The sequence below is a fragment of the Oxyura jamaicensis genome, chromosome 2 (assembly GCF_011077185.1).
Source record: "Oxyura jamaicensis isolate SHBP4307 breed ruddy duck chromosome 2, BPBGC_Ojam_1.0, whole genome shotgun sequence".
NCBI lineage: Eukaryota > Metazoa > Chordata > Aves > Anseriformes > Anatidae > Oxyura > Oxyura jamaicensis.
Genome location: NC_048894.1, coordinates 26,809,041 through 26,870,264, shown reverse-complemented (window position 1 = coordinate 26,870,264; position 61,224 = coordinate 26,809,041). Strand labels below are relative to the sequence as shown.

The following is a 61,224-nucleotide window of genomic DNA, read 5'->3' as shown; positions in this document are numbered from 1 at the left end:
TTAAGGGTCCCTTCCAACTCAGGATATTCTATGATTCTATGATTCTATAATTGTTTTTATGGGGATTTTAATAGCAGCTGCCTGCTGATTATCAGATACTAGCAGCCTTTGTGTAATGACACAAAGGACCTGTGTCATTACCAGAGTTAACCTGCTAGCTCATTTCCGAGGAAATGTGATCTCAGTTCAGCAGTCAATAGGCACAGTTACTGAACAGGAAGACAGAGAGAGGATCTTACACCCATAAAAGTAACTGTGTGTTAACCAGGATACAACACCAAAAGGAGGAAGGCAAACAACCTACAGCAGTTAATCACTTATGTGACACTGTATAAACGTCACAAACGACACGGAAGGGGAGGAAACAGTCCCTTCCCCACCTGATGGAAATAATACAGGTGGACTTTGAGACAAGACAGCCATTTAACTACCTTTCTGTAAAACAGGTCATAAAAGCCAGATTTCGTGTAGAGTTAGTCAAAAAGATGTACAGAACTCCTGCCTTGGTATCTCCTTTCCTCTGGAAGGAAAGGGGGTAAGTGAAAAGCAGGACGGGAACGTGGGAATGATGAGGTGGGGAGGATGCAGCCCACCTGAGGTCCAGCAGGGTCTCTGCAGGCTGTGGAAGGAGCTGACTACAAAGCTGGGGCCAACAGGACCCAGAGCAGTTTGGGGGAAAACATGCAGCTGCCAAAACATGTTCCCACAAAGCTGACAAAACATTTTAGGGTTGTAGGAGATAATTCAAGTAGGAAGGGACCACAGAAGTCATCTGGTCCGTCCAGAAGTCCCACTCAAAAGAGTCAGCTGCACACTTGAACCAGGTTATTCAAGCCTCTACACTCCAGCAGACAGGCAAATACCCCATAAAAGTGAGCCTCATCCCCCAGAACCTGACCATCTCAAACAGCTCAAAGCTCTTCAGGAGAGTCAGGGCATTTTGGGTGGAAAAGCCTGGGCTGTTATTAAATAGAGAACGTGCTGGCAGACAGCAGGGAGTACAAAGCTTTCCAGCTGTACATGGAAACCCCATCATTAAGGCGTTCCCCTGAAATGCTCCAACCGAAACAGATGTGGGAATTCAGAGACCCAGGCAGTCAGGCATGATACAAAAAGTGAAAAATCAAAAGTTTCTGTCCTCTATTCAGTCCTGTTAGAATCTCTCTACTGCTACTACTGACTGATATATTAGTAGGGGACATCCAATTTACTTGTACTAGTGTTTTCTTTCCTAATGCCCGTCTTGGAGATGATACCCTTACAGTACACAATTACGTGCTTAGAAATAAAAATGCTAGGTGGTCCAGCTGAAAGCATGTAATTAACTTTTGCTTAACTGCAAAATCCCACAGGAGTAGCCAACGTTTTTGGTTCATTTACACGTTGCAAGATCTTTCTCACTCTCTCAGGACCAGACTTGGCACACAAACATATTTAGCTAAAAGAACCACACCTTTTTTTTTTTCTCCCATGCTGCTAAACATTTGTAACAGTTTCCGCATTTTACAGTGATGTCAGGAGTAAAATTCCTGGGTGCTATGAGAGTAGCTCATGCTCTCTCCACTTCTTTAAGACTGATGAGTGTCTAATGGACTCACACCGAGCATCCAGCACGACAGCTTGCCACCAGTACACATGGATTTTCTAAAAAGCATTGCTGAAAATACACGTGAAATCCAGACCCAGACTCCCTGGAAAAACATTCAGCAATAACCATAGTGAAAATCTTTACCAGAGAACTGATCAGTATGGCAAAGACCGGCACAAACCAAAAAGCCACCAGTTTTTCAGTCATCATTGCTGGAAGCTCTTTGAACAAGCGCTGGCCAAACTGTGTGCTGGCATAACTGTGTTTACAACAGGGTTTTTCTGAAGATGAAATAAGAAAAAGTCTGCCAGATCTTCAACACAATCTCCGGGAGAAAGTACTAGTAGTTGTGCAATGCACTAATAAGACTGAAATGCTATCTTTGTAATGATGGTTTTAAAGCACGCAGGTACAGCTGATTCATGAGCCTTTCTCCCACTGGAATTGGCTTGAATTTATGAACATTCAGATCTAAGTTTGGTAAGGCAACCTCTACATTTAAAGATTGTGAACTTCTACATTTAAAGATGGTGAAACTTACCTGGAATGAAATACGGCCGGTGCATTTTAGTAATAGTTACTTGAAGTAATCTGAACACGATGCTTGAAATGCAGTTTTGGAAGCTGATAAAGCGCGTAAAACCCAAGCTAGCTGACAGGGAATTGCTTTAAAAGCAGGATGCTCTCAATTAGTTCGACAACCAATTTTCTAATGTGTGTAAACAGACTCTACTTATTCTCCGCTAAAAATGAGGTAACGTTGAGCAATAGGAACAATGACTTCATTGTTCACATTGAACCTCTGCCAGCTGCTAAACAGGAGAGGTCTACCTTTCTAAATATTTGAAACTTGATTTCAAATATGATTACCCTTCCTGTCCTTGAAACACCAGTAGAGTCAGTTCCAACAGAGTCTACAGCAGACTTCGTGAACCCTGCTGTTTTCAATGGCAAACGCTTGAGCTGCTGGTGAAGTAGTGTTCTGTGCTGGGAAGATTTCAGAGCCTCGGGTGTGATCTTCCTGTGATGTATGCTTAATCCCTGCAGGCTGCTCACCTGGGCTACAAATCTAGGAAGGAAATGGACTCGAGTTTACAGCCACCTCCTCCACTTGGGGTAGACGAGACAGAGAACAGATGCTCAACAATGCTGTTGCACTCCCAAATTTAGTAGAACTGGGAGGTTGGAGAAAAAATACATAAAAATAAAAAATATATACAGACATCTATTTGTTTTGATTTCTACCAAGTACTCGGCATTTGGCCCCAAGTTAATTTTTATCTTTAATCTTACACTACAACCCTTAACAGCCTAAAGTTGCTCTGATTGCTAGATAAGAATTCAAGTGTGACAATGAAAGGAAAAAAAAAAAAACATTGTCTAAATTCTTAAAGGTGCAGGGTAGTAACACACATCAATTTCTAAGTCCTTCTGATCAATTCCGAGAGGAGGAAGAGTCGAGATCTTGACTACCTAGGAGCATGCAGGACCCAGAGCTGTTGGGGAGCACTGAAAACGCAGGGTGGAACAGGACAAACGCAGCAGACTGATCTGGTTCTTCAGCTGGGTGAAGGTACTGACAAAGCTTCTCCCCTTTCAGCGCACAAGGATTTTATCCTAGAAGTAGTAAGAAATCAAAAGAGGGCAAGGTGTTGCTGGCAGCCAGAATAGAAATTCAGGAAAATAATCCAGCCTTGTTGACTTTGAGATGTCAAAGTGATGGGTTCACACAGGCTGCAGTTTGCTTTTGTAAATCTGAAGAGCTATATCCTGCAAACTTATCTACCTACTGAAGCAAAACTTTAAACGACAGAAAATATGCAAGCTGTTCACAAATTGTTATTTAACATTCCCGAGAATCCATCTCTTCAGATCTTCTTAATTTCCAACTCTTAATTTGACTCCTGCTGCAGTAGTGACTCATTAATACAGGGTGATTTCAAAACATTTGGTAAATTACTAACTTCACCGATGACAGCATAACGTTTTACATACAGACCTGAAGTGAACCGCAGACACCTGAAGTGTGAAAATGACAACAACCCATCCGCCAGCACGTGCTCCTCAAGCGGCACTTTGCAGAGCAGGAGCTGAAGCTATTCATGGGGAAAGAAAAAAAAAAAAAGTGAATCTTTTTAAAAGACAAATCACACCTCCAAAAAGTTAACACCTTGAGCATGCAAAAGAACTGTCGCTTTCTCATCCCAAAAGCTGCCTTACACATCTAAGTAGCAGTGGGAGGCTGGAATGTGAAGTTTGGGTCAGTACCACTGCATGCTCCAGCACCCACGGCTGCAACCTGAAGTGAATAAAGCTTATAGAAAGGCATCTGGTGGAAAGGAAGGAAGGGCACATACCTCGTGGCTTTCACCACAGGAGTGAAGTGTTACATACAAATGGGATGGGGCTGAGGTCACCTGGGAAGAAGAGTTAAAATGAAAGTGCGTGGGTCATACTGCAAAACCACGTCAGAATTCCGGTGTTAACAACGGCACACTTCGAATTAACCTCTCCTTGCCACATGCTGTTGACTAACCAGTGTTGAGTACCTCTATACAATTTGTTTCTGTTGGCATTCGAGGCAGTCTTCCAGGAACAGACGTACATTAGAAATCTGGAAAAACGCAGCGCTGACACTACATTTCTGAATTAAATAATCACTTTTCCCTTATAAATGCCAAATACCACCCTAACACCTGGAAGTAAGATCCCATGATCCCAAGTCTATGTCAAATTACTTGATATGTGGATCAATGAAAACGTTCACTACAGAGCTCTGCTTTTCTCACATAGCTGTCAAAATAAGTCACTCACTACAAAATCTCTAGATCCTATAGGAGGTCTTCATTAAGGTGAGCCTCATTAAGGTGAGAAACTAGCAAAAAGGAGGAAAAAACATTTTGCAGTGAGTGCTGGAACGTGCAGGCCTATTTTCCACGCAGCTTACAACAAACTTCACAGTCCCTGGATATTTACTCAAATTTATTTTTAACTCACACTAGCACACAGAAAAGAATGCCAGAAAACTCCCTTGAGCCTGTGAAGCTTTCTGTAAGTGGACAGGTTATGAGAACTTACCTTCATTTAATGTTCTTCCACTCGTATCTTTGCAACTTCGGGTAATCAAATCTGCAGTGTCTGTTACATATTAAAAAAAAAAAAAAAACAAAGGCAAAGCAAACCCAGTTAAAAAGGTGTTTTTTTTGTTTTTTTTTGTTTTGTTTTGTTTTGTTTTGTTTTGTTTTTTTGTTTGTTTGTTTGTTTGTTTGTTTGTTTTTCTGCCCCAGCAATAGCTTCTTGTAATTTGTTGGATCTAGTTTCATCCTGAGAGGTGAAAGGTATGGTAGCAGCAATAAGATTAACGAGTACCTGGAACTCCAGAGAGGAGCTTTTATCCTCTCTTCAACTGGCTGTTGCTCCTCAGCTAAAATGTGCTAGCTCTCGAGCATGGTCAAATTGGTTGTTTCACTTCCTGTACTTAGCAAGCACACACATAAAGACGCTTCCTATCTGCATACACAGAACTCTCCTTACTGCTGAACCTTATTCGTCACAGATAGCAGAAAGTTAGGTTAAAAAGCACATTTACATCTTAACAGTTTTCTTACAGAAAAGGTTCACTGAAAGAATAAATCCTTTAAAAAAAGGCAGTGCTTCCTGTCAAATCTGGTTATCTTTGAGGTATCAGCTACAGTCAAGCTCGCTCAGGATGCTGTAACAACAGGGAGACACTGAAAATGAGCAAAACACAGCAACAACAGCCCATTTATGTGAATCTAGCACTAGCACTTACAATTAATTTAATATTTAAAACAAAGCTGTTTTCTACATAGCTTGTTATCTGTTAGTAATGTAAATATAATAACAGAAAACTTAGTAAGTGCAAGAAGCTTTTCAACTTTCCTGAACCCACCAAAAATAGAACATTTTTCTTCATCAAAACTGTGCTGCTACACCACTAGTGTATAGGATGGGTAAATGAAGACAGACATGCACTGTGTATGAGATAACTTATTTTATTTATTCAATTCTCAACTTAATTTTGATGCTAAAATTTGGTCAAAGGCACTTTAAAGAAGGTATTTAAGAAACAAATCTTATGGTGGTCAGTCCAGACACGTCACCTATACCTGCCATTAGGGACACAACTACCTAGAACTGCAAAAGGAAACATTCACAGGTTTTAAGTGGAACATACTGTCCAGCAGCAATATCCTTTTTTTTTTTTTTTTTAGAGGATTAACAACATTTCTGGAGTATTTTAAATACAGTATGGTAAAACAAAGCAAATTAAACCTTTGGAGTTCCACAGACGTTTTTTCTTGACAGAAAAAGGACAAAACAGCCTTCCCAAGCAGACCCATATTGAGGGGTCTGTTTTCATCCGTGTGTGCATCAATAGGAGGTACATCAGAGAAATAACCCACTTTTCTCTGTTGTACAAAGATAAAAACCCTTCTCAGATAGCAAACTGCATTAAGAGGTCTACCAGCTACTTACTGAAAGGTACACTTCTGGAAATGTAACAGAGCAAATGGCAACATGTAAACAAAAAGTGATTTTAGTATCTACCCACACCAAAGCAGTGTTCTAAAAGGCAAAAGGCATTAGCAAAGAGCTTCCACAGAACAAGAGATTGTGCTAACATCACCAGTGTCTAACCTCTTACATAAGACCTATAAAGACTGAAAAAAAGAACTGGGAGTGAAAGATTAAAATTGGTCTTTTGGCAAGCCAAGATCACTTCTGTCCTTCAGCTAGGGACTTTGATCAGAAGGCAGCCACTTGGTGTTCTCGTTCCTTCTGAACTAAAACCGACCTAATGCAAGGTGCTCTGTTACGCTAACTGACATCCCCCATCCAGGTGCAAGCAGCTGCTTAAGAAAACCCTGCTGCTTTGTAATTTAAAGAAAACTCATTCAAAATTTTGAGATGAGACATTTCAAATCACTAGTATGGCGATGGAAACTTTTAGGTTTTATAAAGTGAAGAAATCTCAGAGAAAGCGAGCGGAATAATCTGAATAGCCTGAAAGAGTCTGCTTCTGTGCTTCAGAATAGGGACCCCACCTGCAAAGTAGCCTCCTTGGGCTGCTGAAATGCTCAAACACAATAAATATTTTGTCAAAGCATGAAGCCCTGAGAGTGAAATAATAAACTACTAATAGTTGTGTATTATTGTATGTGAAAATTAAGCTGCTCACATTCCAGTCTTCCCTCCCTAAGCTTTTGAAGAGTGAGATGCAAACCAATTGTTCTGGGAGGTATCCGCTCGTGGTTACAACCATACAATTCAACAAAGAGCCCTCTATGAGAATCACAGAATGAAAAATCAATACTTTTTTCCAGCCTGCCCAGATATTGAAAGGAAAAAAATACTGTGCAGTGCTGCCAAAAAGGCAACAGAAATAATTTCAGAGGCCCAGGAGCAAGGACACTTTGAAACAAAGCAAGAACAAACATTTGAAGAGAAGGCAACTCTTACTTCTCCAGATAGGGTGCTGGTTTAGCACAAGGCAGGATGTTCTTTGCCTCATTCCCTAAAGAAATGCAACTTGCACATACATGCTGCTTGCTTGTTCCTTTATTTCTCTGTTCCCTCCAGCGTCCTGCATGTTTCTTGGAGGGACATTCCCGCCCTGCCCTGCTAAACCCACAAAACAGTTGGGTAGGAGACAAGTATTACAACTGCTGCTGAGGAAAGGCAGAGATTAAAGTTGGGATATTAATTTTGTTTTATAACTTCCTTATGTATTCTTGAATCTTTTAATTGCAGGTTTCAACAACGCCACTGGATTTATCGATAGCATATGGATTTCACAATATTATTGTTTTGTGTTGCACATGGGATAAACATTTAGCTCACAGAAGGAAGCATCTATCTAAAATAAAGTATCATACATTCTCCTCTGGACAAGCATCCCTCTGACTACAGCTAACTGGAGACTTTTTCCTTTTTCTAAACAAATATATTTATAATTTTCTACTTAAGTCAGTTAACTTAAAATAAAGCTCTTGTCTCTTTCAGTATTTCAGAGAGAATCTTTCTCAGGATCAACAGATTTAACCCAACAGGAACTATTCATTTAGCTAATACTTTAAATATAAAACAAGCCTGTATTCAGGCAGAGAAGTTGCACATAGCATTTCAATTCCTTAAGGTATTTCAGTAATTGCCATTATACTGCAGAGCAATGACCAGAAAGGAAGTCATGAACTTTACTGCTGGACCACAGATAGAACCCCGATCTGTGTGCGAGAACTATCTTTGGAAAAAAAAAATTCCAGTACTTTATGGTAACGTCCTCTTCAAGGAACGCCCTGAAGGACAGCAGCAGTCCATAAGGCTGTCTGCTACCAGTATGTGCCCTCTCCAAAGCAATGACTGGAGGTAATCAGGTTATGTCCAAATTCATCAATATGATGAAGGTGAAAAATGATAAAAATATAAAGAAAATTTGTCGACACAAGGAAAGGCATGTCAAGGTTAACCCCATCCCTTGAACTTTGTTATCAACTGAATTTGATGAAGAGAAAACCAGAAAGTTCTATGCTGGGTATGTAAAACACAGGCTTAGCCTTTCAAAATTCTTCAGTTAACAAAACAATTTTGTCCCACACCAAGAAAGTGTTTTCAGTTAAGAGGCAGTTAAGAGGCAGAGATACTCATAAAGTAATGGAGAGAGTTAATGCACTTTGAAAGATTCCTGCATTCAGGCTGGTGCACCTGAACAACTACATACTTCAGCTTCACAAGAGTGAAACAGGGATCATGTAACACTTCGTTTGGAAAAATACAACAAGAATCAAATACAGAGGAAATGTTAAGAATGGATGAAATGAAGATGATAAAAGTGAAATTAAGTACTTCAGCCAAGCAGCCAAATCAGCTTTGCTGCAGTTTTAAAACGGGAGTTGCTTCTATCTGCAAAACTTTAATGAATAAGGTAACTTCACAAAGTAGAGTAATGCAAGAATCAAAGAGATGAAGTAATTCTAACACAGGCTGAAACCAAATTGTTATATGCCATTGTAGCTTTGTTAAGACACTAACCTTTATGATTTATAGCGAAGGTGTGAAGGAAGAGAGACTTTTGTAAGAAAAGGCATCTACCTTATCATATGAAGTTCTCAGATGAGTTATCCGTTCTACCAAGTGGTAACTTGATTTAAAAAAATAAAAAATAACAACAAAAAAAGCTATGGCCAAGTATGCAAGCTCCTCACATCACCTCAGCAATCTGAATAGTAACTATTCCTAGGTACTAGTAGTAATCCAACTTCATATTGTTTTGCAGAATAGAGACTTATAGTAAAAAAAAATAAGAATAATAATTCAGAGCAGTGAATTTCATTTCTGAAATAATTCAGAAGTGAGTCACTGAGGTGTATCTCTGTCTATTCATATCAACTGGTCTGTTGTTAAGGCAAAGCAGATTTGAGGCTGTATTTTTACCCCTCTCCCTTCCTTGTAGGGCAAAATACACAAAGTAATTTCTAAATATTGAGAACACGAGATAAATATTTCCATCATGAAATATTTGACTGTGCAATATCCAATTTCTAGTATTAGATCTCACCTAACAAAACATTTGGAAGGAAATAAAGAAACAAACAAAGAAAAGAAATACTGTATGATTATCTTTGAACTTGTTCACTACATTTTTAATACAAATTCTTCCAGAGATTAATGTACCAGAACAACCTCCTATTTCACAGCTTTAGGGCCCCAAATCTTCATGAGTAGGGCTGCAAGATCACACTATCCCAAACAGTCAGAGCCCACACTGGACTCTGTTGTGCACAGACACTGGCTGGAAGTACTGCCAACTTGATTTTTGAAATAAGAATCACCACAAAAAATTCTAGTCCACAAGCTTCATGCAGGAGATGGGGAAGACCCTTTTTCTCTGTACTGGCTGCTTTCAGTTTCCTTCAAAGTCCATTTAATTCTCAGAAACTGTTTGCTTTAGCTTTTGATTATCCTCTAGTGCTTCATTTTTGTTCTGCTCTTCTAGATTCTTTGCCGAATCAGGATTGTACCGATACAAATACCCATATGGACGGAGATGATAAATCAAATATTCCAAATGATACATAGTCATGGAGTCAACATAGTGGAATGAAACGGCTAGGTCGGAGCAGCATCCGGGACCCTAGAATACAAAACAGGTCAAAATAATCAGGAAGAATTCCAGAGCATGCCCTGCATTAGAGATACTGTAGGAAGAATTCAAATACACACTTGACCTCTTGGGAAGGAATTTACTATCATCATTCGTGTATATCAAAAAAATATTAATACTAGGCAAGTCATATGGATTAATAAGACGCATTCGCCAAAGCATCTTTCCAAAAGCACAGTTGGACAAAATGTTTTGCCTCTTTAGCCAAGCCAATGAAGAAACCAGCTGCCCTCCTTAATGCCAGAAGATGTTCTTCCTTTTTTGTATTTCACCTTTTATGTCAAGGTTTAAACAAAATGAAGAAGCATCAAGCAGGCATAAGTATCATGCTATCAATCACCCAGAATACAAAGGCCAAATGTGTTCACGTGTACCCGTGTGTGTGCTCAAGCACTGCTTGGTTTGCCAGTATCTAACTTTCTACATAGCGACAGTTGCTGTAATGAATCAGTTTGGAAGTATTATTTTTATTTATTTATTTAAATTTACTAATTTCATTGACATTACTAAGCATTTTGAAGAGCTAAAAGATAGCTGTTAACACATTTTTTACAAACTGTTTTTGACTATCTCTGATTCAGCTTTGAGAGACGTCTTTGATTCAGGTATTTTTTACACTTTGAAATCTAATCTTAGGGCAAAAAGTCCTGCTACTGAGCATATGGCATACAAAGATATGCAAAAATCTAAATGAAAAATGACTATTTTTTCCATGAAAACAGTTGAAAGTGAAAGTTCAAAAGGCTGAGATGAACAAATACTCAAGTTGGAAACCTAATTTAAGCAAAGCCAGCCAAAATTAAAGCTGTAAGATAAAATGAAGAAAAACACCCTGAAGGATGAGGAAGCGTATAAAAACATAAGAAACAAATATTAGTTTTAACACACAGCTGGTAATGAACCTCACTGGACTCCCTTCTCATTGCTCTCTGGTAGTTGGGTGGCTGGAAGAGAAGCTAGGGACGCTGCACACGAGATATGAAGGTAAAAAACAGAGCAATAACTTTGCAAGGAATGTAGTAGTGAAGGCACCAAACAAACCTAGTAGAAAGATTTCATCATTTCTTGCTGTCCACAGAACATAGGAAAACAGCAATAATTCCAGCTTCACTAGCTCTTCCAGGACATAACGTTCTTAGCATCAAGTTTTAGTTGATGACTACTGTGTTTAACAAGTCTGCACAGAGGTATTTCTCAGGATGTCACAACAAAATCTTATTTTCTAAAATACATTTAGCTGCCATTAATATGCCAATACCATACCATCGTAAGATGTATTTCGTAAAACGGTTGTCAGGTTCCTAAAGACTTACCTCTACAGCAGGGTAATAATTGTAATTCCAGTACCAGAATGTTTTTGGTAGGTATCCTCTGATTAGGAGATGTTCTGGAACGAAGGGATGAAAGGTTTCCCTGCCATTTGTATCCCTAGAATCTCCTGCTTGTACATTAATGATCTCCATGCACTTTCCTAGTGCTAGGTCTTCAATAGAGGAACTGTGAGAGCATTTATTCGTTTTAAATGCAGTAACAAATCTCTTCAGAGCTTCTTTGCTTAGAACATACCCTGCTCCTCCACTCATGTAGCCCTGTTTCACATAAGGCTTAAACCTTCTTCCAAAGTATATCGGTTGCTCAGGACTGTATTTTGAAAGAAGCCATCTCAAATTGTCCAGTATAACATATGTATCATCATCTGCTTTCATGAACCAATCAGCAGCATCAAAATAATGATCATACACGTATTGAAAAGCTTTAATAGTCTTCCAGTACAGTTGGTCCCTGCCTTCTTTGGTTTCTAGGCCCACAGCTGGGAAGTCTTTGTTTTCCTCAGAGCTCATAAAAAGTATTTTATTACAACGTTGGGCCCAAGTGGCCTTAACATGCCTGGCTTTCTTTTCTAGATTTTGAGGTCCAGTCATGACCCAACAAAGTATTTTCACCTTCTGATACAGTCCATCTGCAACATTTTTATTCTCATCTAAAAAAAAGAGGAAAATTTGAAAGCATTAGAGCAGTAAAATAAACCTAAGAACAACCTCTCCCCAAAAGTTTAGTTTCTAAACCAGAAGAGACAGAGAGGAGGTCTTTGTTTCCAAATGAAATTAACATTACATTTAGGAAGAAAACAAAACTCCCAAACTCAAATTCTTAAAGCTACTTTGAATTCAAAAGATAAAGGAAAGCATAAGAGCCACATCAAAATGGGAATCTGTTTGGGAAAGCATGACTTTAGAATGTCTTGCTTTGTACATACAAACTATCAGAAGCCATCCTTTTCATGGCACTGGAAAGTGAATGACAATTTAAAAACTGAGTATTTTTACCACTCACAGTGAACATGACTGCAACAAGAAGGTCAAAAAGCTTCTCAGCTTTGTTATGTAATTTTATGTTAACCAACAGAATCTAATAAATATTTCTGAAAAAGCAATGTGGTTTTGAAGGGAAAAACAGATGGTAAGCCAGAACAAAAGAACTTATCATAATATCCAGTTAAATCTTATTTGTAAAATGTCAGAAGAAGTAAAATAGGATACTATGAACCTACTATTGCCGTGCTGAACAAAAGGTATGTAATATAATGTTTTCCAAGGTGCCAAAGTGTTCATTTCCCTCAAAGAAACCTTTCACTCGACACATAGTGACGTTAACTCATATAAAAGAACATTCCATGGAGAGTGAGATCTGTACCACTGGTCTTAAAATATTTCCATATAACCTTTTCAAGGTTTTCTTTGCAACAGTATTCTGTCATTACATGCAAAGCACTCACAAATTTGTCTTACAGAGTTTGCAATTTAAATAACTTGAAATAACAAATTACTTATTAACATCTTGTTCAGCAAATGCATTATAGTGCAAGCGTTTTTTCTAATCTAAACTGCCCCTGTTCAGATACTACCTGCATTTAAGATTTAGAATGAACTCATATAATGAGATGTGTCAAATGTAAAAGTATACCTTCTTTCAAAAAAAAAAAAAAAAAAAGAGAAAGGAAAAAGAAAAAAAAAAGTGTAACCAAATTTTTCTGTTTTTGACTGAGAACAGCAATTTGTCTTTGGATTGCCACATAATCAGCCTAGTAAACAGGGCCCAGTGACACATTGCTGCTTTTCTTCCTTTTTTTTTTTTTTTTCACTTTTTAGATTCATCTGAGAGGTAAGATCAGATGTTAGAAATTATCCAAAATTACCTTCTAAAAGGTAAAAAGCAATTCAACCACATCTACAACACTAACAAAGATATCTGCTTAACAAATCACATTTGATGTCAATGGTTCATTTGAGAAGTTCCTACAGAGAAATTCCAAACTTCCTAAAGAAACTGACAAGTCTGGATACAGTACTTGGACAAACAGGCTCCAAGGGGAAAGGGAAAAATCACTGCTGTGATGTAATTGAAGAAAACCACCATTCAGCAGACCTTGGGAGATCAAAGTTATTTAGATGTAACCTGAACATTGGCAAGGTGAAAGAAAATGACTCATACAAAATTTTGGCAGTGAAGAAAACAACATTTTGCAATACATGAAAAGGGAACACCCTATGTAATCAGGTGTAACTAGATACCTTTGTGCTGTCCAGAGTCTGCATTGAAATTCATTTGTCCTTGCAACTGATCATTATCCGTATCTGCTGAGTGTTGGCCGTGTGGATCATTGTGAAGAATATGAGGTTGGATTTCAACCTTTTCTTCCAGTATCATGCTAAACAGAAGATAGCATAGGAAAAATCCTATTGCAGATCCAAAACTGAAGGTTAGAACATTCATCAAGGACTTAGAAGAGGCCATTTCCTGAAGATAATGCACTGTCCAAAACAAATAAAAAATACATTAAGCCTAAAACAGTTCAACACAGAACTCGAATCAAAAAATATAGGAAGAAATCAAGGACCAAATCTTTAACAGTAGAAATCTTAATGCTACCTCAGATCCAGGTCCCCAGTGCTTATGCGGAAGTTTAAGTACAAGAGCAATGCAAATATTTACATAAAACTGTACAGAAATATATCTAGTGCAAAAGTCCAGCTGTGTATTATTCAGCTTAAAATTATAAAGGACAGAATACACAATGGAAAACAGTCATTTACCAATTATACTGATATAAAATTAATACAAGAATGTATACATTTAAAGTGCAAGATCTTAATTATAAGGAGGTGATTTATGTTCATTTCTTCATTCTCTTGGTCTTCAGAAAATTGTGCTTAAAAAAAGTAATAGCTAAATCTTACAAAACTAAAAGATGATAATCAAAGGCCATCTACAGGTCAAGATCCCATGTTGTCATGGGATGTACTTAAACCCAAGGAGTTAGTTTATTACAGGAATTCTTTCACAGGTGTCAAATACAAGCAGACATTGAAGACTTATAAAGCAAATCTACTCTCATCTCAAAGCCGGGAAGCTTTCCTTCCACTTTTAAAAGTGCTGAGGAGAGAGATTCAGAAGAAAGAGTAGGACAACATCTGAATTTTCATAAAGAAACACTCTTTTTTGAAAGGCATTTGGCAGAAAAGGCGAGTAAGACGTATCAGGCTTAAAGCCTCTTCTACACATCAAAAAAAAAGTGTATTCCAGTCATGTAAAATCTCCACTTCAGCCACACCCTTTTTTCTCAAAATCAAAAGGACTTGGCTTAGCATTTTTATTAAATTAATCACAGCCAACATCTACACCTATGTAAAGTGAGCTTTACACATCCAAATCAATCCTGAATTTATAATATATTAAGCACTTGCAGGCCAATTTCAGGCCATTAAGGCCTAAGGCCTTTTCATCTTTGGAAAGGGCTGAGATATTTATTTTTTAATAGTCCATGACTAAGCTACAAAACCACAGGCAGTGAAATATGTGCTGGAGTCAAGCCAGGACCTTAGAAACGAGTTGATGACATTTCTTCCGCTAGCATCACTCTTAGCATCACCAATGTTGAACCCAACTGTGTTAGGTAGCGAGCCAAAAAAACTTTGGGATTACACAGACCATCCGGATTAGCTTAAAGAACTAGTGCTGTCTGCACAATCTGCTGCTCTCTGCAGATCAGCAAGGCAGGCAGGAGCAAGTGTTCAGACACTCCACGACAATATCCTTCAGCTCTGTGGTGACACTGACAGCGCTGCAGGAAAAACAACTGCAAGGAAGGAGAAGAATTACTAGTGTGGGAGAAGAATGGGGCCCTCCTACACAAGAAGGAGGGAAGGGGATCTCAGAACGGGGTCTAGACTGCAAAGGTATGTCTGAGACACACAGACATAAAAGGGAGAAACTATTTCGGGAACAGGAATGTTACAGTGCTCCGCAACACATGTAGCAAACCCAGCTAAAAGAGTACCGTCTCCTAACACCTCTAACCCATGCAGTTTAGGTTTTCCTGAACTCACCTCCAAGTTTCCTAATACAGTAGCTCAGTCTCAAAATGAGAATTCTGTACTGCACATATTAAAGGTGGAACACTGCTAAAAGAGTTGTTGTATCGCCTACTTGTTAATATTAGAGCAGCAATTGTATTTGAAGTTGATAACCTGCTGTCTGCAATACATTCAATCTGCAGAAGTGCATCTCATTATTACCACTGAAAACAAACGAGTAGAGAAAAGCACTGGGATGACCCCAAGCTCTAAACCTTTCACGGTCCTGGTGCTGCCAAGTCTTACATTTGAGCAGAAGCAATGCCCCACGCACACAGCCGACTCCAAGCAAGGTATCAAGCTTTGCCAAACGCTGCTCTCCTTCTGAAAACCCCCGGTCAGAGACAAGCTGCAGCCACCAACACAACTCATGTAGCCCGCGCCCACTTCTCCTGCTGGCTACGAAGAGCACACGGCAAAAAGACTGTCCCCGAGCCAGCTTCGCAGCAAGAACCTGCTCCAAAACCCACTCTTGTCCCTCCCACCTCTCTCCTAGTCAGAGAGCAGAGCGGGCAGAGGGCAGGTGTGCCTACTGCTAGACTGGCACTTTCGGAGATCATCGGGTTGCCTGCATGCGTATGCACCTAAGTCATCTGAGAGGGAAGAAGCTGTAACACGTGATGGGGCTTCCCTTCCATGCTGCCACAAAAATGAAACAAAACTGGAAACACAACTTGAAGCACAAAAGCAAAATTAGGAAACTTAAAGGCTGTACCAAATTCACGTAATTACAGCTCTAGGTGTTAAGAACTCCAGTTCTTTAATATGAAAATGCACAGTATAAATTTTTTAATCATATATTGTCATATATCACATACCTAGCCTTATTTCTGATGTCTTACGTGCCACTAACTTGGAAAGAAAACACAAGGATTACTTATATACTCTCCAACCCTGCCTCAGCCACAATTTAAGGAAAAGACTGTATGCACAAGCAGCCTATGACACTGAAAAGCATCCACTGTACTAAAAATAAGTTTTGTTGTTGTTTCTTGTCCCACCTGTCATCACAAAGGTCCCCTCAAAATTAGCAATACAGAAAGGGAGAGAATCAGGATAAAATGATGCTTCCTTCAGCGTATTTTAAAAGCGGATAAAAAGCCATCCATAGAGGCACACAACATACCTACAGCACGTTCTGGAAGTCCCCATTGTTCCACTTCGCAATCCTGTGTCTCTCTGCCATACGCTTTCGGTTATCTGCCCTAACAGCTGTTAAAATTACTACTGCTTGGAGAAGGCAAAATAAAGTCGTTGGAAATAACTGCTGCTTATTTAATTATGGCATTATGTTAAATTAAAACTGCATTACATTCTTAAACAACAACAACAAAAACTACGTGCATGGAAAATGTTAAAGCAGAAAAAAGTACATCCAGCCCATTTGGCAATCTGAAGCTTGTGGTATTCCACAAGCAAGCAGGATTTCTAGGGCAAGAAGGGACAGATGCTGAAGCAGCCCTTCAGATTTCTTAGGAAATGCCTCCAGTTACAGTTTCCAATCTAAAACAATCTGCTCCTCAGTCTATCAATTTCATGTCACCAGACTGGACCATTACACCCACGTGTGCATATCCACATCTTCATAAACTCCAACAGCAACCAAGACAATAATTTCTGGTTTTGCTTTTTTTAATAGTATGTTGATATTTGACACAAGCAGAGTCTTTAAATTTGCCAGCAACAATAACTGAAAGTTACAGCATTAGACTAAAACCAGAAAGCGTCTAAAAGGAAGGTCAGTTCTTACGGCGATAAGCACCCTCATTCAGGCTCTGTGTTATGATTCTTCTCCAAAACCAGATTTATTCGAGGGTGAGAAATATGGAGAGGGAAAAGGAAAGTGCAAAATGTACCACAGAACTAAAAGTTCCACATTTTTATTCCTATTTCTATCTTCACGTCTATTGACTTCAAAACCAGATCCTATTTAAAAAGAAAAAAAAAAATACATCAAAAGCCTGAATTTGTGTTTAATCCGTGCTCCATTACTACACCACGGCAGCTTGAACAAATCCATTTACACACCCCTGCAAGTAGCCTTATTTGCATGAGCCAGAATGACAAATGTTTTACAACTCTATCACAGCTTAACGGTCATTGTAGATTTGGCTCCAAATTTCAGTTTTGAGAGCCAAAGGCTTCTGCATCCTCAACATACAGCCGAGGTCCTCTTTACACAGTAGGTGCTGCTGGACCTGGCAGCCCAGTGGCACAGCCCGAGGTGCAGTCAGGGGCTGGGCAGGGGGTGCATTTCCCTAGCCACACACACACCTGCACACAGAAACAATCCCAACTAAAGCGAGAGGTCATGCGAACAGACACAGCACCACCGGTCTGGCCTCGTGCCACCTCATCAAGCACAGTCTCCAAAGTTGCCCTCAGATCTTACGGTCTCTGCAGAAGCTGGCCTGGACATCCTGATCTCTCCTGTTGTCTGCCTGAGGACCTTCTGATCTCACCAGTGCCGTGCCCACACTCACAGCTCGGTCCCTGGCTCCCCAGCCTCTCACTCCACTCACTGTGCACGAGCCCAGCATGATGTTCTCCACCCACAGCGCCGCAAAGTGCTCACCCACACCATGTGTGCACTCCAGCCACTACCAGCACTGCAGACTTGTGCTCCCAGTCCACTGGGAGCATTTAGACCCTCTGTCTCCAGCCACAGAGGTCCCTATAGCTTATGGGACTGCCTCCATTGCTGGGGCTTCAACCTCACTGTGCACACGTGAACACAGAATAGAGAGCCCCCTCATCCAGGAAAGTGGTTAGAAATGGTACTTAAAGAGAAAAGGGAACGGGCTGTGGTAATCTGGCATAGAGCGTGGCAAAACAAGCACACTGATCGGATGGTGGCTGGACCCTTTTATCCCCTTACCCACGTATTTTTCCATACTTGTTCCTCTTGTCACCTTCCTTTGGTCCCTCCCCTATGCATCCCATAAGTTCTATACAACCACAAGACACTCTTCTTCTGCAACCCATGACCCCATACCTTGTAGGCAGTAACCCCCCTAAACCCTGTAAGATGATCTAAAGACCCTTTCTGCTGACTTCTCTTGATGTCTCACACCTCGACAACGGGGTGCTGGCTCTCCCGTCACAGGGCAGAGGGCTTCCTCCTCATGTGGCATTCATGGTTCTCCCCCCCTTCACTGTTGTGCCTCTGCTCCTTTGCGTTCCTGGAGATGAGGCTTTTATTCCACCATCTAAAATACTGTTCTCACTCTGCTGGCTGTCCTGAGGCGGGTTAGGGTCCTTCCTTAGGAGGATCCACAAGCAATAGGAATATATGACACTGGAGCTTGCCCCCCAAAATCAGCTTTAATATTTTTAAGCAAACTCAGACCATGAAACCTTCTGAAGTTGTTTCAGAGGAAACGTATTCAACAGCGAAAAATGAATCTGGGGTTTTGCAATGCACAGCATGCCGCACAGAATGCAGATACTTCTGCACCTGTTTAATCCCAGTATCATCCCACAACCACTTTAGACTAAGATTCCATAAATTAACCGTGAAAAATACGACTAGCATATACACACGGCTGGCCCTTCCTTGTTTGTATCCTTGACTTGGAGGCGAGTGCTGGGGCCCAGCACGAAGCAGAAGCTGTGTGTCCTGAGGCTGCAGTTAGCAGCGAGCTCGATCCGTGCCACCATGCCCTCAGCAGCCACGCCAGGCACCAGAACAACCCGAGTCAACCCCCCGAAGGCACAGCTAGGTGTACAGTGCCCAAGAAAGCTCCTTCTAGAAGCGTTATGTGTAAATGCCCGTGTCTGTGAGATGAAGCTGTACTCAAAGCAGCTGTATGCTCCCTGCCCGCAGCGAGGCTCGCTGCGAACACCAGCAGCTTCCTGCCAACCCGGCATTTTTCCCTACCGAAACCGCATATTTTTAAGACACCTACAGGCGCCAGCCTTCCCCCGAGAGCCACTTTCCCCGGAGCAAACCCCTCGGCTGCCCCGTCCGGGCACAGCCCAGCGGCACGGCGGCGGCAGGACCCCGCTAGGAGCCACCGCACCGGGGGCGCCGCCCGCCGCCGGCCCGGCCGCACCGCTCCAGGAAGTGCCCGGCAGCGGGACGAGGGCCGGCCGTGGGGCCGCCAGCCGCCCTTCATCCCCCCCCCGCCGCCCCCCGGCCCCGCTCCCGTCCCCTCACCTCACCGGCGGGGGCCCGGCTCGCCCTCAGCCGCTGGCCCCCGCAAGCCGCCGCTCTCCGCCGCCGCCCCCATGGCACTGCCCCGCGCGTCACCCGGCCCGCCCCGGCCCTGCCCCCTCCGCTCCGCTCCGCCCCGCCGCCCGCCGGCCGCGGGTCCGGCCGATCTACCGGCCTTTCTCCAGCCCGCTGTCCCCGGGAGCGGCCCTCAGGCCGGGCCCCTGGCGGCCTGCAGCCCCCGCCGTGCCATGCTCGGGGCGGTTGCTAGGGAACGGCCGGGGAAATGGCGGCTTATCGCCCTGGGCGAGCGCGGCCTGCCTCGGAGCGCTGGCGGGCAGTGCGCCCCACGCGTATTTCCTTAGGGAAGGAGATTAAGTATGAGGACGGATTGTAGATTTTAAAGGGGCTTTACGTTACTGTAAATGTGTAACTGTAGTATCCTGCAAGCAGCAGGAAGTCAATGAGGTTCTCCAGTTCCCAGATAGGGAATGTAGAATCATTGAAGTTGGAAAAGATCTCCAAGATCAGCTGGTGCAATCATCCACCCTACCACCAATGTCACCCACTAAACCATGTCCCTAAGCACCGCGTCCAACCTTTAACACCCCCAGGAAAAGCGACTCCACCACTGGGACATGTGTTTGTAAGAGGACTGGGGTGCAGAGAAGTGAGGACAAGAACTGGTCCTTGGTGAGGACCACCAGTTCCTGTCAGCGGAGCCCACTGCACACACTGCTCTTGGTGTCTTGCCATATCCCCCTCCCCATGGCTCTTGGTTCTCCCTCCAGCCCATCCAGAGGTCCATTTCAAACTACAGCTTTACCCCTCATGGCAAGAGATATGTCCTTGTTCTTTGTTTCCCATCTTTCCGAAACAACTGGGCCACTGTAGCATGTGTCCTTTCCTCTGTTTTCAGTTCTTTTTCTCTGGAAGATGAGGCATTCAGGATAGGTACACAAGATCCCGGCTTTCGTATGGGTCAAAGAAACTCTCATGTGGCTTCAGGTCACTGTTTCCTTTCCTGTTCCATCTCATGGCTTGCTGCACTGTCAAAATAATAATTAAAAGCAGCTTAGGAAATGGTATCTCCATGAGCTAGTTCTGTCATAGAAGAAAGGACAAAAGTGAGGCGAATACAGTTTTTTTTGTAGAGGAAAAGTTTGAGTGTTTGGCATTAATAAATCCGACTATAAACTATTAAAAGGCAATGGAAAATGCAAAGGCTGCAAAAGAGAGAGTTGTCTTTACTCATTTCCATTTCCTCCTTTTTTCCCCTGGCTAATTCTGATTGGAGTTCTGTCCACCCATGCCCAGGGCATGCCTTAAAATCCTGAAATAAAGTGAAGTTTTCAAAATGGCTTATCTTATGGATGATATAATAGAATTGAGTTGACTGTAAGACTTTGTTTTGCTTGGCACCTGTGTTATGGGTGTGGTACTATCAAGGATCATGGCCCACATATACACATATGCTACACAATTTCATATTGACATGTTTACCAAGCAATCTTATTCTTTTTAGCTTAATTTGAAAGGAAAATTTCAAAGAGAAGGTGGAATGTACCGTAATTTAACGAAGGTCAATTATGGGCTGCCAATACTGGTGTACACACAGTGTTTGCTTTAACAAATGTGACTGATTTGGCCACAGTGTAATGGCTGTTTCACGTTTTATGGAGAAACTTGCATGTCAAACATACACGTGTTTTTTTTTTTTTTCACTTGGGGATGGATGAGCAGTCTGTGGGGAGAATGCAGAGCTGGACTTCCTCTAAGAGGCTGCCCTGCACGAGCTGCTGTAGCAAACACTTCTGCAAACCTTGTGTAGTGCTGCTCTGCTCTGCACCACAAAGCGTGCCGCTGGGTGGCTGTGCAGAGGGAAAAGCTGTCCCCTTGTTCTGGGTCGGAAAGGGAAGCAGCCTGGTGCTCTCTCTTGCTTGCAGGCCCTGTGGATCTGCTTGACCGCAGTCCCTTTCTTTGAAATGCGCTACTTCTGTGGGAGACTGTATCCTCTGCTCACATCACTCACCTTCTCACATGCTTGTGTATGTGTGGCTGGGAATGAATGGGAGGGAAATTAAATTTTAGTCATTTAATTTACAAGGAAATTAGTCACTTTGGTCTTCATGGCAGTATATAAGAAAGGAAGGAAAGACAGATCTTTCCCTACCTAGACAGGCTAGCTGTTGTCAACAGAAGGACCGTTTAATGCATGCTTTCAAAAGGTGACAAGGCAAAGGCAGGGTAAGAGGCCCTCAGCCACTTTACATGCCTTCATGAGCTGCCCGGCTGGGCATCTTCACCCCTAAGCACTCTGGAGAGCCCTCCAGAGAACACATCTACCCTAACAGCTACAGATCGGCTAATTAACCCTGCTCATTGCCATGTACAGGAGGTTGAGAATGCAAGTTTCTAAATAAGAGAAAGTACATAAAGTTAAGGTGGAAGAGGAAGTGCTGTTGTCATTTGGCAAGTGATTGACAGCATACATAATACATTTAAATATTTAATTAGATATCCAAGGTGAAACTGATTTCCTTCCGCAAGTCACTTTCTATATGCTAATGGCTGGCAAGAAACCGGCTTTACTAGCTCAAATTCTACATACTCCCATGGATAGCTGGTTTGCTTTCTTAACGATTTATTCGATTATGAATGGTTTTATCTTGACTTTATCTTGACTTCATTTACGCCATTACTTTTATGAATAATCATCAAAGACCATGAAAATATATATTAACGAGTAATTTCCATATGTTTTAACTGAAGGCTGCTTCTGCGTTCTCCATTCTCACTCATTTTTGATCAAAGAGATGACCAAATTAAAAGTTATATTTTATTTGTTGTATAGTATTTATTTTAAAAAAATCCCATTATCTTGGCCTTTCAGACTGAGGGAGACCGTTCTCTAAAGAGCCTAATCTGTGTCAGTTTGTGAACCCACAATGTGTAGCTGTAGGCACACTGGCCTAGATGAAGTACAAGTATAAATAATGCCTACACTAACTGCTAGAGCAAAACAAAGGTCTTTAGGAAAGCAAGCAGAGTTTTGACTTACCACCACTCCTTTGCCCTCTTGGGAAGGGACACACTAGTTTGGTGCTAGGTCTTTCCTTAGGGTGTCTTGGGACAATTAGAACCACATACATAGCTGTAAAACTAATGCATTTACTGTCATCTATTTGAGAAAAGAAGATTTTAACATAATAAAGAAGAGGGTTCTCTGTGCTGAAGTGTGTCACCCCACTTTCCCTTTACTCATAAGAACACCAGCCGCCTCAGTCTGACCACCTGTTATGGAAAGGAACTTCACTCCCTGCATTGCTTGCACAAACAACAATGGAATTGCCATGTGATAATACACACCACTGATCTGTAAAGTTAGCAGCACTGTCTGCATTTAAACAATGTACAAACTCTGCACTGCTATTCACGTTAATTAGATCTGCTTGCAACAAATAATTGACTTAAAACAATCCACTGTGAATTTATAGATTAGTATTCGGTGCGTGCCAAAAACTTAAATGGTACACCTCAAGTGGCAGAATAAAAAATTAATCACTGGATCTTGCGGAACATGTGTTATTTTAAAGAGCACTTTAAGAGACTGTGAAGTGAAGGGATTTTGTTCATTACTAAAATTAAAGAATGTGAAATGTATTTGTATTTTTATTAGAAATATTGGACAAAGTGCAATGTTATTGTCCTGGAAATTCTGCAAGAAGAGCACATCCCACAGTGTTTCTGTCCGCCTTACAGACCTGCCCCGAAGAGCGCTTACAAATGCTTTGGGCTACACCCCAATTTCTAAGTAAGACAAAGCTAGGGACCCTTCTTTGCCACAATTATTTTATGATTTTTAAGTTCAAACTAAGTTGAGGGCTGTTTGGCAGCCCACCAGAATGACATTTTTCCATCTTGAAACTGAGAAAACATCGCACACTTTCAGTACTGGGCAATGTGGAGGGAAGGCATGCAGGGGTACTGAAGGGTTATGAAGTCTGCTGGGATTCCCCTGGCGGACTGCACTGTGGATGGAGGGAAACCTTGGCCCTGCACATAGCATTCCTTAGAACTAGCTCTTGGTGGGTGTTATTCTGTAAACCATGCCCAGGGATTTTCTCAAGGAATGCTGCTTGGCATGGGCATAAATCACACTGACAAGTGTGGTAATAATTACTCAGCCTACTGTACTAAAATGTACTTGCTGGCCCTGCTTTATTTATAGAAATAGTGTTGAAAAAATGATTTAAGCACCTAAGAAAAATGCACCTCTTTTTATTCTTACTGATATATTTTTATATAGATAAGTAAATTTCCGTTTATTCTACAGCTACAAGCAATTTAGAAGGTAGCCAGGGCAAGAGCAAATACTTTCTCTGTCAAACCCAATGAAAATGACACATCAAAGTTCCCAACCAAAAGAAGTACATTTCAGAATGGCTTGAAGAGTAGCCAACACTTGTGGATACATTCTTTTGTTTGCCTATCTTGGACTTGTTTCTGGCAAAAGCAAAAAGGTTTAATGGATCGTTGTGAGCTAAAATGAAATTCGAGCATCAACACTGTATGTTTGTATTTCTGTGAGAGTCAATAGAAAATTTTAGTTGGCTATTATTTCCTAATTTTTCTTTGAAAAAAAAAAAAAAAACAACACAACAAGCTTAAAAAAATGTTGGAATTAATATTAGAAATTAACTTTTTAAATTAGTAGAAATATCCACATTGTTATCTGACATCTCTATGATGAGAAATGAGGCATTGTTCAGTACAATACATGTGGAACAAAGTTTTCTCCTACTTTCCAATCCTTCAATTGTTCAATTCTTTTAACCCCTTTGAACTGTTACTGCATTTTGAGTTTCATTAGAATTGGTTTTCATCTCATTAGGTTTTCATCTCTTTTTGGTTTTCTTGTCTTTTTCCAATTAGAAAATTTTTTTTCTTCTATTTTACCTTCTTTTTATATGTAAGGAAACAAAGCTATTTTTACAAAGTCTGTTGTTAGAGTTTCTAGCTAGTGAAGAATAAGAGGGGGAGAGACATTCTATTGTACCGCTTATACAATAGAAATAGCAGCAATAAGAGTTTACTCCTGTACAGAATTCAGAATTAATTCCTAGGAATAAAAGCAGACTAAGTAGCTATAATAAAGAAGCAAGGCAATCATTTGAAGGGTTCAATACTGTTTGATTTAACAGATTAGTAAAAAGGTGCTATACACTGACTGGGCAGCAAGCTATATTTTAGTATGTACTTCGGTGAGAAAACTGGAAAAAAATATTTATTTTTGTCTTTTAAAGAAAATAATTGTGTATGTGTTATTGCAGCTGTTTGTTTTCCACACTGCAAAGTGTTACATTTGCCAGTCTAATTATTTCATGGCAGATCATTGTTGTATTTGTTCTCCACTCATATTTCTGATAGCTACAAACACTAACCAGGAGACGATTTCTCATTTTGAGGCAATAGCTCTACCTAGTGATGGGAGATAGCAGCTGCATTCATACGTTTTAGAATAGTTTTTTAGTCCTCTACCAAAGAGCATTTTACTTTCTTTGAAACAATTATCCACATGCAATATTCAATAATTGTCATTCTTCCTCTCTTGCTGTTTTTATTTGTATTTAGGAAGGCACATATGTGCATCCAAGCATATTTCATGGGACACTGTTGATGATGTCTTCCAGACATATCACAACATGAAACACAATGCTTTAAAAGACTAAAGCAGCACTACTGACATGTGTGTGAAAATGTTAGAAACAAGTCCAGTTATTCCAAATGAAAAATACATCCCAGTGTGTTTAAGACTGTGTTATATATGTTCAAGCATGGATTTTGTTGTAACAACTTTACATCAGCTAGCCAAGTCTCTTACAGTGGAATTTAGCTCTACTCTAGATGAAAAGGACCTTGTTTGTATTAAAACAGCTACTGAATTGGGCAAAATATCACAATGGGACAATCCCAATGAAGAAGTGAACTGAAGACTATAATTTTTAGTTAATCATGCCGCATTGACTATATCTGTTAGTTTAAATGCTAATTCAGCTGACACTTAGTCTTTCTTACTGTATGAAAAAGAATCAGAATTTAAATTAGTTCTACCAGTATGACTAAAAACTCTAGAGAATGATTCTGCTTTATGTTATATTATTAGCATCAGACAAGTAATTTTTCTGTCTCGTTTTACAAGTGGTTAAAAAAGCATATGTAATAGTTCTTTGGTTTGGGGGTTTGTTCACCTCCCCCCAGGGAAGAGAGCATAAATTAGACTGGATTTCTTCTCATTAGCCAAGACCACTATTCAGTTAAAGTCAGCAATGTTTCATTCCTCTGTGGTCCTGGGCCTGCTTACAAAAGAGCCATTGGTATGCCATATGCCATGCCTGCAATGTGCGCTGTATGGCCAACAGCCTTTTCAACAACCTTTTCTTGTATGTGCTAAGACACATGGGGGACAATGGAAGGACTTGGGACGTTAAAAAAGGATGCTGCAGTCGTGCAAAATGCTAAGGCTTTTGTGCGGGTGGTAACAAATCACCTTACTTTGTTTTTTCTCTCAGTGCTGCACTAGACATGCCTTTCTAGTGCTTTACTGAAGATCTGAATGCCCGGCTCTAGAAAAGATATTCTTTTAACACTTCAGTGCTGTGACCTCTCAACTCTGAGGTCAGAGCAAGCCTTATTTGTTTTGAAGCTTAACATAATTAAGTAGAAAGAAAAGAAAAAAGATTAAATAAGAGAGACGACAGCAATAGGAACTCCCAGGGGGAGAGGTGACTACTTTTTATTCCAAGAGAGGATTTTGTCTGGGGGAGAGACAAATAGTCTGCATGTCCTTTAAATGTCTCCAAAGGATAAAAAAAAGAACACAGAGGAATAAAAGAAAAATAGATAAATTCAAAATTATAGGAATAAACAGCTCTGCTATAGGTTGATAAGGTCTTTAAAAGCTGTAAGCTCAAAGCTCTCTGACGTGCGGTGCAATCCCACTGGGTAAAAGCTAGACTACGGCTCATACAAATGCGAGCCTATCTGACTTTGAGCTACGGACCTGTAAACAATTTTGAATTTGATAGTTTCTGTTTTCACTTTTTTTTTTTTTTTTTTTTTTTTCCCACTCAAATGTGGGTATTAAAGCATGGTGCTGCCTGAGATCTTGAGTGCAATCACTTAAACTTTCACCTAGTTAGCTCATCATGTCACTATTCCCCCGGGGAAGAAAAGCCAAGATAGGAAAAGGGCTTTGCTCTCTGCATATGCATATCCCTGACACATAGCTGTATGTTTAGGATGTCAGACATATTACCAGAACACCCGGCATTACAAATATTTCCTGGTAAGTGTACATATATTTGACTGCATGCCTTTATATTTGTAAAGATAGCCAGAGTATACATTATCGTTGTCAATCGATGCAGCTGGGGAGGAGAAACTGATCTCCAGCTTACATTGGGTTCTGCCCACCACTAATCTCTCCCAGTGTATAATGGGCTGCCAAAGCTATCATGGTGCAAGGGCGTTTCTGCATGGCTCCAGGAGAAGCAGCCTTCTGTCTTCAAGTACAGTTCCCACCCTAGAAAATATACCAAGCTGCTGCCAGAACAAGTGTTTGCTGTTTGCCACTTGATTCTCCCTACCCCAAGAATGCCATTATATTCTTGTTACAGTGTACATTCAGGAAGAGAAGATGGAAGCACATGAAGTGTAGTACAGTCTTTAACACCGAAGTAACTTGTGGATGCTGGCAAACACAACTCCTAGTAGCACATCCTGTTCCGTTGGGCCTGTGATGATATGTGGCACAGTGCTGTGCAGCAAACACATCAAGGAAAATCTTCAAGATGGCAAATGCAGGACTCTTGGTGATCAGTGACCAGTTTCAGTCATGAGCATCCAGTCACTAAGAGTTAAAAAAGGATTGCTTCAGGCATCTGGAATCCAGAAACTGCCTATTCCCATGACTGCATTACTACACCAGTTAGGACTGGAGACAGAAAAAAAAAAATGCTATTACAGTTCAGGATGTGTTCAAGGCTAAATGGAGAGTAGTTGGCTCAGGCTAGAAATGGATACATGATGCAAAGGAAGTCATAAGGGTGTGGACAAACACATATCCATCACCTCCCCACAACCCAAAGTTCCCATTTTTTTTTAAATATAAAATGTTTCAGAATTATCCCTATCATCCCTCGAATTTTTGGTGATGGAGCATCTTTAACTATCCATATTTATGCAGATGTTCAGAGGGGGTGCAGAATGCCTGTGTTCCCCAGCTATTCACTAGTACTTGCCATGCAGAGGGGTGGTAGAAGGGCCAAGTTGAAACAGATCACTAGATGTTTTGCAGTCTTTCCCTACCTTATGACCAGGCCTGTGAATCCCCTCATTGTGACCTTCACTGTCAACATAGGGCCTTCAATTCCTGTCGGAGAAAAACTGGAGTATGTGCATTTGATGGTGACATAAAGGGAAAGGATTTCTGTAGCATTCTGGCTATTGTCTTCTACTTAAGATCTTGTTTTCTTGAACAAAAACTCTTTTTTTTCTTTTCTCCTGGTGAGAGCATAGGATGGAAATGGAGAGCTGGGAGAGCCATGATCACAAAAACAGCTGAAGCTTGTTCTCATGCAAAAAGCCATGGGACACCTCAGAATACTACTCTCTGTAAAACCTCCAGGTTCTACAGTGATCACTTTGAAACCAAAAGACCTTAATTGCATGTCTCTTTATATCACAGCCTCTGACTTTTCCGCTGTCCCCTCAGTTCTGCCTGCCCTACAAACATGGATCTCACAGAACTCACACATTTCCAGTCTTCCAGGCATGCTGGTGGCACCGCATCTGATGGATGAAGAAAAAGTATTAATCTTTAGGGAATAAACTGAGGAGCACAGACTTCAATGACGAGAAGCGCTCCACTACTGACCACCTCAGTGCAGCAGTTAACGTAGCTGCAACAGTTCAATGACATACAGCCTTCCAAAACCTGAGTGTGAAAGCAAGCCAGCTGGCCAAGAGGAAACAGTGGACTTGAGTGTTATTTGTAAATCAGTGCTCATTGATTACTGCTTGCAAAGTGTCAAAATCCTAGGGTCAGGGTGTTGAAACAGAGCAGATGCAAATTCTCTAATAGTAGTAGTGTGTTAGCCAGGCAGAGAAAGTGTGAGTTTGTTGCAGGGCAGGGTCAGAAAGGAAGGCAGATGACATTTACTCATACCTGTCCATTCCAAAGGATATCTTTGTCCCCCCACAGTTTCTCTACAAATTGTCTACAAATATCCAGTGATTCCCACTAATGCCTTTCTGTGGCTTGCTCCTGCTCCTCTGCTCCTACATTATACTTACTTACCTGGTCTCTTCCACCCTGTAAATACTCAATTACCTGTTGCCTCCAGTGGAAGCTCTTGGCCCTTCATTTCAGGTGTCCCATACCTCCAACAAAGCCATTTTGTCAGCTACAATACAACCATGCCCTTCATTGCCTGATATCACCCATGAGCACCAGAAGTCTTAAGATTAAAAAAAATAAAGAACAGAAGCACTTCTAGTTCCTTCACGGACAAGCAAGACATAAGCTACCATTTTAACATTAACACTGTATTACTCACCCCTCTTCATCATTATTTGTGAGTCATCACCCATGGCGCACCACTTTTAAAAGTTCTTTCTAGACTTATGACTAGGGAGATGACTCATTTTTGAGGTACTAGGACCCAGCCACTGCTCTAAGACAGAGTCACATTAAGCCTAAGAAGAGTAGGGGACATGGGAGGAAAAAAATGACCTGGCTCTTCCCTAACTGTATATTCCTGCATACTCTAGCTGGTGGTCCTGGAATGCCACACTGGGAGGGTGCCAAAAGGTCAACAAAACCTTCCTCTTCTACTAGTGGCAGCCAGATTTTTCTCTGGCTTTTCTCTGAGTAGCCAGATAAGAGATTCTGGACATTGGGACATGTAGAACCTTGACCAAAAGTCAATCTAAGCCTGGCAATTATCAAAATAAGAAGGAATACAGATCTGAGTCTGCTTGCAAAGAGTTTGATTTAGAAAGATGTCTGTGATCCTGGCATACAGAAATGGGAAAGTTGGAATACTTCCACAAGTTGCTTTAAGGAAATAGTGGAGAAGACAATGATATGGAGAAACTAACTACATGTGACAATGTCTGCAGGAGGGGGAAAACTGAGAGAAAGATGACTGAGGAATGAAGCTGTGAGACTCGTGGGCATAATTACGTGCAGTGCTGTATATAGACACGATAAAAGCAAAGACTGGACCCTGAAGTACAACACTTAATGTAAATGGACAGTAAAGGGCTACTTGGCAATAGTAGAGAAACTGCTAGAGAAGGACAGAGACATATCAGTCTCACACCTGTGCTATTGTAGCTAAAGAACAGTAAAACTGCCAATATCTGAAAATGGACTTTGCCTGGTATGTCTCCCATCAGTCCTATATTTAACACCAAAAATTTCATTAAAATGGAAGATAAAACATGCAAGACTTACTAAAATGGAGCAGTTATCTCCAGTTTTTACAAGAGGGTAGTAAAAGGGAGGCGAAAGATGTGGCTGTTATCCAGTGTGCCCCAGGGATGCAGACATTAGTGATGACTTAGGCAGTTTCACTGACTGTGCTTGCCCAACCTTTCTGGGTGACTTCCTGCAATTTGCTTCTCACTGCTTCTCCTTCACTTTCTCCATGAAAGGATCTGCGTTTTCCCAAACGCTTTTGCATTTACTATTAGTAAAGCACTGCACGAGATCCAGTTATGAACCAGGAACTGCCCATAAAAACATCCAGACAACAACCTAAGCCTAAGCAGACTCTTCCAAAAATAATTTCTGTGTGTCCTTGTGGGTAGAAAAGAAGCAAAAGAAAAAAAAAGAAAAAAAAAGAAAAAAAAAAAAAAGAAAAAAAAAAAAAAAACACCATTCTGCAAGCGGTGTCTCGCTGTGCCATTGCTCTTGCTCACGTTCTGCTCACCCAGGCTGTGCAAAGCCTCTGCGAACCGTACACCTGGCACCGCAGCTGCCCAAAGTCTCAGCGCTGTTTGGTTTAGGTGAAGGTGAAACAATGCTGAGTGGAAGCTTCCATGTGTTCATGGCCAGCTCAGGAGCCTACTTCTTATGCATGCAATACTTTAACACGCTTTTCTTTCTAAAAAATAAAACTTTAAAGGGTTCTTAATGGTCCTTTTAAAATTCTACGCACAGATCCCCTGACTGCTGAGTCTCTACAACCTGAGGAATTTTATGCACTGCACTGCAGTTTTAAACCAAGTCCACTAAAGCAAGCCATGAAACCGCAGTGCATGTAAATGACTACTAATGGCACTCCTGAAGCGTGTGTGGAGCATAAAGGTTCCCACTTAGCACCTCACTTCCTGGTCTTCCGAGCTGAATTTAATTCACTTTAGCGCTCTCAAAGGCAAAAAGGCAAAACTGCCCCTTAATGAAGTTCAGGCAGCCACCAGAACGCCTTTATCTATAGCATCCTTTATTCAAAACCGAGTTTCCCCCAGCAAACTCCTCAGTGAACGCTTCTGAAGGTATCGACTCTGTAGGCGCTCCCTCTTCCGAGCGACAAATAAATAAATAAAGCGGCTTTAGGGCAACCACGCGGGGATCTCTGATGGCTGCTCATCGCCCTTAGCGACCTAAGGGCCCGGCACCGCCTGGAGGGACGTGTTCTAACGCAGGAGAAGGCAGAAAGCCGGATGCCGAGGCCGGAGGCTCAGCCCCGGGCGGCGGGTGCCGGACGGAGGCCGCGCCCCAGGCCTAGCGGCTCCGGGGGCGGCCGGGGCCCATGAGGGCCGCTCGGCTGCAGGGAGGGAGCCGCATGATGAAACCTGGCGGCGGATTTCAGCAGCAGCAGCAGGCGGCGGGGGAGGAGCCCGGCGGCCGGCTCTGGCTGCCTGGCACGGCGCAGAGCCGCCTCTTCCTCCCCACGCCGCAGCGAGAACGGCGGCTCTGCCCGGCACTCGGTAAGCGCCCGGGCGGCGGCTGCTGGCCGGCCGGGCACCGGCGGCGCCGCTGCTGCCCCGCATCGCGCCTCGGGAGCGAGGGGCTCCGGGGCCGCGCCCGGGGCCGCGCCCGGGGCCGCTGCAGCCGGCCGGGGAAGGAAGGAAGGAGCGGCCGCGGCCCGCTGCCGCGTGGTGCCCGGGGAGCCGGGCGTGCTCGGCGGGCGCCGCGGGGTGGCAGGGGCATAGCCGCGGGGTCCGGGCTGCTGGGATTCGGGGGGGAGCCCGGGGGAAAGGGGGTGGTGCGTCGGCTGGGGAGCGGTGCTCAGCGAAACGAGCGGGGCAGGAGGGATTTATTTCCCTCGTGGTGTCTGCTGTTAGCTGCCCCGAGTCACCCGGCAGGGCCGGAGGCACGCTCTGATGGCGCCAAGGGAGCGAACTTTCCCCTCTCCTGTTATTAACCCTGCCTCTCGCAGGCTGCGTGCATCCCCCCTGCGGCTGGCTCTGTGGGGCATCACCCCCTGCTTGTCATCGTCCCCTGCCATGTCCCCGTGCTGAGACCCCAGCGTGCCCAGCTGGGACCCGGTGTGTTGGGTGGCAGGGCGTCAGCCCCTGCCCAGCTGCAGGGGAGAAGGGGCTGGGGAGGGGGGTCCCAAGCCCCAGGGTTGCTCCCTGAGGCTCCCCAGGGAGTGCCCTGAAGGTCCCAAGTCCCGGGGAAGCGCTTGGGGCCTTCAGCTGTGGTTTGGCTTCTGCAGCTGGTATAATTGCTGGGTCTGTGCCTGTTCTGTTGGCTGAGAGCATGGAAGGAGTTGTTGCCCAGGTAGTGTAACTGGGTAAACAGCTTTTTACCTAAGTACCTCAACGCAAGGAGAAGTGCTTGGGCTTGTTTCATTTCTAACCACGGAGTTACTTACCTTCATGCCGTGGTACGCTGCAGTAAAGGGAGAACGGCTCTCTTCTGAAAGAGTTGGAAGGATCTGTTGGTGTGATGTTACTTCAGCGGGTCATGGCCAATGCCCAGTAATAAATTGTTCTGTTTGTGCTCAGTGGAAAAAATAAAATAAAATAACCTCATAACCTAAATGTAAGTTTAAACTGAATTTCTTGAGCTGGACAAAGATTGCTTATCATATTGTGGGAAACTTTTTTACCTTATGTTGATAAAATCTGCTACCTTCTTCATCAGTTCTCTTTATAGTCCAACAACCGATAGTCTACTTTTGGTACCTGGGTGTTGTATCTCTGCTTTGTAGGTGTCATCTACTGCATATAGGTCAGGCTGATGGTTGGACTTGATCTTGGAGGTCTGTTCCAACTTAGATGATGCTGTGATGCTATTTTTTTAATTGAACACATTCTTTGTTTTTAGTTAACTCAACAACTTCACCATGTGTGGTATCTGGGCCCTGTTTGGAAGCGATGAGTGCCTTTCTGTCCAGTGTCTAAGTGCCATGAAGATCGCACATAGAGGTCCCGATGCATTTCGTTTCGAGAACGTCAATGGATTCACCAACTGTTGTTTTGGTTTCCATCGCCTCGCGGTTGTTGATCAGCTGTATGGCATGCAGCCTATCCGGGTGAAGAAGTTCCCTTATCTGTGGCTGTGTTACAATGGAGAAATCTACAATTTCAAACAGGTAAGTGTTGTGGGGATCGTGCAGTATTTTCTTTTTTATTTCAAAACTGGTAGGTATTCAGAAATTGTTTAAAACATGGTGGACTAAAATATCAGAAAAAAAAAAAAGCTATCAGATGAAGGAAGAAAAAAGGAAGAAAAATTTCAGGATAAGCTGTCAATCTGTGGTGGCTTAGATTGTGGCAGTCTTTAATACTGAAAAATCCCTTTTTAAATGACAAGAAACGAAATAGTATTTGCATCTATAGGTTTGAACTTAAAACAAAGGTTCATTCTTCATTAATCATTCAGGAGGGAAATTCCAAGCCCCCTTTCTCACCCTCCTTCCTCTTCATAATACAAATGATTTTAGAGTGTCTTGCACATCTGTTATTTTGGGTCCTTCTCCAGTCTGTCAGGTATTTCGTTTTCGCTTCTGCATGTCAATCTGGATGGGACATGTCAGTTATTAACTTAAAGCAGGAATGCTTATGTGTTTCTGTAACAACAACAAGCACTAGGGAGAAGTTTCCTGTAGGCCACCAAAGTCCTTAGGTGTCTGCAGCTTAAGGCAGAAGCTTTGTGGGGTTTTTGAGAGTCACCTAAACAAGTCTCTAGGGCACAAAACAAGCTGCAACTCTGTCCTGTGTCAGAATATCCCTGACAGGTATGATATTGCTGCTGAGCATTGTCTGTGTGCCTCTCTCCCAGTGCTGAGATGTCCGTAGTGCCTGTGTTGCTCATAAAGGGAAGTGATTTAATTCTTCTGAATTTAGCGTATAGTGCGGCTTGCGGTTTTTGACTGATCCTGAATCATGCTGAAACTGAATGCCTAAAATGGATCATAAATTAACCATGGTAGTATCAGAAATCTACAAATAATCTGAGGTGTCAGTACTTCTAATACAATGCGTTTTTGAAGTCAGGTTACTGTCAGTGGTGTCATTGGGAATTTGACTGAAAAGAAAGGAGATTATTATTTAATCTTGTAAGTATCTGGCTCTACAACTGTCTCAAAGAAAGTTGTAGCGGAGTGGGGGTTGGTCTCTTCTCCCAAGCAATAGGACAAGAGAAAATGGCCTCAAGTTGTACCAGGGGAAGTTTAGCTTGGTTGTTAGGAAAAAATTCTTCACTGAAAGGGTTGTGAGGTGTTGGAACAGGAAAGTGGTTGAGTCACCATCCCCGGAGCTATTCAAAAGATATATGTAGATGTGCTTAGGAACATGGCTTAGTGGTAGACTTGGCAGTGCTAGGTTAACAGTTGGACCTGATGATCTTGAAGGTCTTTTCCAACTTAAGTGGTTCTAAGATTCTGTGTATGACAGGGCAAAGTGTATGTGAAATGTGTCAGCAGGCTATAGTATTTGTTGTGTTTTGCATTGTGTTTTGTTTTTTTTCTTTTGCTGCTGCTGAAAGGAGTAAAAATCACTCCCAGTTAGGTTACACATGGAAACCTAAGGGGAATTTAATTATATAAAACTTGCATTACCATCAGTAGGAATTTGTTCAGTTGCTTTTGCTGCCTTGGTTAGCTGCCTTCTTTATAAATAAATTTTTGTTTCAGGCTTTCAGCTGCAAATATACCTCCGAAACCTACCTAGGAAAAAATCATTGAAGAAACAGCCATCTTGTTTAGTGCAATGGCTTAGTTATTTTAATATTGAATCAGTTTGAGCCAACTCTGTGTTCCATGAATAGCAATTGAAACCAAAGAACATAATTTAAAATGCAAAATCATTGGTTATTGGGGTTTCTTCATTTATTTATTTTTTTAGTGTTCTATTGAAGCTGTTACCCCCACTTCACCCCAAGTGTCTGGAAGATGTTGAAGGGCCTTTAAAAGTAGCACCACAAGAACACAAAATATATAGTTGGTCTAATTTAGTCTGACAGCTGGTTTCCTCCTCCCCTACTTCACCTGCACAGGCAAAGTGAAAAGGTTAGTTTGAAGAATGGAAAATTATGCAGAAGGAAATACTCTGTGCGTAAAAAAACACTGAAGAATTGCAGTAACTGCACAAATAAAGCATAGTTTGTTTCTGAAGTACTTTACTCTGCAGAGATGTTACCTGTGTCAATGTGTTGGAGGGCAGAGAGCGTTAAGTAAATGTTGCTATCTCTATTATCTGACAAGAAAGTGGTACTGAGAGATCTGAGACTACAAGAAATGCTGTTGTTTTCTGTTTCTGGTCCTATTTTGAGTTGGATTTTTAGAACCAGTGCTTGCCTCCTCCTGCCATTTGTCCATGGAGATGGGGAGGCTAAACCAGCGTCATGTTTTTGTAGTTTTACAACCCCAAATAGAAATACTTATCTGAAAAACTGCTGTAATGCACATTGCTTAAGACTACAGAGTCAATCTGTGTTGGATGAGATGATCTTGGATAGTATTTTGAATATGAAAGTCTCCTTTCCTTCACGGGCAGAAATGTTTATGTTGTGTGTTTTTTTTTCAGGTAATAAGCAATGTTTGTCAATGCTTATTTGTCTTTTTCTATTTACCTTTTCTTAGTTGCAGAAGCAGTTTGGATTTGAATATCAAACACTAGTGGATGGTGAGGTCATCCTTCATCTTTACAACAAAGGAGGAATAGAACAAACGGCATCCATGCTGGATGGTGTATTTGCTTTCATCCTTCTGGACACAGCAAACAGAAAAGTGTTTCTGGCGAGAGATACCTATGGAGTCAGACCACTGTTTAAGGTGCTGACTGATGATGGATTTTTGGGTGTCTGTTCTGAGGCAAAAGGTAAAAACAGTTGTGTTTAGTGCCTAAATAAACTTAGGTGTTGTTATTGGAGACAACTTCTTTGTCAGGCTCTCCTAAGTGTGACGAGAAAGTGAACTGTAAGTTCAGTAATAAATGAATTATATTTAGTAGTATAAAATCTATGCATCATTAAAACAAAAAGCCACAGAGAGTAACCTTTAAAGACATTTAATTATCTTTAATATCCCTAAAATAATTTGCATATTGGGCCTAAGCTGCCTTCCGTTACCCCAAAGTTGAATGTAGCCTATAGAGTTAGGCTAGATTTATGTTACAATAAATTATGCAAGTATTTGTTCCTGGCATTCTGGAGTGAACTGGGAAATGATGCCTAAGAACTGCTAATCTGTAAAAGCCAAGAATTTTAAAACCCTACTGAAATTTCCTACATCCTTGGATATTTTCTTATTTAATGAACTTTTTTTCCCTTTGAGATGACACCTTACTGTTCTGTTTTTTTTTTGTTTGTTTGTTTGTTTTTTTTTAACCTAATTCTTTCCAGTCACCATAAATAATGCCAAAAGTGAATTTCTTGCCTAAAATGCCTTCTGACTAAAACGGACTTTCATGATTTTATTATCAGACTCTGAAGTAAGTTGACTCTGCTACTAGTAGTGCTAAGTGTTGCCACAGCTGTACTGTCTCTGGTTCTTCAAGAGGAAGAAAGGAAGTGATTATTTTAGGAACGGTATCCTCTAACACTCACTGCGGATTGCCAGTCTGTCTCTAATAGTAACTTAGGAACTTCTTTGTAGAATTCTTCAAGTAGCTTCTGAGTGACCAACAGGTGCAAAACATCCTCTTTCACAAGAGGAGTGGACATAAGTTTTGGCCACAAGTCTGATTCTTGGCTTCTGTTAAGCAACAGTGTAGATGAGTCTGAAACTGATGAGTTATGAGATCAGTAAATCAGTGTCAATTAAGCAGTTACTTCAGTGATAAAGATTTATTACAACCCCCTTATTAGCTTGACTACACTTAATTTTTAACATAAAATCAGTTATTAACTCTTCTGAATTGTCATAAGCATCTTAGATCTTGACCTGGACATCATGTATTCAGTCAAAGGAGTGAAGTGCTTCTTATCAATGAGCTGAATCACACTTCCTTTGTATGCTGTCAGCCTCAGCTTGAAATTGCACAGATCTGGCTGTGCAAACTGCCAGAAGCAGAATCATGCTCCATAGTGGCAAGCTGGGCGTACCACTTCCTGGATGAGAGGTCTCTAATCTCTAGGTATTTTACAAAAAGGAGAAGTGGTGTTTTGTCACCATGCTCTCTAAAGGAGAGGTTATACCTGCCTCTCTTCAGAAGACTAATTGTGTAGTGATTTAAGGTGTTTTTGTCTCTAAATGCTACAGGAGATGAAATTTCAGGCCTCTGCATGTCACAACTGTTTTTTTTCCACTGATTGCAGCAGTAGCTTATCATCCAGTTCTGGATTGTGTATATCTCACTGTCCCACATGTAGGGGCCTAACAATTTATTCTGATCTCTAAGTACCTGAAAGCGAAGTGTTGTGTTTACATTGCCCTCTCCAGCCATGCTGTGGATGAGGAACCCAAGGACACTGCATTTTTCCCTCTACCTTCCTTTAAACCAGGGCAGACTCAGACTCCCAGAATGATATTTTTATACCAAATTTAGGATCTGGAGAAAATATTTGTATATCGTTTTAGTAGCAGGGTTGTTGGGTGAGGTATGGCTTAGCCAATCTAGGCTAAAAACTCTGTAACTCTTTTTGTAACTTTTTTTGTTGTTGCTCCTGTTTTATCTATAGGACTTATGAACTTAAAGCATTCAGCATCCTTATTTCCCAAAGTGGAACCATTTCTTCCGGGACATTATGAAGTGCTGGATTTGAAGCCCTCTGGCAAGGTTGCATCAGTAGAATTAGTAAAATTTCATAGCTATAAAGATGAACCACTCCATGCGGCTTGTGATACAGTGGAAAATCTACCTTCAGGTAGTACAGCAAAACATTTGCCTGTTAATTCTGATTAAAAAGTGGAGGAAAATCATAATCTTTGAACATGAAGCTTGACCTGATTGTTTTTTAAAATGTTCCATTTGCAAAAAATGAAAGAACCTTTATAATGTAGGAAGCTGAGAATCATTTTTGAAGATAGTTATGTACAAAGATATATGAACTTGCATGCCCTTATTATCAAAGGAGATTCAGACAAATAAATAAATAAATATACATATTTCCTAATCACACAATGCACAATGCAGCCAATTTTAAGCAGCACTGTTAATGATTTTGCTGTTTTTTGTTTTTTTTTTGTTTGTTTGTTTGGTGTTTTTTTTGTTTGTTTGTTTTGTTTTGTTTTTCTTTCCTGGACAGGCTTTGATCTTGAAACAGTGAAAAGTAACATCCGTATTCTGTTTGAAAATGCTGTTAGAAAGCGTTTGATGGCTCACAGAAGGATTGGTTGTCTTTTGTCAGGTAAGTAGCAATAATTCCAGTGATTCCATCTTTTCTCACTTCCACACATCATCTACTAGTTAGAAGAAAGTAAACGGACTGTTCTGCTGTGAGGTACCTGAAGTGATCTGAATCTTCATTTGCTTTCTTGGTTACAGAGAACTTGGTGGTTTGTGACAAAATTTTTTCCAGTTTACGGATATCTTGAAAGTCTTGCTTTTAAAGTTTAGAGCTGGGATGTTGTCTTGTTGAGACACTGACCATTTTTAACAAAGAAGAAACAAAGATAGTAGTCATATTGAAAAGTCACCAAAAATCCTCTTAAACATCTAAGATTTATGCTTGGGTTGATGTCTAAAAAAGTTCACTTTGCACTAAATGAGCTTAGAGAAAGGCACATTTCAGATAGAACTTAGTTTCTCTTGTTTGCTTGTCACCACCTTCTTTGCTTTAGCTTCCATCCCAAACTGCTCTTGATTTACCAAATGGCAGTGGAGCATCTGGACCATAATTATTTAGTACACTTTTTTTCAGGTGATGTAATAGCTTGTGGTTCAAGAACTTGTTCTCTGACTTAGCTGATCACTACTGTGATTTGGTGGCTCAGTCTTGTAGAGGTAAGGCTTTGTAGCCATGGGATGGACATCTTATTCACTGTGTTTTTGTAGCACTTTGTACTTGTGGTTAGAGATCTGGTATGCTATTCATTCACGCACTGAGCGTCCATAATTACACTCATTTATCACATACTCTATTAAGTGTGCATCTGAATGAGAGAGAACTGAACAGGAAATACTGTTGGAGTATTTCCTTACTGTGGCATCATAAAAAGTAGGAGGAAAGTAAATGAAGCAGAGACATGCAGAGCTGGAACATCCCAGCCTCAGTAAAAAAGCCTGTTTCAAAAACGAATTTCAGATATAAAATCAGAGGACGGTCAGCTCCTTGGATCCACGTGCACGCTGTGTATCTGTGGTAAATCTAATGTCCTGGGCTGATACAATACCAGAGTATCTCCATGCTTCACAATTTTGAGTATGCTTAGAGCATCACAGTTAGAGAAGTGCTTGTACTTCCAATCACAAAGGGAGCTCCTCAAGTTCACAGTGGAAACTCAGGTGTTCATTTCCCCAGTTTTCACATCCCAAGCGCTTGGTTTGATTTCTACACTTTCCTTATTTCTTTGCACTTTGCATGTCTTTTTCTAGAGGAGAAGGTTTTTGTCAGGGAAGCATTCCTAGAAAGGGAATCAGGGTGGGAACGGATGCGAGTGCACTCAGCTGAAAAAACACGTGCAGAGTGTAGGAAGCAGAGAAGAGGATTTTGCCTTCTGCCTGTTAGAACTGCATGCAGGTGTGGGAGCAGAGGTACTGTACTTTGATCAGTACTTCAGAGAGGGAGCAACAAGTAGAAGCAGTCAAGAAGTAATAGGAATAGCTATTCAGAATAAAACGGAGGAGTCTTAGGGCATATCTGGGCACCTTGTGTGCCTCTAGGTGTTTTACTGTCTGTCTTCTATACTATTGAAATCCTTCCCCTATCCTCCTTTGGGAAAGAAGATGAGGAGAAAATAATAGTATCGCTAGTGAATCTTTCAATTTTGATGTGGTTACAAAGGTTAATTTCACTGAAAAAGTTAGACATGCTTTTGAAAAACGATTGGGGAAGAGTGGAATCCTTTAACTGAATGTTCTGTTGTAGGTCAAATATTTTGTTTGACTTTTACTTGATTCTGTTTGATTCATACAACAAATCAAAAAAATTATATAGTTTTATTGTTACAGTATCAAATGTGTAGGTAGGAAGAGGATGGAGAGCAGTTTTGGAATGAAGAGTAATCCCAATTGTAGCAGAGTTGAAAAGGGACGTCTCTAGTGATACAATGACTTCAGAATACTTTTTGTCTTAATGCAGGATTTACATTGATACTTTTGACATCAAAACTTACAGAAGATGTAACTTACTGAAGATGTTCCAATAAAGGCATATGATGATCTTGTTAAGCAGGGCAAACTTTTACAAGAACTACCTTAGATTCACGTTGCTTAAAAATGAAACCCGTTCATAAGATTCAACTATCTAGAGTTGGTTCCCTTAAAGGGAAACAAAAAAAAGTCAAACACCTAACCAAGAAATGTGGTTTATCAGGGTGTTTTTTTTTGTTTGCTTGTTTTTTTAAAGGGGGCTTAGATTCCAGTTTGGTTGCAGCCATTCTTCTGAAACTGATGAAAGAAATGAACATCAATTATCCATTACAAACCTTTGCAATTGGAATGGAAAACAGCCCTGATTTACTGGCTGCCAGAAAGGTACAGTAAATGTGGCTTCCACTTTGTTTGCAGTTGCTGAATGTTAAACAATGTAAAATAATGGTACTGACTTCACAGTGTGGTATTGATTGTAATGCTGATTATTATTCATTTATTGCTATGATGCAAATCAGTTTGCAGTAAATCATTTAGTATGACATTGCTGCTTAGTTAAATCTTAAGAAAGAGATAACTCGAGTATTAGCCATTTTTTCTTCCTTTTGGAAGACTTTTTTTGTGATTATTATTGCATTGTTACCAACAGGACAGTCCTTCAGAGTTGTCCCAATTCTGCCTCTAGGTTTTACAGTCTATCATCATGCTATTGCTCCTGTGCTACAACATTTGTATATATGTTAAATGTTGCAAGTTAATTGTCAGTTTATTGAATTTAGAGCCTTGTACAAACTGTAGGATATCCATTGGACAGGATAACTGTAGGATATACTTTGGGTGTCCAGCCTGTTAAGGCTTTTGAGCTGCTTTTTCTTTTCAGAGCAAATTTCAAAACATTTAGATCCTCTGCAGATTCTGTTAGGCCTTGGACAGATAGGTGGATGTTCTGTTGTAGTCATGATTGAACTCTGTGTAATTAGGGAGACTGCGTTCCCTTTGGTGAACTAAGTCAGAGCGGTTGCTCCAGTGTCACCTTTTCTTGGCCTTATGTCATCTCATTCTCGATGTGGCAGAAGGAAACTAGCTGATGCTTCCAGTGTGTGTGTAAAATGGGTGTGTAAAACACACAAAATGTGGTTAAAAGATATTTTTGTAGAAAAGCAATACATTATTGTAACCTTTTACACACAGGTGGCAGCACATATAGGCAGTGAACATCATGAAGTAATATTTAATTCTGAAGAGGGAATTCAGGCAATCGAGGAGGTTATCTTCTCCTTGGAGACCTATGACATAACAACAGTAAGAGCTTCAATCGGTAAGATTTTTATTAGCATTTTTTGCTTTATGTTGCTTGAATAAATTTTATTCAAAACCTTGTAGTCATGTACTAGATCCTTTAGCTGTTGTAGAACTTGGGAACTGAGAGTCCCAAGTTCTGCTCCCCAGTCTTGTCTGTGACCTCAAAATGAGGCTAAATGAGTTATTAGTTTCAGAGTCACTGACTGTGTAAACGTTGTCAAGAGCTGTTCCTGAAGCTTTGGGATGAAAAAGAAACATGATTAAAAAAAATACATCTACATGTCTTGGTTTTCTATTCTGATAAATATGAGCTTTGGAGGAAGGGAGAAAATCTGCAGGCTGTCTGAGTCTTAACCTGTATTTGAGGCTCAGTGTCTGGGTCACTGAATGTTACGATAGCAAAACAGCCATGATTACCCCATTTCTTGAATAATTTTAATATTGACGTAAAGTATTTCTTGTGACCCTCTAGTAATACATATACACTTAAGTAGGCTTCTAATGTATATTTGATTTTGAGAAATGACAGAAGCCACCAGCAGGTCCTTAAAAAGGATTACCAACATGATAAGAATGAAAAACCCTTATCTAATGAGGCCTTCTGTGTAATGCCAGTTAAGGCATTTTACTCAGTTACTCTTGTGTCAGTGTAAAGCATTGTAAACAAGCTAATTCACCAAACAGGCAAGACAGTTTTGAAAACTGTATGGGATAAGAAGCTAGAATTGCTGTGTGAAATACTGAAAATGTTTGTTTAAGAATGTAGGCAACTTTTCATCTGCCATCCTTCTTCCTTTGCGATTCTTGTTTAGTCTGAAATACAGCAAAATAAGACCTTTCCAATAGGTCTCTAATACTTCTGTTATAAAAGTTTATTGTTTAGAAAGATGTAATGAGGGGAAGACATAATTCTGGTTAATAACACTTTTTTTTTTTTTTTAAAAAAAAAAAAAAAAAAAAGGATAAAATGGACTCATCTACTTCAATCCATAGTGGCAGAGAGCTAAGCAGCAACTTTTGCTGGTATTTTTGTTCTCCAAAACGAGGAAGTTTGTTCAGGACTACGCTGGAGTTACTCTTGTGCTTAATTTCTAGTTGAGACAGAAGAACTCCACTATGTGTTCCTACGGGAATCCTCCAGCATTCCCAGGATCACGAACACATACACACATGCACCTTTCTCGTATTTTGAGGGCCAAGTATAAGTACACGGTTTAGATCTCTTTGCAGCACATGGTTTGTGTGGCTAGTGATGGCTTTGAGTAACAACGAGATATTATGTTAGTGTATTGAAGCTGTTTGCTACAGAAGAACGTATTGTTGGAGAGAAACTTCCAAAATGCTAAATTAAATCTGTACTAACTGAATATAACATATCTATAGCTCTATTTTAATAACTTTCTCCTTTTTTAAGGTATGTATCTTGTCTCCAAATACATACGCAAGAAAACAGACAGCGTGGTCATCTTTTCAGGAGAAGGCTCAGATGAGCTGACACAAGGATATATATATTTCCATAAGGTAAATACATTTTCTGTTCAACAGTCCCTTGAACTTATTGTTCTCCCCTTCAACAGAAAACTTCTACTGAGATTTTAAGGTGTGAAGTTTGATAGTTTTGAGAGTACAGCTGTATGTTTATTGAGACTTTCTCCTGAGGTGGCATAAAATCCAAGGGATTCGATTTAACCACTTGAAAAATAACTTTTAAACTTCAAACTTGCTGAGATTATTTCTTGTGTGTATTCTTTGCTAGTTCTGAGATCGTGTCAATCCTAAATAATCTCCTGAAAATTAAGATAATCAAAATTATTGCTTCTATATAGACAATGATGTATTTGCAAAGGCATGTAAAGAACTTATACCTTTTATTGTGCTTGAAGAGAGATTATTTATATAAGTAGGTAGTAGGGAATCCCAGTGTGCAAGTTGCATATATTTTTGCTTGCTGTCAAAGATTAGCTTGGCATGCTTAAATTCTCGCTAAGGTATGTCACAGGTCTGTACGCGGTGATCACTGCAACGCAAATGCAACTCAGCAAGCAATGGTTCCCTTGCTGCAGCTGTGTTAGGTCTGTGTGCTACATACATGTGTCTGGTTACAGGCGCCATCTCCCGAAGAAGCTGCAGAAGAGAGTGAGAGGCTTCTGAAGGAGCTCTACCTGTTCGATGTACTTCGTGCGGACAGAACTACTGCAGCACATGGGTAAAGTGTAGTCTCTTGGATGATGACAAAACGTGATTTAAGGGTCTAAGTGGATCATAGAATTACAGAATGGTTTGGATTGGAAGAGACCGTGAAGATCATTGAGTTCCAGCCCCCTGCCATGGGCAGGGATGCCTCCTGTCAGACCAAGTTGCCCAGGGCCTCATTCAGACTGGCCTTGAACACCTCCAGGGATGGGGCATCCACAGCTTCTCTGGGCAGTCTGTGCCAGTGCCTCACCACCCTCAGAGTCAAGAATTTCTTCTGAATATCTAATCTAAAACCATTAGATGGTTTATCTAATCTAAAACCATCTTTTAGTTTAAAACCATTACTCCTTGTCCTATCACTCTACTCCCTGACAAAGAGTCCCTCCCCAGCTTTCCTGTAGGCCCCGTTAAGGTACTGGAAGGCCACTACAAAGTTTCCCTGGAGCCTTCTCCAGACTGAACAACCACAACTCCCTTAGCCTGTCTTCATAGGATAGGTGCTCGAGCCTCTGAGCATCCTTGTGGCTTTCCTCTGGATTTGTTCTAGTAGGTCCATGTCCTTCCTGTGCTGGGTGCGCCAGAGCTGAATGCAGGGTTCCAGGTCTCACAAGAGCAGAACAGAGGGAGAGAATCCCCTCTCTCACCCTGCTGGCCATGCTGCTTTTCATGCATACAGGATACAGTTAGCTTTCTGGGCTGCGAGCATGCATTGACAACTCATATTTTTCTGTCCACCTGTACCTCAGCTCCTTCTCCTCAGGGTTACTCTCTATCCAGTCATCCCCCACCCTATATTGATGCTTGGGATTGCCCCAGCCCAGATGCGGGAGCAATGCAAGATTGGTCTTGTTGAACTTCATGAAGTTTGCACAGGCCTACCTCTCGAGCCTGTCAAAAAGGTTCCTAAAAATAAGTTCATAAAGGATCATAAAAGTTCTTCCACCATTGAGGAAATTGTATCAGTTACTTGTTGCTGTTTGAATTACTAAATGATGCAGAATATTGTGACACAGGATGACTTTATTCTTAGTGTCCAGGTCTAAACTACTCCAGGAGGAACATCAGAGCCATAGTAGCAAATTGCTTGCAGCCCGTACACTGCTTCAACTCTGTGTCTAGTATAAAATCTCCATCTGACTTTGAGGCTAGGTAGCTTAATGTCTCTTGAGGGGAAATACTGAGAGGGGTTCTTCCTACCAAATACCGAGTTACTGTAAGTTTATTTGTTGCCTCCATTACTCTAATTTCAGTGTCTAAAAGTCATGTTATGTATACGAGAATGTAAGTGTGAAGTCTTTGTACTTGTATACTTGCTACTGACATAGGAGAGAACTCAGTGTGCAAATACTTCAGGATCAGTAGGCAGTAGCATAATAATCATACAGGCTCCTTTTAATTGTCTTTTGAAAATACAAACAAATGCAGATTGTAGAAATGACTGCGGGAATCTTTGCTTGGTTCTGTGACATCTTTACAAATACTGATGCAAATCCCAGTCAGCAACTTGCAGGTTCTTGGTAGTTCTCTGGGGACAACAGCATTGTTCAGTGTGGGTTTTGCATTTGTTTTTTACATGAAACCACAGATGTTGCAAATCCTGTAGGACTGTAGTCTGGAAATCATTGTACTAGAAGTCATCCAGCAGATGGCATCATAGATCATCTGAGATCCGTAGTTAGTCCATTCAGACAATAAATTTAACTTTCAAGATCGATTAATTAAATGAGCTAGTAATGAATGTGCAAGTGAAATGTCTTTCATGTAAAAGCAGGTAACCTTGTATTTATGTGAAAGACAAAGAAAGCTTGTATGCTAGGGAATTTATAAGTGGATGATGTGTTGGATTAACTCAGTGTTGTTTTTGCTTTTTTTCCACTGTTTAGTCTTGAACTGAGAGTCCCATTTTTGGATCATCGTTTTACTTCTTATTATTTATCTCTACCAGCAGAAATGCGAACCCCAAAGGTATGTAAAACTAGGGTTGGACCCAAATGTAAGCTTAGAACACATATACATTTATTTGTAAGCATGACTGAATTGCTGAATTCAGTGTTTGAGACCAAAGCCAAGCATGCTCTTAAATGTTTTGCTGGATTGTTGGACTCTTGGGAATCCTTTTCTGAGCAGACATTCTGGAAGTAACCCATTTCTTAGTCAAGTATTTAAATCATTGTACTGCAGTTCTGCATTGTACTGATGCTCATGGCTTGTTTGATGTTCTGCAAACAGAATGGAATTGAAAAATACCTTTTAAGACAGTCCTTTGAAGACTCCAACTTACTTCCCAAAGAAATACTCTGGAGACCCAAAGAAGCTTTCAGTGATGGTATAACATCAGTGAAGAAATCCTGGTTTTCTATTCTTCAGGACTATATTGATCAACAGGTATAGTACCACCTTTTTTGTTTGTTTGTTTGTCACATTTAAGTCTATTGAGATGTTGCTGCCAACGAGAGGCAGGTCATATGCTTAGTTGGGAGAATAAATCTGGGTATGACAGTAACTTGAGTTTTGTGGTGGAGGAGCAAGATAAATTTTAATCAACAGTCTTCCAGCTACCTGTGTTGCGTAAAGGCATTTGAAACCGTAGGTACAAAGAAATGTTAGAGCCTGACAGAAATGACTGTTTAGGGAAATGAGAATCATGTAAGTATCTGGATTGCAAATTAGATTGTGTGTTGGCAAACACAATTTCTGGACTAAATTTCTGAAGCAGCTGCTTCAGCTGAAGACACTTAGTTGCATGAACTTATTCTGTAGCTGAACAGTAGTATAACGACTTCATAACGTCCTTTCTTACTTTATTTGCTTTTTCCAAGATAGTGCCTAGCTAAGTCTTTTTGCTTTTTAATGCATCTCCTTGCATTGCTATCCACTGAATATTTAAGCATTTTTGCACTGGACAAAGCATAATCTCCAGTGTATGGAGGCAGTTTGATCATAGAGAGGAAGGATTAAGAACTCATTTTACACTGCAGCTGTTATACACAAATACGTGTAATTGGGCCTATGGATGAGTATTTGTCTGTCCTACCATCAGCTGCTTGTATCCCACTTTCCTTCTCTACTATATCCACAGACAAGAAAGTGGTTGGGTCATGCAGCAGCGTTGTGCTTCCCCTACTGAGCCTGTACAATTGTAGTAGGGGCAAATTTCTTTCATGGCTGTGGGGAGTTAGATAGCATGTTGGCAGGGAAAGCTGCTTTAGAAATTACCTCAACTGGTGCAACTTTTCACCCTCCTTTCTTAGCCAGCTTAGCAGCTGCAGGTGTCTTTTGCCTCTGCATCCCAGGTCTTTTGTTGCTAAGAGCCTGGTTATACAAGCAGAGTCAACAGCTCTGTCTGAGCTGAAAAAAAACAGGAAACCACTTACATGGCAAAAGACTGCTTTAAGTTGTGCTAGTTGATTGACAATGAAGAGAAGGATAGAAAAGAAGGTCATAGGGGTTTTTTGAGCTAACTAACAAAGGTGATTCTATCCCAACGGAAATTACATGTAATACACAGAGAAATATTAACAGCACTGGAAATACAGTTACATAGTCAATATATAGTCCATAAAGACCAAAGGAGCCTATGATAAAAATGCACCTGTGAGAAACCAATGCCTCTAAAATAGATCTATTTATATATATATATTATAGGCATTCAGTGGTGAATCCTTGCATGACTCTAATTTGCAGTAAATTGGTTTGTATAAGTTAGAAATGTATTTGCAGCTTAATTTGAATTTTGCTGTTTTTGTAGGTTGATGACCTTCTGCTTGAAAAGGCAGCGGAGAAATACCCTTTTAATCCTCCTAAAACAAAAGAAAGTTATTATTACCGCCAGATCTTTGAGAAGCACTACCCAGGACGAAGCAGCTGGCTGCCCCACTACTGGATGCCAAGATGGGTTAAAACCGCTGATCCTTCTGCTCGCACACTGAAACATTACAAGTCAGCTGCCCAAGAATAGGCTGTTGAAATAATCCCCCAAATAGAAGTACTGCAAGCAATTTGCATACACTCCACTTTAAAAATAAAATAATAATAAAAAAAGAAATATGCAAACCTAAATCTTAAATGGTCTTTAAGATGCATTTTGACAATGCTACTGGAAATGAGAGCTTTCTGTGGTTAGTATACTATTATAAAATTCACCCTGCTGTACCCAAATTGGGGGATTTATGGGAAAATGCATTATGGAAAAGGAACTACCTTATTCGGCAGCACTGTTCCTTATGCGGTGGCCTCAATTGTATTAATTTGCCTTGCAGTCATTTAATATATTTTATATGAACTCTGGTTTTAGGGCTTGAATAAGGCAAAGTGATGCAAACTGGTGAAGGTCCTTTGAGTGTATGGCAAGTTCACCCTAGCTGTTTAGTGATTTGTTTATCTGGTTGTGGGATTTGGATAGGCTGTCTATATTGTTCTGTTCTGAATGTCTTTGTAACGATTCCCATGAACCTTGGCCTGGTGTTCAAAAGACACATGTAGCTATGCAGAGGTGCTACCTAGAGTTTATAATGGTGGTGGTGCTGGTGCTTATTGAAATTAAATGGAACCTTACTCTTTATTGTAAAGCCACCAGTTGGCCATTTTGAATCTTCTAAATATACCCCAAGTTTAAAGGTACCGTGACTGTTATCAAAGAGCAGAACAGACAAGAAGCTGAGTTACATCTTTGTTTTTAACTCAAGGGCTTCAGTTTTTAAATGTGTTTGTTGTTCTTGAAAACAGAGTGTTAACTGGGTGATTTGTATCTGTCTGATGGAAGTTGCCTGACATAATATTTCAAGAAGTTTTTGACTTATTGTGATAATGTTTCCACCTGTATGTTGGAAAGGTGGACTGTGTTGCTGTTCAGTTCCATATGATCGACTGTGTGGTGGGCCAGCCCTGTTAACCACAGATTTTATTCAGACAAAGCACCTACAAAGACAATGGGATTGGATGCCTTGCTTGGAAAAATGGAAAAAGAGAAAACAAAAAACTTTTTCAGTAAGCATAAAACTTTTCATTCAAACAAATTGCTTTTTATCCAAGACAACTTTTTATTAATTAGTTCGGTACAGGTGTGTGCTTTTTTTTAAAGGTAACGTAAACATGAGGTTGGTCAAAAATATACATGAGTGCTGCAGATCGCCTTGATTAACTTCATGGTTTTGATGAAGTAGTCTAGTTTAATGCCCCTCTCAACAAGGAAACCAAAGCAGCTGCTATTTAAAAGATAAAATATAAGCAATTCTTTTTTAAAAGATCTTGGTAAAATGATTGTCTATTTATTACTCCCCCCCCCCGTCCTAATCCTGCATTGGAGTCTGTTCCAGAAACTTACTGAAACTTCTTGGTGGTGCCATGGAGCCCATGAACTGTCCAGCTTTACTGGTAGTGGCCATATTCTGATTTGCACATACTTGTTTTATGAGCATGGGATATAAGTAAGATAACAAATTGCTGCAGACTTCTTTACATAAGGGGCGCACGCTTGCCTTCTTGTTTTTTCTTTAAAACAGTAAAGTCTATTTTGACTTGGGTGAGGAGTATGGAGTATATTACTTGGGTACTGATGTGTAAAGGTGAGATTTAATACTCACTGTAAACTTCCCGAGGCTCAGATGACAGGAAAAATACCTGCAGTAAAAACAAAAAACAAACAAACAAAAAAACACAACACATTTTCTGGTCTTTAATGTACTTTCTGCTTCAACGTTGTTCACTTGTTCCTCTTTATTTCAGAATTAGTGTTAGGCTCTAGCAGGGATAAGTAACATTGTAGAGCAGCCAGGTATTCAAGGAAATCCAGCATATTTTTTAAAAAATTCATAATGCATTGGGCATTTACATAGCAATGCAAGATCCTGGACTGGTCATCCTAATTATTTTTAGCTTTTTACTGAAGTGCAAAGGATAAATACTGCTTGATGTCTTATTCTTGTTAGAGGTATACATGTAAAGGGTCTTAGGAGCAAAAAGCTATTCATTCGTTCCCATGTATAGGCTTGACTTCTACAGCCTTTCTGACTTCTGTGAAGCTCTGTAGTTTCTTCTTCTTCTTTTTTTTTTTTTTATTTTTTCTGTTTTAAGACCACAGCTACTTGGGATCATCTCCTAGATCGTCTGATAGGAGGGAATGGGATGCAGGTCCAGAATGCCATACTCTCCTGTCTTGTTTTACTTTTTCTGTGGTTGCCTACTTTTCTCACTCCATTTCATTTGTAGGAAATTAAGGTGGACTGTTTTTGACAGCTTGAGGCAGTTAGTTAGACTAGTGTGTCTGAGGCGGAGTGGAGAAGTCAAGTCAGTGGTCCACCTGGGAGGAAGGAGACAGATAACTCCTTGGCTTGCAGGACTGCTGGGGCAGAACCTGTAAGGTTCTTCTTGCAAAGTGATTAAAACAGTGGGACTCTTTTTTGTGGGTTGTTTTTTGCTTTGGATGTTTGCACCGCAGTCTCTCCCTGTTTTGAGAAAGGAGAAATAAACAGTGTATGTGCCAAAGAGAGCACCGCAGCATGTGTCTGCTATTTAAACCCCCAGCTGATTGGCTTCTGTGGGGCTTCACTGACCATCTCCCCATCCAAGTATCTCTAAAAGCAGGTGTATAGAGAAGCTTTCCTGTACAAACAAGTACATAAGAAATGAGGAACACCTGTCAGGATTCTGGATACCTTAATCCATCAGGCAGGGATTTCTAGGTGGGATGGTTTGAAATTATACCAAAATGTTTGAAGCAGTCTCCTTTTAAAATCACAGTAATGTGTAAAAGCAGCCTCTTAGCTTAAGCGAATATAGAGAGCCCTTTGGTGTGGGAAATGTCTTCTGATGAACCTCTGTAAGGTGATGCTTATTTAACTGATTTCACCAAGATTTTAAAAAAATGCTTTTGGAAAGTTAGGTTGAAGGAACCAGTGTTTATGTCTGCTCTGGAATCTAATTACATAGAAAATTTTATTCAAAGTTAGTATCAATCAAGGCTGTCAGGTTTCGGTACTCAGAACTGAGATAAAATGTAGTAAATTGGAGTTAAAAATAAAATGCCAAAAATTATTCTGAGACTCTGGAAGGCTGGACTTAGTCCTTTATTCTGACATAGACCTAATATATGACAAGTAAGTAAAAAAAAATGAGTCATGTAAGGGGGATTAATACAAAGTAAACCTGCGTTTGAACTGGCTGTTGAGCAGTGAACCCAAAAGACTGTGTGGCTGAAGTGCAGGAGAGCCTGCATACCATTATAATGGGTAATGGGTATAATCTCATGGATAATGCTGGTGGACAAATCTGGATAATGTTGGTGACGCATGGAAGGTGGAGGTTCCCATTTAGTTGGAAATCTTTATTTTCATATGACCTAATAAATTATAGTTGGTATAGGGGCTGCGGTTAGGAAGCTCTCAAAAGGCTATGAATGAACCTGGCGTGGTACAGGTAATGGCTCATCTTTTTACAAAGCTTAAAGAAGGAGAGAAGCAACTGAGGAGGAAGATGCAAAGGTGGTTTGTGCTGCTCTGGTAATTTGTAGGTTGGCAGGGTAATTGCTAGCAGAATGGACACAATCAGCTTGTGTATCCTTTTTAAGATCTGTTCACGATACTTCGCCCACCCCTTTGCACCATGCCACTTCCATCTTTCAGTTGGCTAGAAATGCTAAGGGAAAACTAGCAAGGCAGCTGTTTTTTCTTATAATGTATGTTTGGGTTTGGATCTTTTTAAATGCCCAATGAGCTACAACAGAAGATGCCAATGGTACCCTAGGAGCCACCCAATGCACCTGTTTCCCCCATACCTGGGGGTCATAAGAAGAGTTTGCCAGCAGGTTTTCCACTGCAGAGCATCAGACTTTCACCTCTTGCTCTGCATGCATGCTGTGGGGAATGAGCCTGTGCCTGAGGAGGGCAAGGTTTAACTCCAGCAGGCCAAAATCAGTCTGTCCAAGTCTGAGTTTGGACTGAAAGTTATTTTTTCTAGTGGCTTTCTAGCCAGCAGATGGCAGCCGCTGTTAACGTGTTAGTGCAAACAGACTTCATGCATGGTGAAAACTGCTTTCCATCCTGTTTCAGTTGTGCTTGTAGCCTCGTTTTCACACGTGCTTGTTGCTGATTCTCTCTCTCTCTCTTTCTTTCTCTCTCTCTCTTTCTCTCTTTCTCTTTCTCTCTCTCTCTCTCTCTCTCTCTTTCTTTATGAGCTTCATGGAAGTGAATTTAATAAACAGTAAATTAGAAGAGGAGTGAAGATGATGAGGGGAAAAGAAGATTTAATTAATCTTGCTCACAAGATACTGTGCACAGCTTCTTATTCTGGTGCTGCAGGTGAGAAGGCAGCTAAGAGTTGAATACATTAATATTGAGTGCATTCAATATTACATTTGAAAATAATTTAAAAGCGCTTACAATATTATAAATTATAAATGTGAGTTAGAACAGGTATGGAATGCCAGTTCTAAGGACTATGGAAAGTAACGCGGCTGAGGAATGGGAGATGTTGCTTTTACCTCTAAAGTCTGCCCTTCCACCCCATTTTTGTCACAGTTAACATACAGATCATGGGATTTCAGATGGTGTATGACTCTGTACGCCTATGAATCCTCCCAGGAAGTTTTACAGATGTGCATCAGGAAGGTTTAGGGCCATACCTCTGCTTTTTTTTTTTTTTTTTTTTTTTTTTTTCCTCAAAATAATTAGTTTGGTTTTTGAATAAACACTGTAAAATGCAGCACATCATATACATTTAGATTGCCTCTTTATGTAAATGGAGTGGTCCACGTGTTGTTCTGTGAGCTTTATGCAATGACATTCAGCTGCGGAGACTCCAGAGAAAGCAGAATAAACCCTGTCAGGAAATAACATCCTCCAGCAAGTCTGCTGATACAAAGGCAGCACGCAACTGGTTGTCCAGTTTGACCAGCACAGCCTTTCACCTGCTCCGGGAGGACTTGGTGAAGAAGCCTCGTGCACTTCTGGGTGCTTAGTTGAGGAATTTGCACTGAGAGGATGGAATAATGGATCCAAATTAGTCCTTTAGGGAATTGTAATCCTGGGTAAATAAAATTGAAACTGACCTCAATTTCTACATTATAATCATCTTACAGAAGCCAAAGAGAGAGCCAGAATGATCTGGTTGCAAAAGCAGCCTCCATTTCTGCTACTGTCATGGCTATAAGGAGTTGTCTATATTAATAAACGGTATTATTTAACATCTCTCACCACTGCTCTTGAAGATTGCTCTTAACACCTGGGGCAAAATGTATATTAATACAAATTACTTTTGATTAAAACCATTATTATTATAGCACAAAAAGGAAGGGGGTGGTAGAAAGGAATGTTCTCTTTTTAAATATTTAAATACTCATTATACCAAAGTGATACAAATTACTGACTGACTGACAACTTGCTAATAATAGCTTAAAAATGCAAATAGAGCTATTATCCCAATTGACACTAATTGGAACTCTTTTGGCAGCCTCTGAGGGCAGGGCAGGAAGATTTGATTGTTTCCTCCAGCTTAAATCATGGTGGTGAGGAAGTGTAGGGAAGCTCCACTGTGGATACACAGGCTGCTATTGCCTGGGCTGATAATGGTCTACCATCTGTGGACATTGAGATTCATTGTGGTGTATTTCATATTTCCATATTTCAGGAATATGCTGAAGTTGGGATTTCTGTGCACAGTTTCAGTGAATTACATGCTGCGGACTGGCCCCATGTGGCTCAGGCTCTGCTGGGGCTGAGTTGGTGCCATCAGTGGGAATCCAAGCTTCAAATATCCAGCTCCTTTGATAGCCCTTTGTTGTATTTTCTGAATTATAAAGAGGATTTTTTTCACTGCCTGTAACTGAAAAGTCTGCTGAGATAGAGGCATTCAATACTGTTTTCCCACAGCCTTCTCCTGAAGAAACTGGCTGCTCAAGGTTTGTAAGGATGAACTGTTTGCTGGGTGAAACACTGGCTGGCCCAAAGGGTCGTTGTGAAAAGAGTTAAATACGGTTGGTGCACAGTCACAAATGGTGTTCCCCAAATGGGCCCAGTATTGGGATCGGTTTTGTTTCATGTTTTTGTCAGTGACATTGATGAGAGGATTGAGGGCACACTCAGTGAATTTGTAGATGACACCAAGTTGGGCACAAGTGTGGATCTGCCTGAGGGTAGGAGGGCTCTGCAGAAGGATTTGGATAGGCAGGACCAATGGGCCAAGGCCAATCGCATGGCATTCAACAAGGTGCAACACGGGGTGCTGCGCTTGGGGCACAACAACTCCGTGCAGTGGTACAGGCTTGGGGAAGTGGTTGGAAAGGTGCCCAGTGGAAAAGGAGCTGGGGGTGCTGGCTGACAGCTGGCTGAATGTGAACCAGCAGCGTGCCAGGTGGCTCAAAAGGCCAATGGCATCCTGGCCTGCATCAGAAACGGTGTGGCCAGCAGGACCAGGGAGGTGATCGTCCCCCTGTACTTGGCTCTGGTGAGGCCGCACCTCGACTACTGTGTTCAGTTTTGGGCCCTTTACTACAAGAAGGATACTGAGTTGCTTGACCATGTGCAGAGAACAACAAAGCTGGTGAAAGGACTAGAAGACCAGATGTATGAGGAGCAGCTGAAGGAGCTGGGGCTCTTAAGTCCAGGGAAAAGAAGGCTGAGGGGAGACCTCATTGTCCTCTACACCTGCCTGAAATGAGGTTGCAGAAAACAGGGTGTTGGTCTCTTTTCTCAGGTGACAAGTGATAGGATGTGAGACAAAGGCCTCAGGTTGTGCCAGGACTGGGTATCAGGAAGAATTTCTTCACAGAAAGGGCATTTGACATTGGAACAGGCTTCCCATGGAAGCGGTGGAGTTACCATCCCTGGTGGTATTTAAGAGATGTGTGGTGCTTTGGAACATGGTTTAGTGGTGGACTTACGTGTTAGGGGATGTTTGGACTTAATCTTGAAGGTCTTTTCCAACCTAAATTATTCTATGATTCTGAATCAGTGTTATTTGTGTGTGTGTGTGCAGAATCTGGCATAGAAGATGACAGAGGTGCCCGCTGGAAGAAAGGACTGATGTCCTTCCTACGCATTGCATAGCAAAGAGGTCAGTATGTCAGGTGTTATTGGTGACGTTCAAAATATGAGACAGCCTCCTGGATTAAGGTGAGATATCTGTAGTGACACCCCTGTGATGCTCTGCTGGATGTCAGGCTGATATGTCTCTATTAGTTAGTCTCATTGAACTTTCTATTTTCTAGCAATCATTGTCCTGCTGTCTGTGGTTCTCCAGCCTGGACAATTCTGTCTGCCTCCTCTCCCCTTACACTGAAATCCATAAGCTGCAATAGCACCAGTGTTAGGAATTGTATTGAGGTCAGGGATATGGTGTGGGGCACCCTTGTGCTTCCCTGTGAGCACCCTCAAACTCTGTATCTAGAGTCACATATTTCCCAGCTGTGTTTGTCATCATTTCATACAGAATCTTCCCTGTTGCTGTCACTACACTTGAGTGTGTTGTACAATGAAACCTAGTGTGACAGCCTGCTCTTTGCAGTAGATGAGTTACTTACGGAAAAGATGTGTTAACAAATCAACGGTCACTAGGAAAAGGATATGTGCATGTGCAGAGTACTGTGACACCCAGCTCTGTTTTCTGAAAGAATGCATTTTATGTCATTTTTTGAGGCACAGTGAAATGCAAATCCCAGCACAGTTCTTGAACCATCTGGTTTCCTAAGAGGATAAGAAACTTGGACTTGATTTTTCACTCCAACATAGACTTCCCTGGTGAACTGGAGAAAGCCTCACTGCCCTCTTCCATGGAGCCATTTCCTGCTCTCAAAAGGATGCTGTGAAAGTAAGTTCAGAAATGACCAGCTGGGATTCATATTTTCTTCACGTCTGGCTGCATGTGCTTTACTTGATATAATAATCTTGATTTGAAGTTTTCAACAGGAAGGTGTTATTTATTTATTTATTCTTCCTCCCCTGCAGGGGAAAAAAAAAAAAAAAAAAAAAAAAAAGGCACGGGGACCTTGGTCTTAAACATGGTGTTTGGAGACAATGAGACACAGGCTTCCTTCCTTCTCTTTTCAGTGTAACTCTGAGCTGACCACATAGATTGACTGAGCCCATGGTTTGATGTTAAATGTGAGATGGTGATGTTTGATAGCTTCTTTCTTACTGAATGATGTTTGCTGCCCAGTCGTGTCTGGGCATCACCAAAGATATATGGCTGACAGCAATATGCCACAGTGTCAGTGAGCCCAGACAGAGATTCGAGCTCAGGTTCTGGCCAGACCAGAGAAGACAAGGAAAGAAATGCTGCTATAGTGTTACTCAGGTGAATGAAAGCTTGTGGATGCTGGCTTGAGAGAAAGAGGATGACTGGTCTGAGTACACATTAGCAGGGTGCAGTTGAAAGGTGGATGTCATAAAGGCAAAAGTCTGGACCCCATCTGGGTGGGTGTGAGGTGAGAAAGGGGATGGAGCCATAGCTGTTCTCCCAGAAACCTGCATCCTTACATGGAGACACCGCCAATGGTGGTGATATCTGAGAAAATGAATATGGGATCCCCTGTGGTAGGATAGGTTGACATCAAATGAGTGGGGCCTTTCCAATGTTTGGGTTCAAAGAAAACTTGTTAGTCTTCTTCCCTTCGTGTGCCCCCTGCCCACTGTTTTTTTATTTAAATCCACATCCTTTATCTCAATGAAGAACTGGAGATGAGTTTTCCTGTTTGAGCTATAAAAATTCAAACCAAAATCAGCTGCACTACATGCTGGGTGAATAATAGAAATGTTTTGCAAAATCCATCTGGTTTAGGTCATCTCTGCTTAAGCAAGACGTCTGTTAAATAGTGAAGCGGAGGACTGCGAAACACAGTGACATTCTTTGGGGGATTGAAATCCTCAGCTCTGCTGGGCGGGTGACGCGTCTGAGAGAAAAACAACGCCTTGGAGGGCTCTGGATGTAAACAAACTTTGCTTGGGGAATCGGGCAGAGCCAGAACCCAGAGACATAAGTTAGCTGGCTGACGGCACCACTTGTCTCCATCACCGCCTATCCTGAGGGATGTGGCAGAGTGGGATGTGAAGACGTGCAAGCCCAAGGTGCCCTAGAAGTAGAACAGAGAAGACAAATCTTCTCACTCTTAAAGTGATGGCACCTGAACTACCTGTCCTGCCCTCTGGTCTGCAGAAACATCCCAAAGCTGCTGTACTCTGAGCTTGCAGTCCCTATTTCTGAGAGGGCTTTTTCATAGAATCAGAGAACAGTTTGGGCTGTAAGGGACCTTTAAGCACCATCTAGTTTCAACCCCCTACCATGGGCCGGGACACCTCCCACCAGACCAGGTTGCTCAAAGCGCCATCCAACCTGGCCTTGAACACCTCCAGGGATGGGGCATCCACAGCTTCTCTGGGCAGCCTGTGCCAGTGCCTCACCACCCTCAGAGTCAATAATTTCTTCCTTCTATCTAATCTAAAACCTACCCTCTTTTAGCTTAAAGCCATTATAGCTTGCCCTGTCATTACAATCTCTGACAATGAGTCCTTCCTCATCTTTCCTATAGGCCCCTTTTAAATACTGGAAGGCCACTGTAAGGTCTTGCTGGAGCCGTCTCTTCTCCAGACCAAATAACCCCAACTCCCTCACCCTGTCTTCATGGGAGAGGTGCTCCAGCCCTCTGATCATCCTTGTGGCCCATTTCTGGACTCGTCCTAACAGGCCCATGTTCTTCCTGTGCTGGGGCCCCAGAGCTGAACACAGCACTCCAGGTGGGGTCTCACGAGAGCAGAGCAAAGGAGGAGAATCCCCTCCCTCACCCTGCTGGCCACACTGCTTCTGATGCAGCCCAGGATACAGTTAGCTTCTGGGCTGCAAGCACACATTGCCAGTTCATATTTATTTTTTTATCCACCCATACCCACAAGTCCATCTCTACAGTGCTGCTCTCTATACAGTCATCACCCACCCTATATTCATGCTTGGAATTGTCCCAGAGCAGGTGCAGAAGCTTGAACTTGGCCTTGTTGAGCTTCATGAAGTTTGCACAGGCCTACCTCTTGAGCCTATCAAGGTTCCTCTGGAGGGCATCCCTTCCCTCCAGCAAGACATCCTCACCACACATCTTGGTGTCATCCACAGAATGCCTCTCCTTATCCTGCAGCCTCAGGAAAACAAGAACAGTACCTAAACTGAAGCAGAGGAACTTCCCTGTCCTGGAAAAGAGACAGAGACACTGTCCTGAAAGGACACTGGGACACTCCTTCCCAGGGCTTGATCACCAAGCTGGGGGGCAGCAAGATATTTCTGAGCCTTTCTAGACTTGAGTCTTTGTAAATGCCAGGCTTGACTACAGATACCGGCTGATTTTTTAATTGTTATTTAAATTATATGTTTTCTCGAAACCAGTCTACTGTTGTTTAAACAATGTGTTGTATCTTTTGGTAAATCCAGGTAGAAGTTACCAGAAAGCAATGGCTGGTTGGGTAGTGTTTTTTTGGTGTTTTCATGTTTGTTTCAGAAGCACATTAGATCAATTTAGAGTGATTTTAACTATTTTAATACCTTCCTGAGTTCAATGTGCTTAGTCTGGTAGAAAAATTCACTCATTTTCTCCTGATTTGTGCTCAGGGCCTGGTGGCTCACACAAACAAACACAAACATACACACACATGAAATACAAAACACTTAATTCAAAGGAAAACTAATTTTCTCTCGCCTTTTTTTTTTTTTTTTTTTTTTTTTTTTTCTCCATGGTCTAAGATAAAAACATTTATATTTTATTTTCAGAAAGGCATCTACCCTAAAATTATACCTAGGTCTAATGAAACAAAACCCGATCTAGTGAAAGATATCCCTGCCCACATCAAGACGGTTGGACTAGATGATTTTTAAAGGTCCTTTCCAACCCAACCCATTCTATGGTTCTATAAAAATGGAATTAAGTAGTCCCTTGAATGCTTCACTGACACGGCTAAAAATAATACTTAGTCCAGCCTGAAAATCACTAGTTTCTACTAATCCCCTCCCTCTGGGAAGTAAAGTTTCTCCATGTCTGATGATCTCAGAAGCTTCTAGTGATGCTCAGGACCTTGAAGAAGGGACTCAGCAACATCCAAAGAGCAGGACACCAAAGGGCCAGTCACCTACTAGATGGGGTCTGTATTGGGAAACAGGACCTGAAGTAAAAGTGAAATGATTAAATAGTTTATATTGCTGCATATGTTATCAGTAAGACAATTAGCTGCCCCAAGTAAGTTGAAATGCATCTAACATTGGTTCACATAGATAAATATAAATAAATATATATATAAATATATAAAAATAAATATATAAATCTATTATATATTTTTATATAAATATAAATGATGATATAGAGATCTCTTTGGTGTGTTGTGTTTTTTTTTTCCCCTTGTCTCCTTTAACTTCCAACCAGTACTTGTGGCGGATGCCAGGCTACAGGAATTTCGTTCAGACCTCTCAGCATGATTTATTTATTTTTAAATCACACCTCCTTCACTGTTAAAGAATTAAATGATTTCAAAATAGCTCAGGGTGATTAATGTAGGGGTTTGTGCAGATATTTCTGCTCTGGTGCAGAAGAACACAAGCCAAAACAGCTGGAGCTGTCAGACAGTTCTCCTGTCATGTTTAAAATTAAGCATGGCTTACTGCCCCAGCTTGAAATAGAAAAGAAGATAAATGTAATGACTAACTCTCTGTAGAAATGTGTCCTCTATGCAAACGTCTTATTGAAGTAGTCTATTAAAGAAATAATTACTGTGATGTAATATTTTTTTATCATGGACATATTTTTTTTTGTAATTTTTTTTTCAATTCTTTCCTTCTGAAGTACACTTTTATTTTCTTTTTTAGATCTTTTGCTTCATTAGATGTAGAAGAGGTATTTCTGTTGATTTCCTCTGCCTTTTCCTTTTTGTTAACATTCTTCTTCTCTCAGCATGCAAATAAACCTGGCTCTATCAAAGATTTTAGGAGGGAATGAGAGATTCCTACATTATTCCTGTGGATAAAAATTGTCCTTGCACAGTGATATAGTTGCAGCCCTCTTACTCCCTCATAATTTCTCATTGTTAATTTTGCAGTGCCAAAGAACAAGTCACACACATGCAGTGTGTAAAGGGTGTGGGATACAGCAAGCCTGGTGTCAGTGAGGTACAAAACCTTTGGAATTCATCTGTTGGAAGAAGTGTTAAATTAACTCACACATAATTTCATAGAAAATTAATATTACAGGGAGATCAGCAGTTTTTAAGATTTGGATAAGAAACGTGATGGGCATTCAACACAGGTTTAGGATTAATATTGTTATCATCAGGGTGCTTATGACAGAACAGTATTTACATTCTGTGGTTTAATTACCAGCTGATATCTGCTAAATCCAAGGAGTCACAAAGCTACTTCTGAGGTGATGCCTGTCTCAAGCTGGAAGTGGAATGGTTTTGTCCTTGGTGACTCCCCAAGAGGAGAAGCTCAGCTCCGTGTAACGCATGCTGCATTTCAGTCTGGTGGTTTTACTCGGTGGGCGGCCAAGCTCCACCACAACCACTCTCTCACTCCCTCTCCTCAAAGAGGAATGGGGAGAAAATACGATGAAAAGGGCTCAGGGGTTGAGATAAGGATGAGGAGATCGCACAGTAATTATCGTGACAGGCAAAACAGACTCAGCACAGGGAGATAGTAAGATTTATTACCTATAACTAACAAGGTAGAGAAGTGAGAAACAAAGGAAAGAAACCAAAAGTACCTTCCCCCTCATCCACCCTCTTCCACCTCCTCTCCCCGAGCGGCACAGGTGAATGGGGAATGGGGGCTATGGTCAGTCTATAGCGCTTCTTCTCTGCCGCTCCTTCTTGGTCACTCTCGTCCCCTGTGCTGTGAGGTCCCTCCCACGGGATGCAGTCCTTGCCGAACTGATTTGGCGTGGGCTTCCCACAGGCAGCAGCTCTTCAAGAACTGCTGCAGATATGGATCCGTACCATGGGGTCCATCCCTCAGGAGCAAACTGCTCCAACCTGGGTCCCCCATGGGCAGCAACTCCTGCCAGGTCACCTGCTCCTGTGTGGTCTCCTCTCCATGGGCTACAGGTCCGGCCCAGAATCTGCTCTGGCAGGGGTCTTCCACAGGCTGCAGTCTCTGTCAGTGCAGGTCCACCTGCTCCACCATGGTCTCCTCCACGGGCTGCAGTGTGGAACCCTGCTCCACTGTGGTACTCCACGGGCTGCAGGGGGACATCCTGCTTCACCATGGTCCTCACCACAGGCCACGGGGGACTTCTGCTCTGGCGCCTGGAGCACCTCTCCCCCTCCTTCTTCACTGACCTTGGTGCCTGCAAGGCTGTTTCTCACTCCTCTCACTCTCCCAGCTGCTGTGTGGCACAGCATTCTTTTATTTTTATTTTTATTTTTATTTTTTCCCTGTCTTAAATAAGCTCTCACAGAGGCGCAAACAACATCACTTTTTGGCTCAGCTCTGGTCAGCAGTCGGGCCCTTACCTAACATGGGGCAGCTTCTAGATCCTTCTCACAGGAGTCACCTGCTACCAAAACCTTGCCACATAAACCCACTACATTCAGCAGGTGGAGAGGTGCCTTTGTGTGAAAGGTGAAACAAAAAGTGAAACAAGCTAAATTGTTTTTGCTTCAAACACAAGGAAGAGGATAGGTATACAGCAAATTTAATGTTCTCTGAAGTGATAACA

The 61,224-nt window shown here is 41.4% G+C and overlaps 2 protein-coding genes across 6 annotated transcripts; one reads left to right on the top strand and one right to left on the bottom strand.

Moving 5' to 3' along the window:
- Positions 1-5,588: 5,588 nt before the first annotated feature.
- On the bottom strand, positions 5,589-19,438 carry C1GALT1 (core 1 synthase, glycoprotein-N-acetylgalactosamine 3-beta-galactosyltransferase 1). Of its 5 annotated transcripts, XM_035317968.1 has the most exons (5): positions 18,259-18,747; positions 18,205-18,228; positions 13,346-13,588; positions 11,087-11,754; positions 5,589-9,743 (listed from the first exon to the last, which is right to left on the bottom strand). In XM_035317968.1, the coding sequence occupies exons 3-5, from the start codon at positions 13,566-13,568 to the stop codon at positions 9,534-9,536; spliced, it is 1,101 nt and encodes a 366-aa protein (XP_035173859.1). In that variant the 5' UTR covers positions 13,569-13,588; positions 18,205-18,228; positions 18,259-18,747; the 3' UTR covers positions 5,589-9,533. The 5 variants fall into 5 exon arrangements, with proteins under 5 accessions (XP_035173859.1, XP_035173858.1, XP_035173863.1 ...); XM_035317967.1 differs by lacking the exons at positions 18,205-18,228; positions 18,259-18,747 and adding an exon at positions 19,347-19,438 and having other exon boundaries at positions 13,346-13,585; XM_035317972.1 differs by lacking the exons at positions 18,205-18,228; positions 18,259-18,747 and adding an exon at positions 18,959-18,978 and having other exon boundaries at positions 13,346-13,585.
- An 11,767-nt stretch (positions 19,439-31,205) lies between these two features.
- ASNS (asparagine synthetase (glutamine-hydrolyzing)) lies at positions 31,206-48,796 on the top strand. Its single transcript, XM_035318290.1, has 12 exons — positions 31,206-31,340; positions 32,686-32,953; positions 35,444-35,681; positions 37,483-37,668; positions 38,050-38,151; positions 40,312-40,439; positions 41,247-41,373; positions 42,772-42,878; positions 43,463-43,563; positions 45,437-45,518; positions 45,783-45,938; positions 47,302-48,796. Exons 2-12 carry the CDS (start codon positions 32,705-32,707, stop codon positions 47,509-47,511), a joined length of 1,686 nt encoding a protein of 561 aa, XP_035174181.1. The 5' UTR covers positions 31,206-31,340; positions 32,686-32,704; the 3' UTR covers positions 47,512-48,796.
- The last annotated feature ends 12,428 nt before the right edge of the window (positions 48,797-61,224 follow it).

Bases quoted from the DNA above. Each gene is read 5' to 3' on its own strand.
- C1GALT1 (XM_035317967.1), bottom strand. From the start codon at position 13,568: ATGGCCTCTTCTAAGTCCTTGATGAATGTTCTAACCTTCAGTTTTGGA. The intron at 11,755-13,345 runs GTATCTAGTTAC...TCTTTTTTTTAG, and splicing joins AGACTCTGGACAGCACAAAG to ATGAGAATAAAAATGTTGCA. The intron at 9,744-11,086 runs GTAAGTCTTTAG...TTTGTATTCTAG, and splicing joins ATTATTACCCTGCTGTAGAG to GGTCCCGGATGCTGCTCCGA.
- ASNS (XM_035318290.1), top strand. From the start codon at position 32,705: ATGTGTGGTATCTGGGCCCTGTTTGGAAGCGATGAGTGCCTTTCTGTC. The intron at 37,669-38,049 runs GTAGTACAGCAA...TTTCCTGGACAG, and splicing joins AGTGGAAAATCTACCTTCAG to GCTTTGATCTTGAAACAGTG. The intron at 43,564-45,436 runs GTAAAGTGTAGT...TCCACTGTTTAG, and splicing joins AGAACTACTGCAGCACATGG to TCTTGAACTGAGAGTCCCAT.